Source organism: Astyanax mexicanus, unplaced genomic scaffold (assembly GCF_023375975.1).
Source record: "Astyanax mexicanus isolate ESR-SI-001 unplaced genomic scaffold, AstMex3_surface scaffold_36, whole genome shotgun sequence".
Lineage (NCBI taxonomy): Eukaryota > Metazoa > Chordata > Actinopteri > Characiformes > Acestrorhamphidae > Astyanax > Astyanax mexicanus.
In genome coordinates, this window is record NW_026040046.1 from 1,540,090 (window position 1) to 1,612,178 (window position 72,089).

At 40.3% G+C, this 72,089-nt stretch overlaps 2 protein-coding genes and 1 long non-coding RNA gene across 34 annotated transcripts; all 3 read left to right on the forward strand.

Moving 5' to 3' along the window:
• Positions 1-1,698: 1,698 nt before the first annotated feature.
• wu:fb80c09 (sarcalumenin) lies at positions 1,699-38,556 on the forward strand. Of its 2 annotated transcripts, XM_049473275.1 has the most exons (7): positions 1,699-1,808; positions 20,345-20,884; positions 24,278-24,373; positions 28,576-28,671; positions 30,979-31,095; positions 34,530-34,763; positions 36,444-38,556. In XM_049473275.1, the coding sequence occupies exons 1-7, from the start codon at positions 1,751-1,753 to the stop codon at positions 37,286-37,288; spliced, it is 1,986 nt and encodes a 661-aa protein (XP_049329232.1). In that variant the 5' UTR covers positions 1,699-1,750; the 3' UTR covers positions 37,289-38,556. The 2 variants fall into 2 exon arrangements, with proteins under 2 accessions (XP_049329232.1, XP_049329233.1); XM_049473276.1 differs by lacking the exon at positions 20,345-20,884 and having other exon boundaries at positions 1,725-1,808.
• Positions 38,557-49,227: 10,671 nt separating this feature from the next.
• On the forward strand, positions 49,228-54,805 carry LOC125790780 (adenylate cyclase type 9-like). The gene has a single exon (XM_049473261.1). The coding sequence runs from the start codon at positions 51,178-51,180 to the stop codon at positions 53,002-53,004; it is 1,827 nt and encodes a 608-aa protein (XP_049329218.1). The 5' UTR covers positions 49,228-51,177; the 3' UTR covers positions 53,005-54,805.
• Positions 54,806-54,810: 5 nt separating this feature from the next.
• LOC125790781 (uncharacterized) lies at positions 54,811-66,593 on the forward strand. 31 transcript variants are annotated; one of them, XR_007430509.1, is made up of 6 exons: positions 54,811-61,941; positions 62,146-62,216; positions 64,213-64,620; positions 64,824-64,905; positions 65,007-65,057; positions 65,568-66,068. It is a non-coding gene; the product is annotated as an uncharacterized LOC125790781 (long non-coding RNA). The 31 variants fall into 31 exon arrangements; XR_007430505.1 differs by having other exon boundaries at positions 64,213-64,518; positions 64,570-64,620; positions 65,007-66,068; XR_007430500.1 differs by lacking the exon at positions 64,824-64,905 and adding an exon at positions 66,453-66,593 and having other exon boundaries at positions 64,213-64,702; positions 65,007-65,841.
• The last annotated feature ends 5,496 nt before the right edge of the window (positions 66,594-72,089 follow it).

The window sequence follows — 72,089 nt, forward strand, 5'->3', positions numbered from 1 at the left end:
AAAAATCAGGCCAAAGAGTCTAAAAGCGGAGAGGGTGCGCATTTCTAGCACCGAAAATTGGGGCAAAGAGTTTAAAAGCAGAGAGAGTGCGCATTTCTAGCGCAGAAAAATGGGGCAAAAACTCTAAAAGCAGAGAGAGTGCGCATTTCTAGCGCAGAAAAGGGGCCAAAGAGTCTAAAAGCAGAGAGAGTGCGCATTTCTAGCGCAGAAAAATGGGGCAAAAACTCTAAAAGCGGAGAGAGTGCGCATTTCTAGCGCAGAAAAACGGGGCAAAGAGTCTAAAAGCGGAGAGGGTGCGCATTTCTAGCACCGAAAATTGGGGCAAAGAGTTTAAAAGCAGAGAGGGTGCGCATTTCTAGCGCAGAAAAACGGGGCAAAGAATATAACAGTTGCCGTAATTAAGGAGTTTAATATTAAGAGACACTGTCAAAGATAAAGATAGTAAGTCAAGTAAAATGGTGTGTAAATGAAATAATCTTTAAATGTATTATTTAAAGTGGTATATTTCATTATTTGTTTTATTACAGAGTCTGTGGCCCGTGACTTTAAATATATTTCTCCTTCTGGCCTCCAACAAAAAAAGTTTGGACACCACTGGTCTACAGTATATAGAACCTGCTGAAGGCCTAAAATTTCAGTAAAGTACAGATTAAGAGCCCTATTTTAGAGATCTGTAGATGAGCTCTCAGTCACACACTGTGTATGACGGGCTCATTGCGTGGCTCAAAGCGAAAAGGTAAAAGAAGTAATCATGTTTGTGTTTTGGGAATAACATGAAATAAACCAGTTAGTGTGTCACTTTCTATTCCCTTTAACAGCCAGGCGCGCTTCGACTTTGGCAGATTGCCATTGGCACATATACCTGGAGGTGTTTTCAGCAGAAGAAACTGACCTGCTCATATACACATTAAATCTTATTTTATTTTGTGTTATATTTATTGTTTTCCGTAACCAAAATAGCAATATGCCAAAAATGTACCTAAACACACCTTATTTTGAGACCACCACGCCCATAAACGTAGATAGATTCACAAGCACCTTTGCTAATTATACGACACAGGCTGAGAGCATGAAGATAGACTGTTGTTGGGGTGTAAAATGTCATGATTATAATTTGTTTGGACAATATATTTCCAAGTTGCCAAGTAGTTGTGAAAAAATATATTATTGTCTTTTTATGAACATTAAATGCCACTGTATAATAATGTTTTTACACATTACAGTTAAGGATCAATGCACTTTTAATTATTAAGCATATTCAGATTTTGAGCGTTAAATATTAAAATGTCTAAATATCCTAAATAAATAAAAACACTGTTTAAGTCTACATACCAGCGTGAGCACATTAATGAGCTTTCCTCTCCAAACACAATTACTAATATTAAGGTCAAGTTATTGGATGTATGTATTGTTATAGATTGTAAAATAAGTTGATAATGTAATTTTTGTGACAGGCCTAGTACATATATTTCTAAATAATCCTTAAGCACAGTAATGAAATGCAGTTACTCAAGAATTTAGCTTAAAACAACCAAGAGTGGATCAAGAAACACATGCAGGGTCTTGGGTCAAATGCTGGTCAAGCTAATCTCTGTTCCTCTCCTTCACCTTCCTTCAGGCTCCAGGATTGGCCCTCGCTGCAGCTGTCGCTCATAATGGCTGACATGTCTGTGTCCCGGTCCTGCCCCCTACCCTTCCTGAGGGGGTATATAAAGCTTGCAGAAGAGGTTTTGCTCCCCTGGCAGTCAAAATGAAACTCCTGCTCCCGCTCTCCTGCCTGCTCAGCCTGCTGGCCCTCACCACCGCAGGTATGAGTCTGTCATTTTGTAAATAGGATTTTTGTGTGTGTTTGTGTGTGCTTATGAGACAAGTCAAATTATATAATAGATATATATTATATGTTAGATAATATAATAAACCCACATGTCCTGGGATAGTTCTTGTACAGCTTTGGAGGAAGGTTGGAGGATGTTTCAGGATGGTTGGTTTGAATCAATAATAAGATCCACTTAAATTGACATTAGTGTTGTAGAGCCCCTACTGTACTACCATTATAGATTTAATAGTACACTACATCCTAGACGCTACATATACACTCTGGACATATTTGACAAAATACATAAAGCTACCAAATCGATTTTTCCATAGCAACTGTTTACACCAATAAGAGTAAGCGTCTTTGGCTGAGCAGGTCTTCAGGGTCGAGTGTGGGTGAATGCTGAAAGAGCAGAGTGCAGCTGAAGGTTGTACAGACCGCTGATCTGACACATGAACAGCTTTACCCATGCACTTGAGTGTATTTGGGCCAGAATTGCAGGACTTCCGCGCTTGTTTTTTCTCCTATACTCATATATAAAGTATATGGTGTATAAAGCTTATGCGTGTTATGTGAATTACACACAGATTATACACATGCAGGTTTGTATTTCTCTCTTGGTGGGCTGTACCATGTCCCTCTCTGTTACTATATGGTAAATCTAACTGTCAGGGTTTTTTAGCCTCTCAGTGCAAGGCTGCTAACCCGACGCTCGCTCGCATTTGATTAGCATTTATTGTCATTTTAAAAAACAGAAGTTCCTCCTAAATCAGATCTGGAACAGTCCTCACCCCGGACCTGTGGTGCTGTTATGTGTGTTTTGCCAGTGCACACGGATGGCATGTTTGTAAGGTGATAGTGTGCCGTTATGTTGCTGATTCATGGAAGTCATACGTGAGTCTCTGATTCAGGCTTGCGCTCGGTACTCAGCCATATGCCTGTATGTATTTAATGGTTTGTGTACATTTGAGAACAGGCAAACCTTCACGTGGTATCATGAATTTGGAGTTATGGGATGGCAAAATAAAGAAAAAATTGGTTGTACATAAACTAGAATTTAGACACCTACAAATTACTAAATTCAGAGGAATATTAAATTACACCACTGAATTCTTGAAGACAATTTGGAATAGCATTGATTATATAATTAATGGCTATTTAATAGTATATAGAGGTTTGAAAATTAAAGGCACACCACTAAATCCATAAAGATCTTATTCTCGTGTACTCAAGGTACAGTTGCAAGAAAGAAAAAGTATGTGAACCCTTTGGGATTATACTTTGATTTCTGCATAAATTGGTCATTAAATGTGTTCTGATCTTCATATAAGTCACAACAATTCACAAACAGAGTCTTAAACTAATAACAGACAAAAAAATATGTTTGCATGTCAACAATTCTTGATCGTAGGTCTTCTGAGAGCTCTGAGCTTCTGTTTACATCAAGCAATGCTTCTTAAAAACAGCAAACTGGTGTGTGTGTGTGTGTGTTTGTTTTTGTTATAGGACAGGGCGGCTTTAACCAACACATCCAATCTCATCACATCCTGCCTCCAATTAGCTCTTAGAAAAGTCATTAGTCTAGGAGTTCACATACTTTTTCCCCTCACTGTGAATATTAACATGTTGTGTTCAATAAAACCATGCAAACATATATATATATATTTTGTGTGGGATTAGTTTAAGCAGACTGTGTTTGTCTATTGTTGTGACTTGATGACGATGAAGATCAGAACACATTTAATCACCAGTTTATGCAGAGATCCAAGTCATTTCAAATGGTTTACATACTTTTTCTTTCACCTGTATGTGTTTTAAGTAATACTACTGTAGCATATTGAAAGAATGGGAAGTCACACCTATGAAAAATGTCTAATCGGTTTTGCATAAACAAGATTTTGGAGTCCTATAAATCCAGCAACTTAAACTGGAAAACTAAACTAAAAAAAGACATTAAATTATTGAAGAAGCCTTTCTATATTATTAATGACATAAGTATTAAGTTATATAACCATAGAATGATGGATTAATGGGAGGTCAAACTTTTGGTTTTGCATAAACCAGAATGTAACATGCTGAGTTATTGTGTGGGGGCACCCAAATGACTAGCACCGGCCCAGGCTATATAGTATTTATTTGCTCAGTAACAAATCATGAACCTAGTGTTTACAGGGTTTTTAAGTTACACAGTTACACAGGACTACATCAGTTTTATCGGCCCTAAAATAGAACCCTGTGGGACACCACAAAACCTGAAAAGCTACAGAGCTATACAGTTGTTTTTACAATAACAAGATTATGAACCAAGGGTTTAAAGGATTTTAAGTATCACAGGTAAGTTAAAACATGTATACTCTAGCAGAAAAATAACAAAAACAGGCAGAAGTCCACCCACGCAGGACTGCCCTCATTTACTGTCATCAGTTTCATAGGCCCTAAAATAGAACTCTGTGGGATGCCACGAAATCTGGAAAGCTGAATGATTATGCAGTACTTTTTGCTCTACAGTTAATAACAATTGGGTTTAAAGTCGTTACGTTTTGATACTGCAGCAATATTATCAGCAGAAATAACGAAGGAAGTAGCAAAGGATAAACACAGGGGTTCAACAAAGAAACTGAAAATGTCATCATTTTAATGTGGGATTTTAGGTTTCATGGTTAAATTGGAGCAGCCTGGTGTTCAATCTTCATTAATTGCACATTGCACCAGTAAGAGCAGAGTGTGAAGGTTCAATTAGCAGGGTAAGAGCACAGTTCTGCTCTAAATATTACAATGCACACAACATTATGGGAGACATACCAGAGTTCAAAAGAGGACAAATTGTTGGTGCACGTCTTGCTGGAGCATCTGTGACCAAGACAGCAAGTCTTTGTGATGCATCAAGAGCCACGGTATCCAGGGTAATGTCAGCATACCACCAAGAAGCACCAACCACATCCAACAGGATTAACTGTGGACGCTGTAAGAGGAAGCTGTCTGAAAGGGATGTTCGGGTGCTAACCCGGATTGTATCCAAAAAAACATAAAACCACGGCTGATCAAATCACGCAGAATTCAATGTGCACCTCAACTCTCCTGTTTCCACCAGAACTGTCTGTTGGGACAGTAAATGATTGTGGTCTAAAACCAGGTACTTCAGTTTAATTATCCAACCCCTGTACTTTGTTACTTAGGTAGAAACGTTAGTTATCTATTCTTTACTGAAGTAATTATTTTTCAGAAGACTTCTACCCTCTACATTTTCACACAATTATTTAAACTTTCTACTCCTTATTATTTAAAAACAGCCTCGTTACTCCTATTTCATTTCAGCCTGTTTTCATCTTGGCTTCTTATTGTTAAAAAAAAACTCTCCATCCAGATAGAGTGAATCTGATTGTTGTTGGATGAGAAGTATAAATATATATCATTCCAACACCCTATTGGTTTATATGATCCATCACACCTGCATATCTATCTATCTATCTATCTATCTATCTATCTATCTATCTATCTATCTATCTATCTATCTATCTATCTATCTATCTATCTATCTATTTAAACACACAAAGGAGAAGCAACCACTTCCACCCTCAGTTCACCCCTCACACACACACACACACACACACACACACACACACAGACTCCCTGCAGCTGCCGTCGCTCCGGCACTGTCTCAATCAGGATTTATTTCCGTCCTGCTGGCCTTGTAGGGACATCACACACACACACACACATATTCACACACCTTTATTTAAACAGGGGGCCTGGAGCCCCTGTGTGGTAGTAGGGACAGTTTTAGCACCAGGGGGCTTTCCCCACACACCCCCAAACACACCACTGACAAATAGAAGGCGATACATCTGGTCTCATGTTCCACATTCTTCAGCCACACCAATCAGAGCGGTGCGCTGTATACTCAGATAATGTATATCACACTATAACACTGCAGCTGATATACATTACAGTGTGTACATTATTTTACTTTGTTATTGGAACAGTGTATATATCATTTACTCAGATCAGTACAGTTCTCTTCAGTTGGATCACACATCACTATATAATAATAGTCATTCCCTGGATTTAGTTTTTTTACAGGGGATTTATGATTATGTTTTATGTGATGTTTCTTCTCCTCTTTCTTATAAAGCTGCTTCATGACTACACAAATACATTTTACTTAGGTTGCAATTTAGTTATTAACAGTAATAATAGTGTAGTGTGATTAATACCCTGCGTACTAGATCCTTTTTACTGTATTATAATATATTGATGCTTTTTAAACTAGAATATTGTAATGAGTTAATGAGTTTAACTGAAAGTTCTAATGGAGAAAATAAACACTTGTGTAGCTCCATATTCCACCTTTAACAGTTTGAAAAGAGGAAACGTGCCACCAGCTGTGTGTGTGTGTGTGTATGCATGACCACATGAGTGTGTGAGAGAGAGGGGGAGAGAGAGAGAGTGGGGGTAGGGGGGAGAGAACATAAACTTTAGCATAAATGTGTTTTATCTCTAAATAAAACTGCTAATGCGTCACCAGGCTCTGTTAATGTTGTCACGTGATTGATTTGTGTTAAAAAAAATGCATCTCTTCTTTTAAAAAGATCCACTATTGTTTTGAATAGAAAATTACCAGAACCATTTTTGCTTGATACACAAACAGTGATTAAAAATACTAAAAACTATCATTTTATCTGGTAAAGGGTGAAATGAAAAATAACTAAAATAAACATTTCGTCTCAAGTATCCATTTTTGGTAGATTTTTAGTTTAACGCATAATTTGAACAGACAAATTGACCAATAGAAATTTTCCAAAATAACCTGAAATACATTAACTTTGAATTAAAAAGGTTTTATCTCTCTCCTGTGAAGTTATTGTTTTGGAGATGTGGACATGTTTTTATTGGACAGTAAATAAATGTTGTCTATGTGTCATAAGGCTGTTTTTCAAAAATGTGCTTTTTATGCAATTAATGAATAAAAAGTCATGTTTGTGAAAATACTATCATGTGAAAACATTACATCTGCTCTTTAACCCCCCCAAAAGAATAGCTTTAGAGACCAAGCGAGTCGGGAGGATTCTGTCACTAAGGAGTGACTGTGTGTGTGTGTGTGTGTGTGTGTGTGTTTGTGTATGACTATAATACAGAGAGACAATACAGTCTGTGTTTCTGCATTCTGTAAGTGTCTCAACTTGCATATCACATATGAGTGCAGTTATATAAACAACACCTCTGTCTATTATCACTTTCATTATATGTGTGCTTTTAACAAGTTAGTAAAAGCTGTGAAAATGGAGGAATTCCAGAAACCAATTCTGTAGCAGACTGTGGCTCTGTTTCCACAAGAAATGATCACACAGCCCCACAGCACGATGAACCACCAAACTTTTACTATGGGTAGCAAGAGTAGTTCTTGGAATGCTGTGTTCTTTTTCCTCCATGCATACCGTCCTCCAAATAACTAAGTTTTAGTTGTTATTAGTCTACAGAAACTTATTCCAAAATAAAGCTGACATTGTGGCATGTTCTCAGAAAAGGCTTCTTCTGCATTTCTCTCCCACACAGACTCTCCTTCTGCAAAGTGCACTGAATAGTTGAACGATCCACAGTGACTGGTCTGTGGGTTGAATATGACTGTTTTCACCATACTTTTCCTCTGATTATATGAGATTTTTCAGTGGAAACTGAGATTTGAGCTTTTTGTTTCCTTCCCCTAAACCATGATGTTTAACAATCTTGTTTTCAGGTCATTTGAGAGTTTTGTTTTGAGGCTTCCATGTTTCCACTTTTCAGAAAAGATGCAAAGAGGAGAAAAACTTGCAGTTGGCTACATTAACACTTTCTCATAACTGTATTCACCTGTGTATGTAGGTTAAGGGTCAATGAGCTTACCAAACAAACTTTGTGTTCAATAATTTGTGCAAAAGTTATTGAAATGTAAAACGACAAGGGAGCCCAAATTTATGCACCTGCCTAATTTTGTTTTTAAAAAATTGTACACTTTCTGCAAATCCTATAAACTTCATTTTACTTCTCAAATATCACTGTGTTCTTCTGACATATGATATATTTAACTGAAATTGCTATTCTAAACAACCAACGATTTATAAAGGAAAATCATGAAAATTATCAGGGGTGACCAACATTTTTCATACCACTGTATACAAACTCTTAAACTTGAAAATATTAACCTAATAAATACCTATCAGATTAGAGGGAAACGAATGGTTTTCTCAGTGACCAGGTAAAGAACCACTAAATCAATTAAAGGGTTCTATTCCATCGAGTAAAGAACCACAGAATTTTTATAACGATGCCCAGAGTAGAATGGTAGCAGTAGTGGGTGTCAGATAGGCACAGAGGGCTGTTCTTATGTAAGCAGTAACAGTGATCTACTCCACTACCATTACTGTACCAGCAAGTGTGCGTGAGTGTGTGGACAGCACTGTCCAGTTATATCAGCAGGGGTTCACGAGAGAGAGGGCGAGATAGACAGAGTGAGTGTCTGCGTGAGAGGGAGAGAGAGAGAGAGAGAGAGAGAGAGAGAGAGGCCGGCTTGGTTGCGAGGCCTTGTCTGTTCAATTAGAGACTTCGGAGGAACACTTAAGTCAGGCAGCGAGCCCTTTTACGAGGTCAGAGATCTAAGTGCACTGTTTGAATGCCAGAGGTGAGACGGTTCCTCTGAGCTCACGCGGGTCTCAGTGCTGCCCTCTGCTGGAGAGAAGAGCCTGTGATGTGCACTTGATCCAGATTAGCACTTCATGTTGTTTTTAAAGAGTCTCTAAGTGTTCACTGGAGTGATAGATCACCATTATTCACACCTGTTCCACTGGGTTGAGATATGCTCACTGTGAAGACAATACATATGATTTACATCATTTTTATCACCAACCAAACCATTCAGTGATCCATTCATTCAGTGCCTTGTGTATAGATACACTGTCATCACTGATCATGCTTGCACAGTCTAATTACATAAGAGCAGCTCTATTTGATTGTTTTCTAAATTTTTTATATCTGGCCTTGACTTACACATTTTCCCTTAACTGCGGTCTCCAACTAACGGTTTAGACATCGCAAATTGTAAACAAGTAATTGTGTACCAATAAACAATACTAAATTTATAATACATTTTTTTTTTACCATTTCCTCCCTGTTATCTGTAAATCCCCCATCACTAGTGATGCTACAACACAAGGAGGGTGAAGACTAGCACATGCCTCCTCCAATACATGTGATCAGCCACCAGTCAAACTGCTGCTGATGCAGCACTGCTAAAAAGCCAGCATGTTTGTAGGACAGCACAGCGACTCAGATCTGATACATCAGCTCACAGACGCCTCGTGCTAATCGACATCACCCTAAAGGGTGCTAGAAAGGGGAAAGAGGGAAAATGGTATTTAGTGTAGATAAAAGTTGATTCAAAGTGCACACTCAAAACTGCCCGGTTTTTGAGTGTTGTCATAATGTATATTGAAATGAGAAACTTTAATTAGAACAGCAAGGAGCTACTCACATGTTATCTGTGTCCCAAAATGTTATCTGTGTCCCAAATCTTCGGCCCCAGCCAAGCTAGGCTGTATTTCTCCACCACTAGATCATGAAAGCTTGTTCCACTTCATATACAGCCAAACAATGGAGACGACACTGAGCAGTTTTGAGGACGCAGTGTATCCTTCAAAGCCCTTGGTTAAGGGCATTGCACAATCTGAAGGGAAAAAAATAACAGGACCACATACACTGTGAGTGTAAATGGTGGGAAACGAAGCCTCCAGAGCCTGTCATCAGCAAGGACAGGGAAGCTGGTCAGAGTTAATGGGAAGATAAATAGAGCTAAATACAGGACAATCCTGAAATAAAACCTGTTGGAAGGTGCAAAAGACTTGAGACTGGTCATGAGATTTACCTTTAAGCAAGGCAATGACTCTAAACATACAGCCAGAGCTACAGTGGGATGATTTAGATCAAAGAATATTCATGTGTTAGAATGAGGCAGTCAAAGTTCTGACCTAAAACCCATTAAATGTCCAAAGACATGATGAAAATTGCTGTTCACAGACGCTTTACATCTAACCTGGCTGAGTTTCAGCTGTTTTGTAAAGAAGAATGGGTAAAAATGTCCAGATGCACACGCTGGTAAAGATATACTCCAAAAGACTTGCAGCTGTAATTGTTGTGAAAGTGGTTCTACTAAGTATTAATATCAGGGGATGAATACTTTTGCATGTCAAACTTTTCAGATTTTTATTTGATAAAAAATTTAAAACCCCCTTTAATCCTCCATCACTATTGCATTATTGTCTTGTGTCTCTTGTCTCATGTATCTCTATGTTTAGTGTCTCTCATTCTTTTATTTTTATAATCTTTTATATTTTTAATATTTTTATTTTGCTGTAACTTTTGGGAAGGAGGATAGCGTTATTTTAGTCCTCTGTATGTCCTGTACATACAGATACAAAGCAGTATTGACAATAAAACTACATGAATTGACTTGACTTATGACTTGACTATGAGTTACGTTTGTGGTTGTCAGGTGACAAAATGTGAAAAGGTTCAAGAGGTATGAATACTTTTGCAAGCCACTGTATGATGGCATAGAAATGTTTCACCACTTTCTGTTAGTACAAAATGATTTAATACATTAATGTTTAATTAGTGTACTAACCTCCCAAATCAGCACTGTTAGTATTAGTAAGATTAGTATAGAGTCTTATAGTTTTAGTGTGTGGTACACATTAATATTAGAGATGCAACATGATAATCAACCTGGATAAGAGGGGGTGGGGCTGACTTTACACGTATCAGAGGAGGCATGCACGCTTCTCCTCATCCTCCAGTATCCTGAACATTACGAGTGATGGAGTGGCTAAATTGGCTCAGCTAACCTGGGAAAACAATAGGGTTAAAAACAAGAATAAAAAAGGTGAAAAGGACAATATTTGATATCAACAGGTGAAAGATGTAATTACACAAATCTGCAGAAGCTTAGGTCTTCCCTCATCCACACACTTACAGGAGTTAGAAAACTAGAGATACAAAGTTACTGACACTTCTATTAGCATGCGGTGTGTGTGTGGTGTCGGGTGCGAGCTTAACCCTTCTCTGGTTACCCCCTTCCCCCAACACACACACACACACACACACACACACACATACATAAACAGCACTTGCTGTTCTCACTCCCAGCCAGCTCTCTCTCTGCTATTTCAGGAGCTGATTCACACCAAGGGCATTTGGCACCCATGACGAAGCTCATCATCAGAGCTGAATCACTGAGGCAGACCGTCACCTCACACACACACACACACACACACACACTTTCAACATCAAAGCATCTCTGTTAATAAAGGCTGCATTGTTTTGTTGTTTTGCGCCTAAGCTGTAGCTATGATTGGAAGTACAATTAAAGCGATTAAAAGTCCGCCTCCAGTCTAAACCTTTGATCTTGCGGGTCTAATGCGGTGTGCAAGTTGTGTCTGTGTGAGAAACGAGAGATTTTACCTTTTGAGAACCGCCACGTCAACCTAGATTTAGCTGAAATTAGAAACTAGTGTGAACACAGGGTTGTTAACATGATGTCCACGAACCCACCTTGTCAGAAAAGTATGTTGCCTCTCCAAATTATGAAAATGATCAATTGACAATATCACATATTTTACAGGGTTCTTCTCCAGTGATGTGGGTCTGAAAGGTAGATAGATGGTAGCTGGCATTGCTGATCTGCATCTGTCATATGAAAAATTACCTCACGCTAAATAATGTTTAGTTCTTTATTAAGAAAAATGAACAGGGCTCTGAATGGCTCAAACACTGCGTCACCATCAGCAGCCGGAGCAAGAGAGCACAAGTCCTCATCCTCCTAGTGTTGGGAGCAAATTAAGTGAAAAGAAATATGCATAATATATGGACAATGCAAATAGACAAAATATAATTGCAATAGGTTGAACTAACCTAAATTAGGGAGAACCTTTTTTCTTATTCCTTCATGCAGAATTCTTTCAGCTATGTGATATTTGATAGGTTTCCATGTAATATCACCCCACAACCTCTTAACAGCATTAGGTTCTGAGGTTTGATCTGAACTATTTATTGATTTACCGATAAGTTTTCAGTCATTGTCATGTTGCATGCCCCCCAGATTCAGATTTCAGATTCAGTTTTTAGAGAGATGATACTCTAATACAGAGAAGAATTCAATAGTGGATTATTTGACGCCTTATAGTAGGCATGAGTTTCTGTGCTTACATTCCCGGTTCAATCTGTGCCACATGTCTTCTGTTTCTGTGACAAAAAAACCCTGGATTCATCTGATCTGTCCGAAGCAAAGAGGTGCAGAGGTTCTGGTCTTTGTTAAGGTGTTCCTGCAGCCCTGATGTCTTTCAGTTCCTCCCTGAAAACTGAAACAGCTTATTTCTAAGTACTCTAGGATCATTTTTAATTCGTTCTCAGGGTCATCTGCATCTACAACCTTCTTTGTAAAAGCATCAGAGAGCTCGGTGGATCTGGCCATAGTGATCCACTTACTACAACAATAAAAAAATCAAACAACTCAAACTAATCCATGGTTTAAATAAGAAGGTTAAATAAGTTGGTCTAATAATCTGCAGCTGATGTGCTGCACCTCATTCTAATTTCAGACATTTTAAGTAGTAAAAACCTGTGGGTTTCCCAACTTTATCCTCACAAGAAAATAGCATTTCTATTGATTCCATTTTATAAATAATGTTTAAAATACAGTTTTTTAGTATGTGTTTAGTTTAAATGTACACATAATTATCTATATTCAGAAAGACAAAGGATTTTATGGAGCGACCTGCTTTTTGTAAATGAATGGCAGCCTGTGAACCGTCTAGAACTCTCTCTATGAACTACTGTGCTGGCAGCACACCCAGAGACGCCTCCGACGCTCCTCGGCCTGTGCCGTGAAGTCGAGAAGCAGACTGTCACTATGCAGAAGCATCTCTTTATAGCCCTAGACTGAAACTAGACTCAAGCTTCGTTACCCAGACATACATTCAACACACACACACACACACACACAGCGTCCTATTCTCCGCTGTTTATTAGTTGGGCTAGGGGGTCACTGCCCAGGTCCCAGTAGTCCAGTTATATGTCATGGCATTTAGACAGTGCACAGTATCATGTTCTTCACAACATCATAAAAAACTGAACAGTCAGTCTTACTGAAATGAAGCGCGTGGTTTCGACGATTTGTTCACTGGGTTAGCAAAGCTGTTGCTGTGTGTTTTCATTTAGTCCACAATATGCCATTATTTCAATTTGTTTATAAAATTAATTCCATTTAATTGTAACATAAAACACACCCTAGACTGCTGCAAAACTGGGCGCATGCAGTTATGTAAATGATTACATGTAAACACTAGATATCCCACAAAAGGGCAAAAATCCCCTATAAAAAGTCCTATCCAGACAGGATTAGTTTCTCAGGGGGATATCTGTGGAAATATTTCACACTTTTACTCAGTGATAAAACTCTTGCATCTGCACTGCAAATAAAAAAATCAGAAGGGCTAGTGAGACGTCGCGTTGTCACGTGATATTAGGTTTTGCACATGGAGCACGCTGGCGGCGTCTAAGTGCTCTTAAAGACAATAATTCAAAAGTACAGTTTACAATCACAAAGTGTGAAAGTCTGTATGAAAACACATCTGTGAGCTGTGTCCCGCCATCAGTGCCTCGTTTAACTGGGTAAAGTGTAATCAGTCTGCGTGTTTTTCTTTTTTTTGCAGATTTTTTGTTTTATTCTCCTCCTGGTATCGTTCTCTCAGCTAGAGATGAATTGGAAATGGTTCAGTAGCTCCTCCATTTCCACTTTCTTTTGTGTTTACGTGGATCTCCGTGGAAACGCGCGCCCAAAGTGTAATTACGGTGTGCGGCAGTGGACAAATAGCTATTTAATTAAATACAAGGTGACGAAACTCAGAGATGTGCGTCCGGACAGGACTAAAATTACTGGATGACCAAGAAGTTCAGCGAAAAACAGCAGATAATTCAGCCTGTAATTTTCTCAGAGGACATCTGGGAAAGACACATAAGCCCTATCTGGATGGGATTAGTTTCTCAGGGGGTTCTGGGTAATTTTCTCTTTTATGGGGGTTTTTATCCTCTGTGATTTTATTCCCGTTTGAAACGACCATGTATGTGTTTATCTCAGGCGTCCTCTGTGAGAATTACAGGCTGAATTACCTACTGTTTTTCTCTGAACTCCGTTTTAGTCCCATCTGGACAAACATCCCTGAGTTTCATCACCTCAGAGATCCGTGTAAACCGTGTGAAACAACTTCCACACTTTGTGGTTGTGAACTGTGATTTCCTATTGTTGCTGATATTTGGCTTCGCCTAAAACTGAAATAAGAGTCAGTGTCTCTTCTCTGCTCCAGCGTCTTAGAGTGCCATTGTGCTCCGTGTGCAAAACCTTATATCACGTGACAACACAATGTCATGTGACAGAGAAAGCTAAAAAACTGGTCCTACTGTTTTTTCAGTTGCAGTCAGGATTTGTATCACTAAATAGACGTGTGAAATATTTTTTACAGACGTCCCCCTGAGAAACTAATCCAGTCCAGACAGGGCTAAAGGCTACTTTTGGGTAGTGTAACTCTTGGTGAGAGATCTCGGAATGCTAGACACGCAGGGGTTGGAGAATGAAACTGAAACTGTCATCATTTTAGTGTGGGATTTTAGGTTTCATGGCTAAACTGGAGCAGCCTGGTGTTCAATGTTCATTAATTGCACATTGCACCAGTAAGAGCAGAGTGTGAAGGTTCAATTAGCAGGGTAAGAGCACAGTTCTGCTCTAAATATTGCAATGCACACAACATTATGGGAGACATACCAGAGTTCAAAAGAGGACAAATTGTTGGTGCACGTCTTGCTGGAGCATCTGTGACCAAGACAGCAAGTCTTTGTGATGCATCAAGAGCCACGGTATCCAGGGTAATGTCAGCATACCACCAAGAAGAACCAACCACATCCAACAGGATTAACTGTGGACGCTGTAAGAGGAAGCTGTCTGAAAGGGATGTTCGGGTGCTAACCCGGATTGTATCCAAAAAACATAAAACCACGGCTGATCAAATCACGCAGAATTCAATGTGCACCTCAACTCTCCTGTTTCCACCAGAACTGTCCGTCACCACAATCAATTATTGTGCTCTAAAACCAGGTGTTTCAGTTTCATTCTCCAACACCTGTACATCTACAATGCATTCAGAGGAATTTTGTCTCTTTGATAGATTTTAAAAGTAACAGGATGGGTGTTTTTATGAATCTGTGACAGTCAGTTACTCCTAGTAGTGTCTGTCATGTAAAGTTGTTGGTTTGTATGTACTGTATACGTTTTTATTGGACAGCTATGTTATGCTTAGCATGTTCGTTCTTTTGAGTGGCCATTTATAGCACTGTACATAAACTTTATATAATTTTTATTTTATTATTATTTTATAGTTTGAGTTTTTTGTGTTTTTTGGTTTCTTTCAGTGGCACATGGTCTTAGATTGATTAATTATCTTTTACATTTCCTTTCATTCCTCTCATCTACCATACTTTACTGTTCATTTTAACACTCTAAAGGAGGTTTTCCTTTTCTGAGTCTTCGTTCTTCTTCCTCGGGAAGTTTGTTCTTATACAGTACCAGCCAAAAGTTTGGACACACCTCTTCTCATTCAGTATGTTTTCTTTCTTTTTACGATTTTTATATTTTAAATTTAATGTTGTAGACAATAAAGCTATACAGGGACACGTGATATTATTCTGCAAACTGTAAAAAGTGTTAAACAAACCAGCTTATGTTTTATACTTTAGATTCTTCTAAATGCCACATGTATCTCTGAGGACAGATCTGCACACTCTTGGTATTTTAATCTCAGTGTCTTCATGACGGAGAGTCACCTGGAATAGTTTTCTCTGAGTCTTGAAGGAGTTTCTGGAGGTGCTGAACAATAGCTGCTGCTTTTCCTTCACGCTGTGAAGCTCCAGCTCATCCCAATTAAATCACCTCAAATCAACATCTCAGTTCATCAGCTTTAAATCAGGGGATTAATGTGGAGGACAAAAACATTTACATTGTATATTATGTATTGTTTCCCTTTGTTCCTTTTATGTTTTTAATATTAATCTACAATGTATACAATACATTAAATAATGAGATCCAAATTTTGACTGGTACTGTAAGTTTTGGTTCCTCAGAGTAGTTTGTCCTCAGTTTGTAATGCCCTCAATGAGGTTCTTCTATTGAGTCTTAATTCTTCTCAGTGGTTATTCCACATTCTCAGGAAGTTTTGGTTCTTCTCAGCAGTTCCTCTTTACGTTCTTAAAGAGATTAGAATATGCTTTTAATACTGGAACTGTGCATAATCATCATTACAGTGTCAGTCAAATCCACGTGATGGAAAGTGAAGTCACTGCAGACTACACTGTGATCCAGAGACATTCATTCCAAAGACAAATTGTCCCAGACCATCAGGATCATTTGGGTCACTCCATGTTGTGTCATGAGACAAATGTGCGCTGGCCTCGGCACCAGCCGTCTATTTTGATCCGAAGCAGATACAAAGACGTCACTGACACAATGCCAGTGGTCAGGTGACGGTAAGAGAGCGATGGATTTGACGTTGTCTCTTTTCCGTTACCTTGATCTCTTTCCGGGTGTTAACATGCTGAAACACAGATACCACAAAGACCACAAGGACGTGGTCAGCAACTGGTCAGAGGCAGGAGCCAGTTGTGGTCTATGTGGTATTAATAAACTAGTTAATAAACTAAGTTAAAATGCATTAAAGAGAGCAGATTGAGTGAGAGAGACTGGAAGCTCTTTTAGCTCTATTCCAGATAACAGAGGATGTTACAGTGAGGTTAGCCTGTAGCGTTACAGGAGTAATGTTTCAGGAACATTCTAGGAACATGGAATATAAAGGTGTGCATCTCTCTGTTATTAGAACATTCTCACATAACATTTCCAACAAGAGGAATATAGAAACGTTATGAAAATGTTAATATTAGCATTAGCAAAATTAAATCATTGATAGAAGTCAAGTCAAGTAGTTTTATTGTCAATACTGCATATGTACAGGACATACAGAGAATTGAAATTACGTTACTCTCCTTCCCAATTTTACAGCAAGTACAGATAATAGATATAATAAAGGAGAGAATGGGAGACACTATGAGTACAATACAGCAGAGACACAAATAGACATGCATGAGACAAAAACAAGGTGCAGTGGTGTGGGGGAGGAATAGATATATAAATATAAGTAAATAAGTAAAAATAGATATATAATTATAATATAAAAGAGTGGGAGACACTATATGTTCAATACAGCAAGATACAATAAACATACGTAAGACAATAGTGCAATATTGATGGTGATTGAGATGGAATGACAGTAAAAATAGTAAATAACAGTAGTGCAAATACGGTATATGGTATATAGCTTAAGGCTGGTAAAGTGAATGGGTGCGTAAGTCCTTAAAGTTCACAGTTTAATTAAGTGGAATTAAAGTGCGTATTGACAGTGCAAGTATATCAGTAGTGCAGGTGTTGTGTAGTGCAAGTCCGTTTGGAAGGGACCAGTACTTTGTGCATTGTAGTGCAGAGTTTCAGTACTTTATTAGTGGGGGGGTTCAGGATGCTGAGTGAGTGTGTGCTGGGGGCAGGATTGGGATGGGGGGTAGAGCAGGAAGAGAGTTCAGCATCCTCACAGCCTGATGGATGGGGCTGTCTCGCAGTCTGCTGGTCCTCGCCCCGAGACTCCTCAGTCTCCTCCCTGATGGCAGCAGGCTGAAGAAGCTGTGTAGTGGGTGGGAGGGATCTCCTGCCAGACGGAGGGCTTTCCGTGTGAGGCGGGAGCTGTACAAGTCCTGAAGGGAGGGGAGAGAGGTGCCAACAATCTTCTCAGCTGCTCTCACGATGCGCTGGAGGGTCCTGCGGCAGGATGCTGTGCAGGCCCCGTACCACACGGTGAAACAGCTGGTCAGGATGCTCTCGATGGCCCCTCTGTAGAAGGTGGTCATGATGGGGGTGGGGGCTCCAGCTCTTCTCAGCTTGCGGAGAAAGTAGAGACGCTGATTTGCCTTCCTGGCCAGTGACGCTGAGTTGGTGCTCCAGGAGAGGTCCTCTGTGACGTGCACACCCAGGAACTTGGTGCTGCTCACCCTCTCCACGGCAGTTCCGTTGATGAACAGAGGGGTGTGCAGTGTGTGAGTTCTCCTGAAGTCCACAACAATCTCCTTGGTCTTCTCTGTGTTCAGAGAGAGATTGTTGTGTTTGCACCAGGAGGCCAGGCGGCTCACCTCGCTCCTGTAGTGTGACTCATCGTTGTTGCTGATGAGACCCACCACCGTCGTGTCATCCGCAAACTTGACGAAGAGGTTGGAGGTGTGTGCTGGTGTGCAATCGTGGGTCAGCAGAGTGAACAGAAGGGGGCTCAGCACACATCCTTGGGGAGCCCCTGTGTTCAGTGTGGTGATGCTGGATGTGCTGCTGCCAACCTGCACTGCCTGTGGTCTTCCAGTCAGGAAGTGTAACAGCCAGTTGCACAGTGAAGTGCTCAGCCCCAGACTGTCCAGTTTGTGTATGAGCTGTTGGGGGACGATTGTGTTGAATGCTGAGCTGAAGTCAACAAACAGCATTCTGACGTAGGAGTTCTTCTTGTCTAGGTGTGTGAGGGCTGAGTGGAGAACAGTGGAGATGGCATCATCGGTCGAGCAATTTGACCGATAAGCAAACTGGTAGGGGTCCAGGGAGGGAGGGAGCAAAGACTTGATGTGATGCATGACTAGTCATTCGAAGCACTTCATGAGGATGGGGGTGAGTGCAACCGGACGATAGTCGTTGAGACAGGATGGCGATGCCTTCTTAGGGACAGGGATGATGGTGGTGGCTTTGAAGCATGTGGGAACCACCGCCTGACTCAGAGAGGTGTTATAAATGTCAGTATAAACCTCTGCGAGTTCCCAGGCACAGTCTCTCAGCACACGGCCAGGAATGTTGTCAGGCCCAGGAGCTTTCCGAGCATTGATCCTGCTGAATGCTCACTTTACACTGTCTGGGGACAGCGTCAGCACCTGGTCACCAGGAGGAAGGATGGATTTCTGGGCGGGTGTGTTGTTGAGTGGCTCGAACCTTGCGAAGAATCCATTCAGGTCGTTCAGCAGAGATGTGTCGCTGTCACAGGTCTGTGGATGTGGTTTATAGCCTGTGATAGACTGGATACCCTGCCACAGGTTCTGTGTGTCTCTGCTGTCACTGAAGTGTTGGGAAATCTTCTTTGAGTACAGCCTCTTAGCTTTCCTGATCCCGCGGGACAGGTTGGCCCTGGCTGTCCTTAGGCCTGCCTGGTCACCTGTTCTGAAGGCTGCATTTCTAGCCTTCAGGAGCTTGTGGACCTCTCCTGTCAGCCATGGTTTCTGATTCGCTCGAACAGTGACGGTCTTGAGGTCGGTTACATCATCAGTGCACTTGGTGATGTAGGCAGAGACAGTTTCTGTGTACTCCTGAATGTCTGTGGAGTTGTTGTGGGTGGCAGCCTCTCTGAACATATTCCAGTCTGTTGTGCTGAAACAGTCCTGAAGTGCCTCTGAGGAACCCTCTGGCCACACTCGTACCTGCTTAAGAACTGGTTTGGTGACTTTAACCAGTGGTCTGTAAGCTGGCATTAGCATAATGGTGAGGTGATCAGAGGCTCCCAGGTGGGGGAGGGGGGAGGCTCGGTAGGCTCCTCTGTGTGTAGTAAAGACCTGGTCCAATATGTTGTTTCCCCTGGTTGGAAAGTCTATGTGTTTAAAAAGTCCAGAAAACACACTCTTTGGGTCTGCATGGTTGAAATCTCCAGCCAGAATGAGTAAAGCATCTGGGTGCGCTGTCTGCTGTTCACTGATGTACTGGTACAGTTCATTCAGTGCTTCACTCACGCTGTTGTTGGAGGTCGGAGGGATGTAAACAGCAGCGATCAGCACGGCGGAGAAATCTCTCGGTAGAACCTCCAACTCCTCTCCAGATGCCAACCTTACACGCATTGCAAAATTGAAAAGATAGTGGTAAATGACGACGAGCCTTACTCTGTAGCTGATCAGTGAATATATATGTTTCCAAACGTCTCTACTGCGCTAGTGGTGGTGGTGGTGGAAAATTACGCAGCTATGATTAGTAAACTTTACTAAAGCTCATTGATTATTTGTTCAGCTGAAAAGTAGCCAGTGCTGTTGTATATACCTGGCAACCATGAGTGTGGAAATGGGACTGAGGGAATGTCGGTGGGCAGATTCGGGGCTACAACCCAAACAGATTAGCGTGACATACCGCACAGTTCAAACAGGAAAATACTGGCTGAAGCTGTGCTGACAAGAGCTGGCAGTGCTTAAACTCAGCATGTTAAATATAATACTATATTAATTATAATCGGTATAATACACTGGTACTTTAACCCTCTGCTTTATTATAAAATATTTAACTCCCAAATTAGGCTATTTTAAAAAAGTATCTCTATTTTTGATCACTTAATCTGCTGCCTTTCACAGATTCGGTGAGTGAGGTGCCTGACAGTGAGCCACTGATGCGTCTGCAGCTGCAGAAGAAGGGTGACCGGTTCCCGTGCTGTGACGGCACGGAAGAAATTACTCAGAGCTCCTCCAACGACACGCCCGCACCCGAACGAACCGTCTGCCAGCCTTGCACCGCCGGCCCGCACCTGGACACGCCTGCCAGGGGGGAGGCTGTAAGCAGTGAGGAGGTGGGGGAGGAAGAGGAAGCATCTGAAGGGCTAGGTGAAGAAGAGTCTGAGCAACAGGAGGAGGTTGTAGAGGAGTCTGAGTATCAGGGGGGGTTTGGGGTTGAAGCAGTAGCTGCAGAGGTAAAACCTGCAGAGACAAGCAACAGAAACCCAGGAGAGATGATGGCAGACGCTGCACCTATCCAAGAGCCCAACCCACCGCTCATACTGGAGGCTGAGCTTGAGGAAGTTGAAGGAACAGTCACTGAACAGGAGGCATCGCCTGCACCTTCTGACACTCCTGTGGAGAAACCTACAAAGAAAGCAGCAGCTAAAGGCTCTGGAAAAGGTAGCATTTCAGTAATGGGTTTTAGTAAAGTTTCTTTCTTTGCTGTTTATTATTTACATTTACATTTATGGTATTTCGTGCACACCCTCATCCAGAGTGACTTACAACAGTGCTTTGTTGTACTTCAAAATACTCATAGCTAGTTCATAGAGACTGGGATCAGGAGATACACCAAGCTTTGATCATGTTTATTATATACACTACAGTGGTTTGCAATTGGCACCCCTGGTCAAAATGACTGTTAGGCCCAATCCTATTTCACATCTTGGCCCATCCACTGGTCCTAAGTCCTGTTAGGCTGAAGGGGTATGGGGAAGTGCTACTAGGGCTACATGACCCTTCAAACTGAGATTCTTTCAGAAGCACACTTTAAATTGAGGGCATAACACAACCCACAAACATTTTCCTTGGAGAAAATTACAATATAAACTATATAACCATTGTTTAATGTGTGGTTTTAGTGTTTTATGGCCATTTCATTCATAACAAGTATTAAACAATTGACAGTAGAACGTCTGGCTAGATTTCCTGTTCTACCATAAATGGTGCAAAAGACAGCAGAGGTTGCATTATTTAAGGTGGAATGGGAAATTTAGCTACCTAGCTAGCTAGCCCACTTAAATGGTCCAACAGACAGCAGAGACTGTATCATTTAAGGTGGAACGGTAAAATAAAATAAATGCTATTGAAAGCTAAATTTAGCTCCCCATCACAGAGGTATTATTGGTGGGACAATAAGAATTATTTGCTGAAGCACTTGCTCCCTTTTGAAGACATACCATGCCTTAAAGATTACTAGTTACCCAGCAGCTAGGTTGCTGAACTTCAGCACTCCATTCCTATCACATCAGCCCGGCAGGGTCGCTTACAGGATCTTAAAAAGTTGTCCTTATTCTTGTAGATTTGAGCACTCAAATAACTTTGACAGAGGTCTCAGACCTGTAAGGGTCATGGCTTGATTACAGTCATCAATAAGAAAGGTCAGGTGATGTAATTTTTTAAGCTTTATGATTATCTTTACTCCTCTAACCTTGTCCCAAGAAACTTCCAGCCATGGGCTCCTCTAAGCAGCTGCCTAGCACTCAAGGATTTTATTGCATTCTAAATACTATAACATTGTGAGTAAAGACTTTTTTCAGCAGCAAAACCAGTGTTATACTATCTCCCAGGGACTCCACTGGGAACCAGTGTCACTCCCCAACACACACTCATGGGAAGTTGAACTCAATGTGAAGGCCACAGTTATGCAGCTGGTGTTCACTAGGTGATAATTAGATGCTGGTGAATGTACTATGTAGATTCCATAGAAAGACCTCGAGCTTGGATTTCACACTTTGAAGAACCAGAGCTGCTTAGTAAGTCTGCAGGCCCACAGATGCCGCATGTGTCAGGGTAGGAGAGTGTTGATGGCGCTGCAGAAGAGAAACTTCTCGTCCTACCTGCCCTCCGTGCTCTAGAACCCGACACCCCGGTCAAAAGTGCCCCTGCAAATAACCCCAATCCAGAAATAAGCTCACCAGAAATAGCCAGCGAGACCTACTGGACCCACGGCCACTAATAACCTCATGTTCCAAGTCTTGCTGCAGGACAGTGGCTTAGTTTACATAACCATTTTTAACATTAACTGTTTTTTTTAATGACGCAAATGATAATCATGGGTATAGCAATTCAGAAATAGCGGCAGGTGGACTGTTGGTTTGGCCAGAAATGATCAGCAACAGCTACTTTAGACAATAGGGCTCTGACTAGCTCAGCAAGAGATGGAATCCCAGATCATGCTTTTCCGGCATCAGCAGCCAGAGTCTGAGAGAGCACAATTGGCCATGCTTTCTCTAGGAGGGTCGATGGTGCTCTCTCTTTTAACCCCTCCCATTGTAAGGCTGGTTGGCACAGGCATCTGTGGGCTGATGTATCAGTGCTGAGAATCTGGTGCTTTCCTCTGAGAATGTTGGTTGCCTAGTGATGCTGCTTCGGTGCTAGTTGAAAAGGATCTGTAGGCTGGCTCAGCTAAATTATGGAGAGAATTGCGTATTTTTTATGTTTTATTTTATTTGGTTTAATTAGGAATGGTAACTTGTCCTACGCATATCAAGCTAGCAGTCCACTAAGTTATTAGGCCAATAAGAAGCTTCATGCACTCCAACAATGAGGTCAAGTCAGTGTTTCTCTGGAGACATTGTGCAACATAGAACAACAATACAATAGATAGCAAACAGATGAGCAACATAGATCTATAATATTACAATAAATACAATACATACATCTGACATTAGAAAACAGGACAGTGCAGTACCGATACGACACAATCTAAATGTGTGTGGTGAGGATAAGATGCAGAGATGTGTAACATATTATATCATTAGGTCATACATGATCACAGCTGTTACTGAGTTAGAGGATATACAATACTTAATGGATAAAACATTTGCAGCAAATATTGCTAATAGGGTACAGTAATGGGGGGGGGAGGGTTTAATACAGTCTTTGTGCCTTGTCCCGGGTTCTCGGCAGCACACACACTTCTGTTTTGTCTGTGATATCATGATGTAACACTTTACAATAAGCAAAAAACAGGAACAAATGGGAAGTTATATCTTAACTAATTATTACTTACACTGAATAAAACCTGCCTGTAGTCTGCTGCTAACCTCGGCCTGCGCTGCTGAACCAGCATTAGCATTAGCCGCTAACTGCACTAAGCGCTAGCACACCATTCAGAGGCGAGTACTGAGGTGAGTTCAGAGGCGGACTGTAGTCTGCATGTTTACTGTGTTAAAACAAGTTACGTGGGATGAAGCGCAAGCTATATCACTGTGGCGGTTAGCCACAAATGCTAATGCTGCTGCACTCAGCCTTAGTGTAAATCTGGAAATCTAAGCTTACTGTTAATAAATGGAAGCACATTACTTACCTAAATAAACAGTTTTCAGGAGAGAAATCTGTGTAGACTAACATACCGCGCTCGATTGACTTTGAAAGAGATTTATTTTAAGAATTACAGTTTGGTTTACATAGCTTAGCTTTACTTAACTAAATTACACCACCCAGCTGCGAGACCTGCTGAATTAGAAGGAAAAATGGCGACACCCCTGTTCCTTACTAGTGTTGCATAATGCGCCTTATAATCTGGTGTGCCTTATAGTGTGATATGCTAATAATTAATTGAGAAATTAATTTTAAAAATTGTAATGATTAATAATAATTAATTGTAATCATTATTAATGTCAATGTTAACATGTGTCTATTAATAATCATTTGAGCCTACCAAACGTTCTGTAAGAAAAGAGCAATAACTTTTCAGTCTACTGATTCTGATTATATATGGTATATCTTAACTTTTGCACAAGCCATATTGGTGATGATATGTACTGTATTCTCCTTTTTTTACTGCAGAGGAGACAACATCAGAAGGGGTCAAGATGAGGGACCGGTCTCACATCGACAACACACTTCATCTTTCCACAACTAAGCCATCGGAGAAGTTTACAGGTTGGATAAACAGCAAGAACACACCATTAGTGATTTGTTCATACATTATTTTGTTGGGTGGCACCTCCATTCGTTAGCAGGACTGAAAAGCAAAAGTACTGGGTGATATTTTTAAATATTATCATCATATTTGAACACAAGGAAATTCAAGACCATTGTTACCCTTCCCAGGAGAGATTGACCAACAAAGATCACTCCAAGAGCACTCCAATAGTCTGCAAGGTCACAAAATAACTTCTAAGCAACTAAAGGCCTTTCTCTTCCCCAATGGCTAATATTACTGTTCATGAGTCCACCATCAGGAGAACACTGAACAACAGTGGTATGTATGGCAGGGCTGCAAAGAGAAAGCCACTGCTCTCCATAAAGAACATTACTGCTTGTCTGCAGTTCAGTAAATATCGCATAGACAAGCAAGAAGGCCATTGTATGAATGTTTTGTGGATGGTTGGACCAAAATATAACTTTTTTGGTTTGAATGAAAAATGTTACGTTTGGAGAAACGAAAACACTGCATTCCAGCATAAGTAAAACATGGTGGTGGTAGTATGGTAGTGTTTGCTGCATATGGTGGGGAGGCTTACCTTCACTGATGAAACAATGAATTTTGAATTATATCAGAGAATTCTAAAGGAAAATCTGTTCATGAAGACAAAGACCGTAAGCACACAAGTCTAAAAATAAAGCTAATGTTTTGAAATAGCCAAGTCAAATGTCTGACCTTAATTCAATTGAAATGTTGTGGAAGAACCTGATATGAGAAGTTAATGTGAGGAAACCCACAACATCCCAGAGCTGAAGTTTTTCTGTATGAAGGGATGGGATAAAATTCCTCCGAGCTGGTGCGCAGGACTGATCAACAGCTACCAGAAACCTTCAGCTGCAGTTATTGCTGCAAATGGGGATCACACCAGATACTGAAAAACAAAGCTTCACATGTTTTTATATGTAATATTAAATCATTTTCCTCAATGAATAGCTGACCAATACTATATTTTTGTCTCATTTGATTAACTGTGTTTTCTTTATCTACTTCAGCACATGTGTGAAAATCTGAAGATGTTTTAGGTCATTTTAATAAAAATATATTGAAAATTCTAAAGGGTTCACAAATTTTCAAGCACCACTGTAAATGCATGATAGTATACACTGACATGCCACATGTCACGGAACTGGAACTAGTATCTTGTGTCATGACTTTTGCCACATCCAATGAAAGCTAAAGACAGCTGCACTGCTCTGTGGGATCTGCATGTCCGGCCTCCTGCTCTGAATCTGGCTGTGCTGCTTGTCTGTATGCATGGATAATTCAAGCCAGAAGCTGCTGGTCATGATCATTATGCCTTCATAATGGCTTTCATGACATATTTCCAGTAAACATGTGACAGGGTGGATCAGGGAATGTTAAATAGCCCACAAAAAAAATGTAATGTCTCATCCATCTGGCACTCACTATCAGTCCTCACTCAAACTTACGGTGCTTCAGATCACATTGCTATGAGCACTCTTTTCTAGACAACATCTCACAACTTCTGAAAGTGTGAGCATTTCCAAACCTCTTTATGTACTGCTCGTACAATTGAGTCAATAGTGAATTAAACTACCTGACCGCTTTAAAGTTGACCTGACTTTTTACACTGCAATTAAAGGTCTGATTCAGTCAGACTGCATGGCCCGCCTCTTTATACGTGACCCAACAGCAGTGTACACAGATAACACTAACGCCTGTCATTACATTAAAGGGATAGTTCGGGATTTTTGACATGAATCTGTATGGCATCAACATGACCAGTTTCGTGCATTCTCACTGACTTACCCCCGACCATGTCCGGTGAGCGGAGTTCTTGTCCAGTATTGTCCGAGCCGAAAGTAGTCCGGCATGTTTGCTGGGGTCACGAAACGAAAGCGTTTTTCTTCCCAAAACAGTACGAGTGCAAAAGAGTGATTTATCTGCATAACAAAAAACGGTGTCTGCAAAAGTCACGCCTCATTATCACTGGGGCACTACTTTCATTTTGGATCAGTGCGCGCGATTGCGCAACCTGGCAGCTAGCCTACGGTTTCGATTTCACTGTTTACTGTTCGGGAACATGTTGGACTACGAGAGCGACGAGGAATATATTGATTTCCGCTCAGAGCCAAGGGGGTATCTTTATGAGCCTGAGTATACTGAGGAGGAACTTGCCCAAATCGACTTGGATCGTGCAGAAAGAGAGAGGGTGGACAGAGAAATGATTGAGACCGAAGCTGGAGCCGCTGCTGCTGCTGCTGCGATACCAAGGGTGGCCGACAAATCCTGGTGCACTTGTTTGAAGTGCGAACTAATGCCGACAGAGGTGGAATGTTACTGCTGCCACGAGTGGGATTTAGTTATGCCCGAGATACAGAACCTGTCAATTGATGAGGACGTCGGCGGGCCAGCTGCTGCCTGCATCACAAACAACAGCGGGCATGGAGAAACATAGTCATCCTCGCTGAAGTGCGCACCGCAAACACGAAGCTTCTTCATTTTCACCACTTTGGTGTCCACATGGAAGCCCATTGCAAGTATCCAAAGTTGCCTGAGAGCAATGTCAGTCACGGGGATACGATGGAAACTGTGCGGAGAATCAGCCACATCTTTGTTGCTACAGCCTGGATAATCACAAGTCCGCACCATTTTAACACACACACATACAAATGTATAAATCTGTGTTCAAGAAGCTTATAAAAGCCGATAAACTTCTCTCTAAAGCTTGCTCTTTGCGTTGCTGGTTGAAGCTGAGCGCAGCCAATGATCTGAAAGACTAGTGCGCTGCTCGCAAGTTAGAATGACATGTTCCATTTTAGAGAAACCATCAGAATTGTTTGCAGTGGTGGTGAATGGAAGCAGATGCCTCTTAAAACTGCCTCACATACACAAATTACACAAAATGGTTATATGTAGCCTGTCTGAATCCTGGAACACATAAGAGCCCAGACTCATTTTAGAGTTTTGATACTAAACTTAAAATTGAATCAGATAAATTCAGTGAGCAGCTCATTCATGTTTTCTCTTATTGTGGCCACATGACTGTAATTAGTAAAATCCTGTTGTAACAAACGGCTCAACAACAATTTAATAACTTGCATTTTAACATTTGGTAGAAGAAATGGTGGCAGAACTATGGAGAGGATTTATTTCCAAATTGAAAAGCAAACACTACTATGGAAGAATGTAAATTCAGTCCACAAAATGCATTGCTGTTCCTCACTATCATTCAGAATATGTGCTAAAATGCAGAGCCACTATTACATTACATTTCACTATACCTGATTTCTTCATTGAAAAACAATACACAATAATTTACATTTTCAAAATCAAACACTGAATTTGTGTCAGAATTGCAGACAAAACTCTTTACAATGCAATCAGCTCAACTGATTCTCAAAGCGAATCACAATGCACAGGATTGCATTTCGTATAGGAGCAGCGCAGAATTCGTACCAAAATGTAATCACTGTCCAATCAGAACAGGCTTTAGAACCGCTCAGAAGCAATCACTCAGCTGTACGTTAAACTAGAGAAAATGTCTTTTGCGACAGAATATAAAAGAAAATAAACACTCTTAATTCAATAAATGAAGGCTGGCACAGTTACAGATGCTGAGTAGATTTTAACAAAGGCTGGGTTCTTATCCTCGGGCAGTTTTTACACTGTTTTTTCCCAGAGCCCGAGTGCGCTTCCTCTAGAGCTTTAGTACGTTTGTTTTTCACGTTTGCCTAAATTCGGCTGAATACAGAAGACTAACCACTAATAAAACAGTCTGTTCACTCGCTGCACTATATCTCTGTGCATTCATCACTCAACTCACTCTGAACAACAAACCATCTGCATAACAGAGCCTGAATAATCTCGCATGTCTTAATAAAGGAGGAGAAAGTGTGTGTGTGTGTGTGTGTGTGTGTCAAGGGAGGAGTGCTTCAAATGACCACCAGCACCTGCAGCTAACCTTACATAACAAACTCATTTTCTCTCTCCTGGTCCTCCTCTCTCCCTGCTATTCTGTCGTCGTTGTTGTGGGATAATGATGATAAAGATGATAATGATCATGCAGATATTGATTAATAAGTGACTTTTTTTCTACAGCTCTTCTCGCACTCCCCCTGCCTTTCTACATGCTAAATTTATTACTCTCTGTCTCTTTAAATATATTTCCTTATCACTTTTTCTCTTTCTCCAGACACCCTAAAGAAGCTGCAGCATATTTATCACACAGCCATTAAGCCTTTGGAGCAGGCGTACAAGTACAAGGAGCTCCGACAGCACGAGGTCTCAGGTGAATCTCTCCTGACTTTCTTACCAGCTCTCAGCCTTATCTGCAAAAGCACAATCGGCAACAACATAATCTCTCTCAGTACTATACCAGTCCCCCATAGCTCAGCATTCAGAGTCTGCTGTAGGGAAATCCCATAGTGTCTGGATGACGGCGAACAGTGGCCTGGAATATAGTCAGACTCCTCATAATACAGATAAAAATAAAACAAAGCCCTTCAAATTATTCTGAGTGATGCTATAAAGCAGTGGTGCTCATTCCTGGTCCTTCAGATCTATGACCCTGCAGAGCTAAGACTCAACACACTGGTTCTAAAGGCCAGTTTAAACTCCTGCATCAAGTCAGCGCTTTGTCTACAGCATAGTCTGTGCAAGTGCTCTACACCTCTGTATGCATTTATACCTCCATGGCGGCGTGTCTGGAACTCTGCATCACTTTACAGTTTCACCTGCAAAGGCAGGGATGTGTGGGCGGGATCACAAGTTATACATAATGCAACGCTTATGTGCATTTCTGGGTCGGTGTGTGTATGTGAAGTGTACGTAAGGTGTGGTATAGGTTTGATGCCGAAGTATAAATCGGCCTGTTCAGATTGCCGGCCCAAATCTGATTGTATCCACATATTGTATCCACATTGCTCTTTGATAATCTAGACTAGATTCTCTTCCTGAACCCAACCCGACCCGAGAGCAGAGATTTCCCACCACCCTCTTCGGGCCCGGTCGGGTCGGCATCAAGAAAATAATCCGTGATGTAGGCGTCTGTTTTTATTTTATATAAAAATATGGCATGATAATCACAATATAGCAAAGTAACAAATCAAACTTTGTTTTAAAAAAGTTGCACAAGTGTGCAGTGCCGTATTACGCTCTTGACTTATTACTGTTGTTTTGTTGTTTGTTTGCACATACACTATAAGCTCAACATAAAAACTTAAAAATTATTTTCTATTCTTAATTCATGTTATATTATATTAGATTCAAGTCTTTTTCAAGTGTTGCAATAAAATTAACATAATTCTGAAAGATTTAATTCATTCAAACAAAAATGGTTTTAAAAAACTCTCTAAACGCTCTACTTACAAAAAAAATCGGATGACGGTTAAATTGGATGACAGGGGCGGGTCAGGTCGAGCCGAATATTTGGCCCAATCTAAGCTCTAGTCTAGACAGCCTCCACACTAAATGCAAATCAGATCCAAAAAACATTTTCCGGTGATTTAAAAAGCGATTACTTTGAGATAATAAATACAATGTAAAATGAGATGTACAAAGGTGTCTGAATCTGGACGTTTGAATCAGATTTCAACATGTCAGACAACAACGTCATCAAATCCAGCATTACCAAGCACCCAATGTATCTTACTGACTCCAATCAGAGTACCACCTTAATGATGTCTGGCATATTTCATTTGATCACTTGTGAATAACAAGGCGGAGAGTCATTTTAACAGATCTAATTTAAGAAACAAATCCGTTTTTCCTGCAGTCTGAACACAACCTAATATACAATGTTAAAAAATAAGATAAAAAATAAGTGGAGGAATCCTTTAAAAGAACATTTTATACCTGTTTTTCTTTCAGAATGAGTCGTTTAAGGGCTCTGTCACTGTTAATGCTAATAAGCTGTTGCTGGCCACGCCCTGTTTATGCTGAACGTTAATGTTAGCTTGTTCTAAATGGCAAAACAAAAAAAAACAAGTTCATGCTTAACTGTGATAGAAACACAAATAACTCTTTATTTGAAAGTACCTACATCTCCCTCATTGGCTGACTTGCCATGGAGAGTAGATACAGATCCCTCCATTAAAAGAAGCATTGTGCTCAACCAGCTAACTGAAAGGTGTTTCTTCTTCCGATCTAATGGGCGGAGCTCTGGTGGGGGTTGATGGGTGAGGGGTGGAGCCGGGGTGGTTCTATTCATGTTTCCTTATTGTGATGTCACAATTAGAAAGTTAAACAAATGGCTCATAGAAGCATTTCACAGAAAATCTGATGGATTTTTTTTTCACTTATATGGGTGATTATAGGGGTAGGCGAGACCCACGTGGAAATATAAAAAGTGTGCAAAAAGTTAGTTCTGAGTAATATATCCAGGATTCCTCCTAAAAGATCTCCAGGAACAGAACTGAGTAACCATGCCATAAAACCACTTTTGTGAATGTTAAGAACTTAATAAGTTGACTAATGTCATCCATACCCATAATCAAGGAAAGGAGTGTCGCCCTCTTGTGGCCAACAGCAGTAGTGAACATCTGCCCCGACTGCTGTACTGCTGTTGTGCTTAAACTGCTGTTTAAATGACTTTCAGATGCTGAGATCACTTCCAAGCCCATGGTGCTGTTCCTGGGACCCTGGAGTGTAGGCAAGTCCACCATGATAAACTACCTGCTGGGCCTCCAGAACAGCCCACAAGAACTCTACACAGGTAATAATGGAGTGGGGGAATTTTGCCCTTTTATTTATATATATGGATAATGAGACTAATGTAGCTTATACCCCCACTAATTAGCATTGTTTAGACCAAGGACGTGACATTGGAGGAGATTAGGGGGGGCTCTAAAGGGGGTCTGGGGGCATGCAAAAGAAAATGTGTATTTTTTAGCTGTGCATATGTGTAAGCAAATTGCCAGCAGTAATGAAATCTGCTTGTAAAGATTTCTACACTGCAGTCTGACTGAACACTACTGTTGGCCTTGTGGAAGTTTAGCTCTAGAATGTATTTGCATTAATAAAAGATATGTTTATGTGAGCTAGTTTAAAATCAATATTTAGAATCAGTTAATCAGGACTCTCATGTACTGAAGTCAGTTCATGATCTGCATTATCTGCTTTGGGAAGTTATTGGTGGGATCATGTAAATCTTACCCAGATACAACAGTGCTATTCTTTCATTGTCTGTTGGGTAGCTAGATTTCTCAGTTTGTTGAGTGGTGTGTGGTAAGCTTCTTCAGAGCTCTGCTGGAAACTCCTCGATACTAACAGTTTAAAATAGCAGTGCACCTTGGTGGGCATCGTCTTACTTTTCCTGTGTGTAAGAGATACACAGTGTGGCATGTTGAGCGTGTGAAACACTTAAAATGCGTGAGACTCCTGATTTTAGCAAATCATCGATTCCCTGAGGGCAGCAACCTCAATGATGCCTTAGTTTCCAGCCTTATTTATATTCCCAGCTAACAGAGAACATTATGAAAATGTTACAGAAAAGTTAGCACTGTAACATTACAGAAATTATGTTTCAGGAACGTTCTGAAAACATGTAAAACAAATATTTTGCATTGCAACTTTATTAGAACGCTTGTCACAGAACATTCACAGCTTGATTAATATTAATGTTATCAAAGCCTTAAAAGTAACATTCCCAAAACTAAACATTAAAACACTAACAAAAAAAAGTGACTTTGCAGCAAAATTATCAGAACGTTTACATTTTTTTAATAAAAAGTTTCTAAGCACATCCAGAAAATTTGACACAATCATTAATGTCTATCGCTGGCAACAAAAGCGAGTACACCCTTAAGTGAAAATCAATAATTGGCCACCATTATTTCCAACACTGTCTTAACTCTCTTGGGCATAGAGTTCACTAGAGCTTCACAGGTTGTGATTGGAATTTTCTTCCATTTCTCCATGACTTCATCACAGTGCTGGTGGATGTTAGAGACCTTCCAGGTTTCTGATTCTCTGATTCTCCAGAGGTGCTCAATTGGGTTTAGGTCTAGAGGCATACTTAACCATACTTAAGCCTTTATATTCAGCTTCTTCAGCAAAGCAGTTGTCATCGTGGAGGTGTGATCGTGTTGTAAAGCTGCTGGCAGCACTCAGCCCCAGACCATAATGATCTCATCAGACCATAGAACATGGTTTCAGTAATCAGTGCTCTTGAACTGCTTGTCTTCAGCCAACTCTCTGCAGGATTTCTAGTGTATCAGCACTGCAGACTGACCTCCCACTTCTTCAAGCTCTGCAGCAATGCTGGCAGTACTCATGCATCTATTTTTAAAACCAACCCCTGGATATCCTACTGAACACGAGGATCCCCAACCCTGAGGAGGCCTGTTCCGAGTGGAACCCATCCTGGAAACTGCTGTATGACTTTGTCCATCATGCTGTATCTCAGTATCTCCGTTTCAGGGTGTTAGCAATCTTCTTATAGCATAGGCCAGGGGTCACTAATAGGCGGACCAGGGTCCGGGCCCGGACCCAGACGTTGTCCAATCCGGACCCAAACCGATAAACTACTGAGAGGATTTCATTCTGACTGTGTTCATTTAAAGCGGCGGAACGTTATTGTCTTAATGCTTTATGCTACATGCTTTGCAGCGCAGTAAACTTTACAGAGACAAGAGTGCAAAAAAGTGCACTTTACTGCACTTGATCAGAACTCCTCAGCAAGAAAAACAAACTCCCTCGCTCACAGGCACCCTCTCTCTACTCCCAAAACCACCCTGTCAACTTCCCACATCAATTTTACCCACAACATAATAAAGTCTGATACAGCAATAATATTAAATAAAATAAAACTACTGTTTTAAAAAAAAGCTGATATTTTGGCCAAGTTCAGCAAACATTCCTCCATATATTGTACGATTTATCATTTATGTAATTATTATTATGACAGGCTGGCCTAAATAATAATATAATAAAATAATATAAATAAAATCCAATAGAATAAATATAGCAGTTTGAAACAAAGTGAACATACAGATTCACATTATTAGACTCGATATGTTAAATTATTGAGGGTGTTTCCATTTATTTTATGATAGGCTGATAATGTAATTATTGTGACAGGCCTATTTAAAACAATAAATATTGTTGAAATATACTAATATGTGTAATTTTTTTTGTCTTTCAGTTGTTGATAAAACACTGATAGAACTACTATAGGCTTCTTCAGTAAACAGAATAAAACACTGAATTATTACACAAGTTAACATTGGCGGACCTTAGCCTCGTGACATTTTCTGGACCAAACTGAATTCTAATTAAATCCCCCTGGCATAGGCCATCTTTGTGGAGAGGAACACTCCTGTTTCTCACTACCTCAGAGAGTTCTTTGTCATGAGGTGCCATGTTAACATCCAGTGGCCAGTGTGAGAGAACTGAACCCAAAACCGCTAATTTAACACATTACAGCAGGGAGGGAAAATGGCTTATTGGGCACAAGTTTTTTTCACTTAGGGGTGAACTCCCTTTTTAGTTTCCAGTGGTTTAGACATTAATGGTTGTGTGTTGAGTTTTTTTGAGAGAAGTATAAATTTACACTGTTATACAAGCTGTTCTCTGACTAGATTACATTTAATCAAAGTTTCATATCTTTAGTGTTGCCCTTTAAAAAATATAACAAAAAATAATTATCATGGAAGTTACCAAACCTTATCCTTGTTAGCATTTAGCTTGTCCTTCTACGGCCTACCAAATGTTGGCTAGTCAGCTAGGTTAGCAAGAAGCTTGTCAATTAGCTTCCTAAAGCAGCAGTATTTTTACAGTATTACTTGTGAGCTTAGCAACCAATCAGCTGTGAGTATCTACAACATCCTGTATAATTTATAGATATAGATATAGGGATAATTTACAGAAAAATCCTATGATGATTAATGATTAATCGCCTGATTAATCGCTGGCCTTATATGCAGTGGATCATCCTACACACGTTTGATAAGAGGTCCTTTACTGTGATATATTCATGGTACTTTCTAAATGAACCGCAGTGCAAACATGATTTCAGAGAGTAGAAAATGAATGAACGAGTGAATATCGTTCCTTCTGGAAATTCACTTTTATTGTATGTCATGTAATCATTCACTTCCTCTCATCTCTACTACTCTCTCTGACTGTCTGTCTCTCACCTTCTCTCAGGTGCTGAACCCACCACCTCTGAGTACACCGTTATAATGCACGGTGAGAAGGTGCGCACCATCGAAGGTATCGTCATGGCAGCGGACAGTTCCCGCTCTTTCTCACCGCTGGAGAAGTTCGGTCAGGGATTCCTGGAGAAGCTGGTGGGCATTGAGATTCCACACAAGCTGCTGGAACGGGTCACCCTGGTGGACACTCCTGGAATCATTGAGAACCGCAAGCAGCAGGAGAGAGGTAAGATTAGAGAAACACCTATATAATAGGGGTGTAACGTGTATACGTGGATACTTTGCGAACCGTCACGGTATGGGGGTCACGGGACGATCCACGCAAACACACGCAGAACACACAGGCAGTCTATAGGAGACTTGTGGAACCAATGAACATAACCCGGAATGTGTAGCTGTAGCACTGTTATTATTAAAAACTCACTACTGACCGAGCCTGCACTGAGAAAGTCCACTCTGACTGGAAGATCTCCCTCTCTCTGTCTCTCTCGTTCTGTCTCTCTCTCTCTGTCTCTCTCTCTCGCTCTCTGTCTCTCACTCTCTGTCTCTCTCTCGCTCTCTGTCTCTCTCACTCTCTCTGTCTCTCTCTCACTCTCTGTCTCTCTCTCTGTCTCTCTCTCCCTCTCTGTCACTCCCTGTCTCTCTCTCACTCTCTGTCTCTCTCACTCTCTCTGTCTCACTCTCTGTCTCTCTCGCTCACTGTCTCTGTCGCTCTGTCTCTCTCTCACTCTCTGTCTCTCTCTCACTCTCTGTCTCTCTCTCACTCTCTGTCTCTCTCTCGCTCTCTGTCTCTCTCGCTCTCTGTCTCTCTCTTACTCTCTGTCTCTCGCCCTCTGTCTCTCTCTCGCTCTCTCTCTCTCTGTCTCTCTCCCTCTCGCAGTCTCTCTCTCTCAAGAAGAAAACCACTGTTAAAAGTGCTGTTTAAACAGCAAGCATGTGGTAAAAGGTTCTGTGGTCAGATGAGACCAAAGTTAAACGTTTTGGCCTAAATACAAAGTGCTTTGTTTGGCTGCTCATCACCCTGAACCAAAGTGAAACATGGTGGCGGCAGCATCTCTTCAGCAGGGGCAGGGAAGCTGGTCAGAGATAATGAAAGGATGGATGAAGCTAAATAAAGGGCAATCCTGGTAGAAAATCTGGTGGAGGCTGCAGAAGACTTGATACTGGGAAGGAGATTCAAGACAATGACTCTAAACATACAGCCAGAGCTACAGTGGAATTATTCATAATAATATTCATGTGTTAGAATGAGCCAAGTCCTGACCTAAATATCACTGAGCTTCTGTGGCAAGACATGATCACATGATCACAGACGCGCTCCATCCAACCTGGCTGAGCTTCATCTGTTTTATAAAGAAGAATGAGCCAAAACCCCAGTCTCTACATGCGCAAAGCTGGTGGAGACAAACCCCAAAGCACTTACAGTTTTAATTGGAGCGAATGGTGGCTCTACTAAGTATTGATATAGGGGATGAATACTTTTGCACGTCACACTTTTAAGACTTTTACTTTATATATATTTTTGAAAACCATGTATAGTTTTCTTTCCAATTCACACTAATGCAATACTTTGTGTATCAATTAAAACCTCAATAAAATGCATTTAAGTTTGTGGTTGTAAGGTGGCAAAATATGGAAAAGTTCAAGGGGTATGAATACTTTTGCAAGCCACTTTATATGGCTTTTTTATCTCATTAATCACTATAGTATAATGAATAAAATACATGTTCCTCAGTAGTAGTAGTAATTTTGGGGGAAATCTAAATGAACATGACTGATCAGTGACCCTAAACACACTCAATCAGCCACGATGCTCTCTGCTATCTTACATCCCCTCAACAGTATATTTACACACCTTGCACCCGGGCTGTTGTGTGATATTAACCCCTGCTGTGCTGTGCTGCAGGTTACCCCTATAATGAAGTGTGCCAGTGGTTCATTGACCGAGCCGACCTGATCTTCCTGGTGTTCGATCCCACCAAGCTGGACGTGGGCCTGGAGCTGGAGATGCTGTTCAAACAGATGAAGGGTCGCGAGTCTCAGATCCGCATCATCCTCAACAAGGCTGACAACCTGGCCACCCAGGACCTGATGCGAGTGTACGGTGCCCTGTTCTGGAGCATGGCGCCTCTGATCAACGTGACGGAGCCCCCCCGCGTCTACGTGAGCTCATTCTGGCCACAGGAGTACGCTTCTGACACCAGCCACGAGCTCTTCAGGAAGGAGGAGACCTCTCTGCTGGAGGACCTGAACCAGGTGATTGAGAACCAGATGGAGAACAAGATTGCCTTCATCCGGCAGCACGCCATCCGGGTGCGCGTCCACGCCCTGCTGGTGGACCGCTATCTCCAAACGTACAACGAGAAGATGGGCTGGTTTGCAGACCCAGAGGAGGTTTTCCGCGACATTACAGCCGAACCGGACCGCTTCTACATCTTCAAATCTGTTCTAGCCAAGGCTAACGTGAGCAAGTTTGACCTGCCCGAGGCCGAGGTGTACCGGGACTTCTTCGGAGTAAACCCGGTGAGCGGATTCAAGCGGCTGGAGTCGCAGTGCGGCTGGACGGGGGGCTGCCTGCTGGACAAAGTGGAGAAGGCCATCGGACAGGACCTGCCCGCTCTGCTCAGCAGCCTGACGGAGAAGAAAGAGACGCCCAAAGCAGAAGAAAAGCCCAAAGCAGCAGAGAAAGCAAAGGCTGCAGAGAAACCCAAAGAGGAGGAGAAGCCCAAGAACCGCTGGAGGAGGCAGTGAGGAAAAGAGAGAGAGAGAGAGAACAAGGGAGGAGAGGGATGGAGTGAGAAGGAATGAAGAGATTTTTCCAATAAACCCTGGTTTCACCCATGCTGGACATCAATCAAGCCAGTGAACGAGTAAATGCCTGAGAAAATGGATGGATGTGTGAATGAATAGACAAATAAATAAATTAATAAATAATTATAAATGAAGAATTGTGTTAATGAATGGATGGATAAATTAATAATTGATAATGAGTTGGTGAGGGAAAAAAAGTTTACTGAGTTAAATAACAAATAACCTCATACAAGATGAGGCAGTGAGAAAAAAATCATTATTAATTAACAAAGACCTTAATAAATGCCTGTAATGTCCAATAAATTAACCAATGGTGTAATGGAAATAAAAAAAATATATTTATCACAGAACAATTATAGGATGATAGAAATAAGGCATGGTTAATTTGGTAAAAGCAAATTATTAAATGTATGGATGGATAAGTAAATGAATGAATGGATGGATGAGTGAATTAATGGATGAATGGGTGGGTGGATAGATGAGTAAATGGAATTAATATATAAAATGTATGTATGAATGAATGAATTAATGAATGGATGAACAGATGACAGGAGTGACAGGAGCAAGAAAGAAATGAAACATCAAATCAGAGGCATGAAGAAAATCCAGAGGGATGTAAAGGAGATCATGAGCTCAGTCTGGAATAATCGAGTCTCTTTACTGGTTTCTATAAACAGCAGCGTTGTGACCGAGCCCTGACTCTTCAGACTCTGATCCAGCTGACTCCAGATCAGCGCTCTCTCACTGTGTGACGTATGACTGTGATGTAGCCGCTGCTCTTTGGCTTCTTCTTTTTCTTTTTGTTCATCATGTTTGATAGTTGATTTGTTTGTTTCTTTCCAGGCGATGCTGCAGGTTCCTTTAATTGTTATAATCTGCGATGAAGCTCTAAACAGCTCATTTGCATATTGATGCTGTCCAGTGAAAACGAATCTCCCAAACCCCACCTTTACAGGAGAGAGGTCAGACCTGCTTAATTTTAATAGTACTCAATGTAAAAAGAGTTTATTTCAGGTCATTTTGGAGAATTTTGTTTGTTAAAATTATTGTTGTAAACTAAAATAGACAGAAATGGAGATGCTCGTTTTTCACTGAACAGCGTATGAATTATTATTTGGAGTGTTGTGTTGTGGAGGCTGGTGTTGAATGGTGTTAACGCTGCATGTGAAATACAGCACCACATTAAACTGGTTCTTTCTTCTGTTGTACGCCGAGTCTCAATTCTGCAGTTAAATGGATGAATGTATAGATTGATGGGTGGATGGAGAAATGGATGAAAAGTGTATAAGTGGATGGAGTATATGGTTACACTTTCAGTATCTACTGTAACTGTAGATTAACCCTTATATTACAACACCAAATAAACAAATTTGAGATAAATCTGCTCACAACTCACCAAACTCACAACATTCTACAAAGCAGTCAGTGTGAAGTATAGAGAGACGCGTGTAGGTGAGGATGACAGAAGGTAGGGATGTGCTTGAGTCCACTTAGGGTGTTTACACACCAGCACTATTTAGTCCGGTTAAATCCTTTTTGTGGTTCAGTTCAGTAGTGGTGAAATAGTTAATCGCACTCAAGAGGGGACCAAAACAACAACCGCAACAAGATCAGCTAGAGAAGGAGATCTCAGTCCAGTTCCAAACTAATTCTAAAGCGGTTTGTTTGTGATCCAGCCTCGACCTGACCTATCAAATATACTTTTTTAATTCTAGCTCAGTTGCAGCTATAGCCTGATATACAGTGCCGTGAAAAAGTATTTGACTCTTACACGCTTCTTTTGTTTTTGCATTTCTCTCATTCTTACATTTTTCAAATTATCAAACAAACTTTAATATCAAACAAATATAACCCGAGTAAACATAAAAATCACTTTCTAAATAATGATTTCATTTATTAAGGCAAAAAACTTATCCAAACCAATCTAGACCTTTGTAAAAAAAAAAGTGTCTGCCCCCCATAAATTAACTGTGATTAATCAAACATTTTGGAAAGCTGAGTTTAATTTCACTACTAATCACAACCACACCTGATTACTGCCAGACCTGTAGAATCAAAAAATCGCTTAAATAGATCCTGTCTGAGAACACGAAGCAGAAAAAAGAACTCAGAAACAACACATTATACCCCGATCTGAAGAAATTCAAAAACAGAAGTGACAAAAGTGGAAGCTTTTGGAAGGTGGGTGTCCTATTACATCTGGCATAAAACTAACACTTAATTTCAGAAAAAGATCATCATACTGAATGTAAAACATGGTGGTGGTAGTGTGATGGTCAGGGGCTGCTTCAGGGTCTGGACAACTTGCTGTAATAGATGGAAGCAGGAATCCTGCTGTTTACCAGACAGTCCTGATGGAGAATGTCCTGCCTGTTTATGACCTTAAGCTCAGGAGTACTTTGTTTCTGCAGCAGGACAATGATCCAAAACAGACAAAAAAGCTCACTTCTTAATTTCAGGTTAAAAGTGGGTGATGACGTCTAATACTGTTACGCGCTTCATTAAAACTTATTGGCAGTGATCAGTTAAGCTTGATTGCAGTTGTTGCTGTAGGCAGGGTGTTGTAGACATCGTTTTTTTTTTCTTTAATAAATAAAATTATCATTTAAAAAAGCTTTTTATATTCACTCAGGTTATCTTTGTCCAATATTAAAGTTTGTTTAATAATCAGAAAAATATTAGTATGACAAAAAAGCAAAAACAAAAGAAATTTGTAGGGGGACCAAACCTTTTCACATTACTGTATTTTCCAGATAATTACTGTAGCCATGAACAAACTCTGTTTCTGCTGCTGCTCCATGCTAAACTGTTTCACAGTGAGCGCCGTATGTGCAGCGTTCACTGCTTGCTGTTGCACGACCCTGTTTAATATGCTGCATGTCCCATTGAAAACACAACAGCAAATTTTCCACGTTCAGCATCAAACTGCACACATATACGCACTGGTCCAGAAGACAGGACCTTCTTACTGTATTTACGTTCTTGCTCCCGCACCAGACAGCTCTGACCAATCAGAGGAGTCAGTGTGCTCGTGTGCTTTGTTGAGGTGTTTTTGGTGAGTTTAGGTTTACCTCTGTACAAAAACAAACCAAACAAGGAGAAAAAATAGTCAAATGAAACAAACTTGTCAACTGACCTGGACCAGTGGAAGCAACTATTGATGTGAAAACCCTTAGTCACTAAAATACAGTGTGAAACCAAAACTGGAGTAAATGTACAAAATATAACAAACATAAAGCATGGTGCACACTCCGGTCTCCAAAATGCATTTTATATTTCCAGTAACCAACCTGCTTTAAGATCAGTCTATTTTACATTTAATTTGTTAATTCAGTGTTCTGGTTAATATTTAAACAACTAAACAAATATTTTGGCCTTTATTCAGTTCCCATATCTGAGGGTACAGCCCAAATCTAGTGTATGTTACACATTAGCCTAGCCTGTTGTGAACTTAAAGAGTACATGTTTATCTGATATCAAACAGTCAGCGAACAATCCTTCAACCAAACAATATTAAATCATTCTATTAATTAAAACACAATCTATGTATTTTATTGTTTAGAGAAATAAATGAGTGAAAGTGTGAAAAATCTTTATTTTGGATGACTCCTTCTTCAGTGATGCACTGAAACTGAATCTCCAGCAGGGGGCGTCACTGCATGTTTTACTGCTGTTAGAACTTCTGAAAGTCCTGCATCATATGAAGCAGTGAGACAGACCTATCCTTTTACACACACACACACACACACACACACTTAGACACAAAAGAGTGGGATTCTGAATTTTTAACACACCTGAAGATCTTAAATAGCAAGTTTACCAATATTTATTTAAAAAAAAAAAACCTTATCAATAATTCTTAGAGAAAAGTTGATATTACCATATTTGTCGCACTATTAAGCCCTATCTGGACGATATTAGTTTCTCAGGGGGTCCTGGGGTAATTTTCTCTTTAATGGGGGGTCCTCTGTGATTCCCGTCTGGAACGACCATGTATGTGTTTTTCTTAAACGTCCTCTGAGAAAATTACAGGCTGAGTTTCCTGCTGTTTTTCACTGAACTGGTCCGGTAATTTTAGTTCCGTCTGGACAAACATCTCCTCGCTTTTAATAAAATAGCTATTTGTCCATCCCCACGCACCATAATTACACTTTGGGCGCACTTTTCCACAGAGACCCACGTAAACACAACAGCGAGTGGAAATGGAGGAGCTACTGAACGCGAACTCACTGGTTCACTGGTTCTGCGGTTTTTTCAATTGCAGTTAGTTTTATCACTCAGTAGATGTGTGAAATGTTTTTACAGACCCCCTGAGAGACTAATCCCGTCCGGATAGGGCTTCAGTCGCGCTTAAAATCGTTTAATTTTTCCCAAAAAATCATCAGTGTGTCTTTTGTATGAATTCTATCAGTCAGGTATTAAAGAGCAGTAAAGACACTCCACTGAAGTACAGAGTTATACAGGAGTTTCAGTTTAGTTCTCCAGCACCCAGACTGGAGCAGTATTAGCATTAGCTGCTAACAATGGTAAGCATTAGCTCTTTCAACGTTCAGAGTTGGGTATTATCAGCCTGTAGCCTGCTGCTAACCAAGTTTATAATAGGTTTGAATTATTTATTATAGTTTAATTTAATTTAGTTTTTATTTTATTTTTAATTTTTTACTTTTTATCCTCTGATTCGGTTAGCTTTAATTTGTTTTTAGAGTGGGTTTGCTATTTTTATTAGTTTTTTTTTTCATTAGCCATTAGTTTTGTTTTTAGTTTTTATTAGTTTATTAGTTAGTTTTGATTCATTAGTTTCTTAGTTTTTCCGTAGTTTGGGTTATTTGTGAGATGCAGGATTTAAAAGGTGTTATGTGATAAAACTGTGAAAAAACTAACTGTCCACAAAAACTGTAACAGTCCACAAGCTAGCAGCATTAAGTTCAAAATATATGTAATACTGCTGCTTAAAATAGCCTATAGAACACACATGAACATAAAATACACTCATCACATCAGAGAGCTCAGGAACCCAATAAACTCTACAGGTTTCACTCATTTTCACCAAACTTATTAACTCAGAAACTGTTAGCTGTAAGATAGGGTTAGGCTTACAGTTGTAGTCAGGGTTAGCCAGGCTTAGGGTTATCTTTTAGTTCAGGTAATAAAATGCATAATATGTATAATATAAATACTTATTATCTTGTGTTCAGGTTACAAATATATTCACTTAATTTTTGTAGTATAGGCCCAAATTTTGCTGTCAATAATTTTTTTTACATTAATCAAATTCATGTAGTTGGCTAAATAATATTTGTTAATATAAGTAGAAAAAAAAACATTATTTTTTCATTGCTCAATTCATAGCTGTTACATATCTGCTTACATGCCATCCATATAAGCTAGTGGTAAGGCAAGAGTGACCTGCTGGACCCGGCTGACACGCAGTCTCACTCTATAACTCAAAATATGGCAACTTGCTCTTACAGCCTAAAACACTGGGTCCAGGCAGTTAATCAGGCTGTCAATTTTATGTAAAACAGCTGTAATGCACACTATTTTATATACCGGTGACGTTATATTACTGAAACAGCACAGACGACTTAGTAACAGGGTTTTTTTTGTTGGAAACATCAGTGTGAGAAAAATGTTTAAATCAAACAGTTAAAAAAAAACAGCAGAATTGCTAAATAACCCGGTTTGACTAAAGAGTCAGTGTGAGCATGTGCAAAGTAGCTGGCCTGGCCTACAATGTCAATTTTGCCAACCCATTTTATTTAGTCAGACCAACAAAAAAAGCTGAAGTTGTTTTTTAGTAATGTGCAATATAGACACAGTATTCAAGATTGGTTTTAAAACATTGTTTGCAGATATATAAAAGAACTACTGTACTTAAGTACTAAAATGCTGTATCTGTATCTACTGGAGTATTATCTTACTTCACTCCTGTACTTAAGTACTAAAATACTGTACATGTACTTTACTGGAGTATTATTTTTTACTTCACTACTGTACTTGAGTACTAAAATTCTGTATCTGTATCTACTGGAGTATTGTTTTTACTTCACTACTGTACTTGAGTACTAAAATTCTGTATCTGTATCTATTGGAGTATTATTTTTACTTCATTACTGTACTTGAGTACTAAAATTCTGTATCTGTATCTACTGGAGTATTGTTTTTACTTCACTACTGTACTTCCGCTAAAATCCACTTTTTCTTGTTCTTTGTAAAATACTATAGGTCTCTCTGAGTTGTAAATGATGCTACATATGAAACTGTTCCTCCTTTGTCTGCAAGCTAGTTGTCGTAGCTAGTAAAAGAAAAACGAGTTGATCAGAGAGACGTTAGGGGTCTACATCAACCAGTTTTTATCCAGAGTGCATGGCCTCGCCCACAGACAGCGCTGAACTCGGGCTGGAGCACAGCTAACACTGTCAGCTAGCTATGGAGGAGCTTACTTAAATATACACTACGCACGGAGAGTGCAGCGACTGCGGGGAGGGGGTGAAAATTCGCTTGGTCGTTTGGGGGTGGGGTGTTGTAGGGGTGAATCTGCTCGTCCGCGGCCGTGAGGAGAGCGGCGTCGGGGTGCACTATAAGCCCGGATAAACTGAAATTACTTTAAGAATTTAAGGAAAGCGGTTGCCTCAAAAAAGTTAAGTAATGGTTCAAGTTATTACAACTAAAGGGGAAGTAGATTTAACTTTTTTATGTTTGTTGTATTGTAATACAATATAATAATATATGTAATAATAGTGTCATATAATGCACCTTATAAACCGGTGCACCTAATGTATAAAACCAGGCCCAGAAAATAGTTTACTGATAGTGTGCCTTAAAGTGTAAAAAAAATACAAACTTGGGTATAAAAACAATTAATAATGATAATAATAGTACTTTTGTTTAAGTGTGGTGCTTAAAGAACTCTCTTTTTTGATAAAACACTTTTACCTGTACTCAATTCTGGGTCTCTTGTACTTCATACATATCTGCTTGAATGAGTAAATGAGCAGTATCGGTTTAATTGTGCAGAAAGTAAACCGGATAATCGTTGAATACTTCACCATTACCATCATTAAAATGTGGCAAATTACTACAGTCCTAAAGGAGTTTCCAGAGGTTCTGCTGAGCACTGAGCTGCTTTTTGTTCTTTCTGATCTTACTACTTAGTTGGGAGGCTATCCTCTCTACTGGCTCTCCCTACTACACAGTGAGAGAACTGTTTGTGGGCTTTCTAAAAAGGTCAAAATTTACTTAGACTGCTGTTAAAGTTAAACATGGAATGTCCTGTTTAACTGTCCCAGACTTTAACAGACTATAGAGAGGACGGAAGACTCTTCATCATAAAATCCATCCTTAGAAGTTTTAAAAAATACTCAAAACAAGCCTGATGAGCTCGTCCTCCATGTAAATGTAAAGTATTCTAGTCCTTCATCAGTGCTCACAGGACACTACCTACAGGACACTGTCCATAGAATCCTATTGATATACTATTCTCGGTCCAACAGTGATATTGACATGTTTAAAAACTCCAGCAGCTCTGCTGTGTCTGTCACAGAATGCTCTCCAGTAATAACCCCCCCCCTCCTTCTCTCTCTCTCTCTGTTTCTCAATGATGTTCATGTATTACAGAAACTGCAACACAAATCACTGCCAATTCTGAAGTGTGTCATAAATCTGAATCATGTCACAGTATTTATAATTTAACTGTATCAATAACTCATACCGCCCTGTGTTACACCGTGTGTAAGGTGTGTCTCAAAGCTCATTGCTATCTTACACCCCGCCAACAGTTTTTTTATGCCTTGTCAAAAACAGCTTTTTCTATTTATGCAGATTGACGTTGTGCTCTGGAAATAAGCAGTGTTCAGGGAAATTTCTGGCGTATTGCTTTCTTGGAAACAGAAAACACAGGTGTGCCACTGTCTGAATACAACCAAGACAACAGTTAACCATCAAACATCATTGCTGTCTTGGCAACGCAGGTGTGCTGCATGCGATCAATGCGAGTACAACCCAAGTCGTTACACACACACACACACACACACACACACACACACACACACACACACACACACACAAACACACACACACACACAGTTTACAATCCCAACATTTACATGAACATTAAACAGAACACAAAATAAAATAACATTACTGTTCCTGTAAATGACCTGCATGCACACCAGAGCAGAGTCAGAGCACACCTGACTCTTAAAGGTAACGCCCAAAACACACCCATGATTAATTTAAAAAACAGGTACTCGCCTTTTGCAAGTTTTGAGCCAAGCATGGCATACTTTTCCTGTCTTTACGGCAGCAAAGACACACTGACGACCTTAAGCTAGCTGCATGGTTGACGGTTGAAGTGTGGTTGATGGGTTGCCTATATATTGCTAAAATAGGGCCCTAAATCAGTGTCTTTCACCTTAATTGAAACACTTTCCTTAATTTAATTAAGCACTTTATGTCTCTGATAACTCTAAATTAAAAAAAAGTATTACCTCAGACGCAATGAATGATGAATAATGAAATTCATTTTATAATAATTTATCTCGTTGTAAAATTCATTAGTTTATCCTTATTTTAATTATTTGTTAAAAGGGGTAAGTTAAAGTCAATTACAGTAGCTCGGATTAAAAAAAACAATAAATCAATTTTACAAAATTAGAATAATTTCTGTAATAATTGTGTTTAAAGAATTGATAGTTTTGTTTTTACATTTAATGGCTAAGCTAGATATTATGTGTTAATGAAATTATAATAAGCTACACCTCTGTATGTTTTGAGGTGTTATCATGTGAGTGCGGCTGAACACTGCTCATTGTGCACATGGATAGGCCTGGTGAATTCTGGGAGTTGAAGTGAGATAAATTATTATAAAATGAATTTCATTATTCATCATTCATTGCGTCTGAGGTAATACTTTTTTTTTATTTAGAGTTACCAGAGACATAAAGTGCTTAATTAAATTAAGGAAAGTGTTTCAATTAAGGTGAAAGACACTGATTTAGGGCCCTATTTTAGCAATATATAGGCAACCCATCAACCACACTTCAACCGTCAACCATGCAGCTAGCTTAAGGTCGTCAGTGTGTCTTTGCTGCCGTAAAGACAGGAAAAGTATGCCATGCTTGGCTCAAAACTTGCAAAAGGCGAGTACCTGTTTTTTAAATTAATCATGGGTGTGTTTTGGGCGTTACCTTTAAGAGTCAGGTGTGCTCTGACTCTGCTCTGGTGTGCATGCAGGTCATTTACAGGAACGGTGCAGATGAATAGGACATTTTATTTTTAAAGTTGTGAGGGAATATAACATTTCTTACAAGTTTTGGGACAATATATCATCCAAAAATATTGATAGGTCCAGAACTCAGTCTGAACAAATACACCATCACTCCACTAATTGCCATCTTTTGATGGGGAAACTTGAGGAAAAAAAGTCTGATTTTTCAATGTGGAAACATCACTATCATTTTCCTTACCTCATGATCCAAATCTGGCTTAGAGTCAAGAATATGTTCCCTGACATCACAGCCAGATTGACCAAAAAATCCAAAACGTTCCTTTCACTCTGCAGATACAGAAATAAACAAATCAGACTCAGATTTAGCAACACTTTACAACAGGGTGAGTAGAACAGTCTAAAGTAGTTTCAAAAGAAAACTGAAAAAAAATAAACATCAGTGGTATTGTATACATGCATTGGTTTCATTTACACATGTAAACATACATCTAAATGTGATAATCTACAATATGTGTAATTAATTATCAAGACAATAAAGTTTTGTTCAGCATAATAACAATAAACTATTGTTCAGCACCTCCAGGAACTCCTTCAAAACTATTCCAGGTGACTTTCCCTCATGAAAACAACGAGATTAAAATACCAAGAGTGTGCAGATCTGTCCTTAAAGCAAAATGTGCTACTTAAAAGAATCTAATGTATAAAACATATTCTGGTTTGTTTAACACTTTTTTAATACCATGTATTATTGTTTAGATCTAATGTATTCAATATTACATTTTCAATGTAAAAAATATAAACAACAAAAAAAGCATATCATTGTATATGAAGACCATGGCAAGATTTATCTGTTTGTTACACTGTGTACTTTTAGTTTTGGTTTCACACTGCAGTTTATTGAGTGGGCTAAAGACATTTCTCAAAATGAGTTTCATATAATAAGCTAGTTAACTTTGTTTGGCTACACGAAAAATTAAGCTAAAGTTAAACAGGGTAGTCTAGTTAGATAGCAAATGGTTTTAGAAAACATAAAAATAGTATGTACTATGTATGTACTTTTAAGAATTTGATAGAATAATGGCTTCAGTGGATCAGGAATTTATTTTTTGGTATTTTTTCCCTTGGTACTTTTCCAGTACAGTCCCCTTTAAGAAAAAAAATCCTTCCTTTAGCCCTGTCTCCACATTTCTTTTATTTTTAGATGTGGAAAAGTTCTGTTATCCAGTACTTAGCCACACCTGTTAGCACAGTTATCTCCTGCTTCCAGTGATAATAGTGTCAATTGTAATCATACCCTTAAACTGTCAGCACAACTTCTGTTAGCTGATGTACCAGAGCTGGGTTGCTGTGCTTTCCTAAGAGTAGACTGGTTATCAGGTGATGCTACATTAGTGGCAGAGTCTGGCTTCAGTCTTCTGTTGGGGGAGGCCTAATAAACTGGTTGAGTTATTGGAAAAGAAAATTGGAAAATTATGCATCATCAATATTTGAGTATTCTCAGGTAGATGTGTGCCATTTATTACTAACATTAATATGTTATTTAGTTATATGTTGGAAAATTCTTCTGTTACAATTTGGTGAAAATCTCAAGTAGGGGTGTGACATAATATATAGTGTGCAATGTTATGTTTATTTTGTTGAGGTAGTGTATTCTTGAAATGTTTTTTTTTTTTTTTTGATGATGGGTTCATATCACCAAGAATATTATGGTGGACCTGAAGTGCAAGACAAATTGACATGTCTGAAAACAAAATTACAAAAAAATAAAACAAATGAACATACAAAAAATAATTACATTCAAGAAAACAAAATTACCAAAGAAAACAAATATTTTACATGGACAAAAAAAAGTACATTTCAGAAAAACAAATTTTCAAAAATTAAAACAAATTTACAAGATGCGAAACACTTTTACCAGCACTGAAACACTTTTACAAACTGCGATTTCTGACGGAAAGGGAGGATCTAAGACACAGGAAGTGCTTGATGCGGACCCTCCTTTTCAGTCAAGCTGCTTCACAATGAGAGAGTGGAGTTATGGACACTAAACTATGTTTTGTGGCACGTATTTTAGCAGCAGCAGTAAATGCAAAAACTGTCCTGTCCTGTACTGTAGCTGCGCACCGCGGGGCAGCAGCAACAGGACAGGGACATTTTTTGCATTTACTGCTGCTACTAAAATACGTGCCACAAAACATAGTTTAGTGACAGTGCAGTGACATCACTGCACCCACCCCTACACTCAACTCAGCCACTTTAATTAATATGACATATTCAAAACTAGTTATCCTAGATAGTATTTGTAATTAATTATTAATTGTAATATTAAATTAGTATAATAATCAATTGTAAATACTAAATAATTCATTTGGATCATGCCTCACACTCTATATCTGTGTGACTGTCTCTTTCTTTTCAATTTTTTACCTGTATCTTTTTTATCCACATCTCTCTCTCTCTCGTTCTCTCTGCATTATTATTATTATTATTATTATTATTATTATTATTATTATTATTATTATTATTATTATTATTATTATTATTATGTTTCATGTCTTAGTTTCTTTATTTTGACTCAAATCTTTACCTTTAAATTATCGCCGCCATTTGAAGTCTCTCCTCGTGTGCGCGCTCCCGCTTGTCTCGCCCCCCCTCCGCCTCTCCGCCTCTCCGCCTCTGTGCTAAACGCCGAGGCCAACTTACACACTCATACACACACCATCTCAGCTAGGCGATTTTTTTTCCAGGGCTGTTCGAGAAGATGGTGGAGGAGCTCTCCCCGAGCCCGTGCTGCTGCTGCTGCTGCTCGCTGGGCTGAGAGTGCGGGCTGTGGGGGTCGGTGTGGCGGAGCTCCGCGGGGGGAGTGCCGCTGGCGGCGGGCGGGCGGAAGAGAAGCAGCGCAGAGCAGCTCAGCGTCGCTCAGCTTTGGCATGCCGAAAGAGGGAGAGAGAGCGGGCAGAGAAACCCACAGAGGAGCTCCAGCAGCAGAAACCCTGACCGCTCCGCGATCCGGACCGCCTCACACACGGATTATTAACCGCTGACGGGTCTCATATTTCACAGTTTCTCCGGCGTCTCCGGACCAAGGCCGTTATGGAGGAGCCTCGCCGGCTTGGGCTGCTCCTTCTCCGCGTGGCGATCAGAGCTGCAGCCGCCGCTGCCAAGACGCTTCTCGGCCTGAGACAACTTCACTGTGGGAAACACTAAGAAAACACGGATTTAACGCTTTACCTCCGGACATTTCGAGTATTTTAAAGTTTAAGTGTTAAGGAGGCCAGTCGGGCGTAAACTGATGGGTATTAGGGTTTGTTAAGCGATAGAAACAGAAATAACTGAGGATATTTAAGTTTTTCCTGGCGGTTTCGGGCGAAGCAGATACGCTTCAGTTTTCAGTTATTTTGGTTCTCTGTGTGTGAGTATGTGTGTGTGTGCGAGTGTATATGAAGGAGTGTGTGTATCAGAGTGTGTACGAATGTGAGAACCAGATGTGTACAGCCGTGTTGTAGCTACAGGCTAAAGGGAATGTCACTTTAGCACTTTTTTAGCGCATTGTTTTTGTGTTGTTTTCGGGCCGCCGTGCCGTGAGTTTTGAACGCGGGGACGCGGAGGGTTGATATCCGGATTGGGAGTTCAGGAAAGGACGGGGCTCCTCCTTGGGAATAGGCCCGATATGCCCCTCTACAGCAAACTCGACACGGGCATTAGGGGCTAGTGGGCTCTGGTGGCTAGTTCGGACATAGAAGAGGACAACAAAAACACCGTAATGTATTTAAGTAGTCTCGTTTTTTTACTTTAGGGAATGTTTAAAAAGCTAACTTTAGCTAAAGCAACTTATAACGTTATCGTTACTGGCAGTGTGGACGTACTTTGGAGAGTTAGTGAACCGTCAGTTTATAGTCAGGAGGAGGAAAACAAGTTGTTTTAAACTTATCAAAATTTCCTCTCCCTCTAAACTGTCACACTGTGATAAGACTTCAAGCGATTATCCAAAAAAGGAAAGATACAAGTAGATTTGGATATAAAAGGAACAAACAGAGTTGTAAGGGAAATCTTTAAATATGATTGTTGAATGTGTTTTTTGGCTGGAAAGGGAAGGGAAATTCATGGCATCAAGGCACTAAAGATGATTAAAAAAAGGGAATAAAAGTCACTTTTAGGAGTGCCAAACCTCTGGACAGTTGTGCCCTGTTATTCTACATTATGTGGGATTTAGATCTGGTGTGTTTGCCTTGAGGGTGAATCGACAACGATGTGTTTTCCCGAGAAGGCCGGAGCGGATGAACGGCGTTCGCAGCCTTGGCAAGAGCAAAAGTACACACAAGTGCCTCAGAGCCTCGGAGCATAATGGGATCTGAGTGCTGACGCAACCCGAGCCTGGATAATGAACTGCTCAAGAGTCTGAGACGGTCCATCACAAGACCCAAGGGCTCAGAGGAGCACGGAAACACGTCTGCTCTTGGGCTAGACTCTGGCCAAGCTCAGAAACTCCACTTTGTTTGCCTTTTTTGCTCCATCTGCCTTCACTGTTCTAGTTCTTTTTTGAGCAGAGAGCCACTGGGCAACATGCGGGCAACCTAATCAGAGCTGAAGCAGAGTTGTCATGGCATCTTCACGACAGCAGTGGGAGCGGCCGACCCGGGGCACAGAGGTCAGCTGCGACAGCCAAGGAGGAGGTTTGACTGTACGGGTTGTGGACACCCGCTCTGAACCAGAAAACGGGGGCAAGGCCTCGAGTGAGCCAGAGCTCATGGGCACACCCAAGCAATGCAAGTACAGCATCTCCTCCAGTTGCAGCAGTTCGGGGGAGTCTGGCGTTCGCAGGACGGTGATGACCAGCCTACGCAGCCATAGGGCCGTTCCACAGCTATTCGAGCGTTCGGCAGCCCAGTGCTGGGACCCTAAATTTGACTCCTCCATCCTGGAGGAGGCATGCAGGGAAAGGTGCTTCCCGCAGACACAGAGGCGATTCCGCTACGTACTCTTCTACCTGTTCACTGCGGCTATCCTCTGGAGTGTCTACATTGGGGTCAGCAGCTCCCAGTGCATGCTTGCAACATTCTTGCTCCCAACAGCCAGCTTCCTAATCCTGTGCCTCCTCCTGTTCTTGTTCACCTTCTCGCGGCCTTATGTGCGACTCTATAACCAGGCCTCTCTGCTTCTTATTGTAATCACATTTGGAATAACATTGGCGCCTCAGACACAGACGGCCAGTTTCTTTCACTACGAGTGGCAGAGGGATGCCAACAGGACTCACGTTGTGGAGCCTCCAGCTCCATGTATCTCACCAGTAGGGACCTTTTCTCTGTGCATGGAGGTGCTGCTCCTGCTCTACAGCATGCTCCACCTGCGCCTGTATGCTTCAGTTTTGCTGGGGATTCTCTACTCAGTTCTGTTTGAGACTCTTGGTTGGTTCCACCTGACCCATGTAGGTGGCGAGGAAGAAGCGAACAGCTCTTTAATGCAGCTGGTGCTGGGCAAAGTCCTTCTCCACCTGTGTGCCCATGTGATTGGCATCCACTTGTTCATTATGTCTGAGGTGCGCTCTCGTAGCACTTTCCTGAAGGTGGGCCAGGCAATCATGCATGGTAAGGATTTGGAAGTGGAGAAAGCTCTCAAGGAGCGCATGATCCACTCTGTAATGCCGCAGGTCGTCGCCGACGAGCTGATGAAGCAGGGCGATGATGAGAGCGAGAATTCTGGCAAACGCTACAGTGCAACTGGCACCGGACAGGCCTCAGCCTCCACAGGCCCGACCTCGTCCTCCAGCCCTAAGAGCAACAAACGCAAGAAGACATCTATCCCACGTGGACAGATTATCTTCCGGCCTTTTAATATGAAGCGCATGGAACCTGTCAGCATCCTGTTTGCCGATATTGTGGGCTTCACCAAGATGAGTGCCAACAAGTCAGCTCACGCACTGGTGGGGCTCCTTAATGATCTGTTTGGACGCTTCGATCGTCTCTGTGAGCTGACACGATGCGAGAAGATCAGCACGCTTGGAGACTGCTACTACTGCGTGGCTGGTTGTCCTGAGCCACGTGAAGACCATGCATACTGCTGTGTGGAGATGGGCCTGGGAATGATACAGGCCATCGAGCAGTTCTGTCAGGAGACACGTGAGACTGTGGATATGCGAGTGGGTGTGCACACAGGGACGGTGCTCTGTGGCATTCTAGGCATTAAACGCTTCAAATTTGATGTCTGGTCTAATGACGTCAACTTGGCCAACCTTATGGAGCAGCTGGGCATGGCTGGGAAGGTTCACCTGTCTGAGGCAACAGCCAGTTTTCTGGATGACCGCTACGTAAGGGAGGATGGGAGGGTGATGGAACGGGCTGGACAGAGTGTCACAGAGCAGCTGAAAGGTAGGAATTTTTTATTTTTGTTTTTATTAAGTTGCATAAAATTATACATTAGCACAAATTAACTTGGTAGTAAATGTCACAATAGTTTTGTCACAAAATTTCACAAAATTGCTTAAATTAGTGTTAATATAGTTACATTTTGTACATTTATGTATGGAAATGTAAAAATTTTGATGAATGGGATAATAGCATCTGCCCAAAATTCCTGGTATATTTTAAAAATAATGAAGCTATAAATGGGTCTCTAAGAGATGTCTTTAAAGAACATTCAAATTGGTGCTGAGCAGTTAATCAAAAAATAATAAAAACTGACAATCTGAACCGCTAATCAATGATATCTTGCGTATGTGGGTTATTAACAACTATCTCTTATTAATCACTAAATTCTGTTTGTTCTTTCTCCATTGTATGTACTGTCACTTTCAATTCATTTATGTAATCACATGAGACCCTCTGTCATGGAAGCAATGTAAAGGAGAACTGGAACATTGAACCAATTGAGCAACTGGAAATAAAGTAAAACGCTAAGTCTGTCATTCGTTAAAATAGATTTTCATTTATTGTTATTGAGGTAAAATGTTCAGTCAGCTGTGATACTTATTTGAGGTCTTTACACTAGTCAGGATTTCCTAAACCTGTAGCTGTTATCTTCTTTAAATGACTGTGATGTGATTTGCTTCAAACAGCACCTTTTAAAATAATATGCTTTTGATAACAGGGTTGTAAGTTTAAGATGCTAAGTTGCCACCTTGAGCAATGCCTTTAACCCACTGTTATCATTTAGAAACAACTCTGTTCTGGGAGCATAAGGGGTTAACCCTTTCTTTTTGCCTGGCTTACCAAGCATATGCAGATATACAGAAAGACGTGTTTGTAGAGTACAGCTTTTGTACTGTTTAAAATACATATAAAAGGCTGTAAAAGTGCATCAGATTGACCAAAGCCATGTAACAAGTGCCAAACCCTAAAACGGTCTGGTGTATCCTCAGCATGTGCCGGTTTGTAGTTGTTTGGGCTCGCCCTGCCCTTGGCCTACTCATCAGCATACTTGGACAGCGTGAGCGGGTCGTCTTGTATCCGTGCCCTCTGTGTTTGCATGCTGCGCTACGATTTAGCTGTGCATATTTGTATGGAAGCGATAGCAACTGATAAGAACAGAAAACAAGCCTCGCTATCGTGTGGGAGTGTAGTGTACTGAAACGGGGCCCAATCGAGGGACGGGCCTAAACCTGTGGAGAAAAAGGACAGATTCTGCCAAACCAAATTTCTCCTTAGGCCTACTTAAATAAATAAGCCGAAAAATTTAAGGATAACTCCTGACCGTCTTTTGAGGTTGCCCAGTCTCTGACCCACATAGTCTTTAGCAGGTTTGACCACTGATCTTTGCAAAAGGTAAGCAGTTCTGGCTTGCTTTTGGTTAGCATTAGGGTGCATTATTTTTTTAAAGGGATTCCTTTACTAGAAGAGGTAAAGGAAGGGGGTTCCTCTGCAAACTTGCTACTAGCTCTATCGTTAGTCCTGATAGCATCATCCAGACACACAGTCTGTCAGATTGTGTTCACCTTCAGCTTTCTTAGTATGATCATCAGCTATATAAAGCTGAGCTTTTGTTTTGATTTAATGACCCAATGACAGACGTGAGTGGAGGCCTGTATTTCTTGCCATTGCTATCTATCTTCTCGGACTTTTAACTTCTTTTTCTGCTTCCTTCTTCCTTTTGCGCTCTTTAGTTTTGCCATCCTCGCTCTCCCGTTCACCCTAAACGAACTCTGCAGGTGTTTCTCTTTTCTCTGTGTCCTCTTTTTCTCTCTCCTGTTTCGTCTTTATCTCTCTGTGAGAACCACCTGTCTCTCGGGGGGGGGGGGGGGGGGGCAGGGGGATGGTGGGCCGGCGGGTCTGTGGATTAAGCATAACAAATTTATGGAAGGGTGCTGATTTTTGTTGCCTTCGTTTAGGACGTTCTCAGATTATGCCAGGGTCCCAGATATAGTGTCATCAGCGCTGCCACCTGTCTGGAGTTAGGATTGTGTGTGCGTGTGGCTGGGTTAAGGCTGGGCAATAAATTTATTTTATTTGGATATCATGGTACATTATGCAACCTTTTATTTAGCATAGAAGCATTTTGGTGCCTAACCTTTTTAACCGATACATGGACTTCTTTTAACCTTGTGCCTATAATAGAACCATGAGTGAATTCACTTCAAGTCCCCTTTGTTGGTTGCTTTCACCCCTACATTGAGACCCACAGTGGCAGTATTCTTTGGACTACAAAGCATTTTGATTTGAGATTTTCCATAGAAAAGAACATACAGTATATGGCTAGGTCTAATTCCTGTCTGGAAAATTGACCCTTAGAATTTTCAGGTTGGTCTGAACCAAAATGAGTAAGATGTGTAAATGGTGCCATGAGCCATGGTCTGACCCAAAGAACCCAACTTTGTCTGGTCCAAAAGCTCTGATTTTCAGCTCTGTTTTGGTAATTTGGTAATTGTATTGGTGTGCAATTAATCAAATGTTAGATTGTGTAAAAGATCGTTGTGATTTTTGCCCTATTGCCCACCCCTACCAGGGGGGTGGAGCTCTGGAAGAGAGATAGGATGTGGACTCCAGTGTCTCAGGTGTTCAGCTGTAAGGTGTGTGTGTGTGTGGTATCAGTCCATCAGCACTTTGCCCTGCTGTTTCCTCTCCATTCTGTCCTCCCTTTACGATGACTCTCTGCTTTGTCCGCGTAAAGCCATACCCCAGCGTTCCCCAGCGCTTCAGCCGGTGCCCAGGCAGCATCTGGATGTTGTTCAAAGTGATACCAGCATTATCTCATTTTAGATGGACTTTCTGTTCCAGGGCTCTAAACTAGACTAACTAGACTACTGAGAGAGTGCTGTGCCATGTTGGAGCTCTACTTTGGTACAAGGCCTGTTTCCCATCAAACTCGGTGCAGAGTTAAACTGATGACCGTTTGGCAATGTACCGGCCATTCTAACCACTGAGTTATGATATATAATTTTTGCAGCTGGGGTTGGAACAAAGGTTTTGTCACTGTTTTCATTGGTAACATTAGTTTTCTTTCATTAATCTAAAACTAAGAGTAGTTAACACCGGGAATCCTTGACTTATTCTTGGTCCTAACTATTCTAGCCTTCAAGTCTGCTAATAATATAAAGTCATATGTCAGTTGTAATGTAAGAGCTTGGGAATACCCACACCTGTTTAAGTTGTGCGGTGTTACCTTGTGTGTAAACTGGCCAGTGTGCTCATGATAGCAAAGTAACGTATTATGGGAGGGGAAGAAAGACCTGATAGTGGGTGCCAGATGGATGTGACATTCCATTTCTGAAGTTCAGGAATTTAACAATCCTCGATCCACAGTGTGACGTGTACCAGAAATGTGATCTAGGGAATTGTTACCCATAGTAGACAGCACAGTGGCTTACTGCACGTTAACAAACTCGTTAACTGGTTCAGACCAGAAAAAACAAACTTCAGGTGTGAGAATGCCCTCTTTACATAGGTAAAGACTAAGATTTTCAAACATGCTTTGAAAATATCAGAAGGCCACCAGTTTCTCTAGAGCTCAATCAAAGGGCTAATGGTTTACTCCTTCACACCATCAGCACCAGTTACTTCTAAAAAAGCTTTCAACCTAGATATCAGTTTGAGTGAAAATCCTGATTCATTTGTCTTGAATTTGTCTTGTGTCAGTCCAAAATTAGTATGTTTTCAGTTTTACTTAAAGGACGTACAACAGTAAGCTAACAATGTAACACTTATTTGACTTAACAGTGGTGCACAGGGATTAACAGCACTTGTTTCCATTTATTTCAGATGTAATCTTGAAGTCAACACATGAGAAGTAATGTGGAAGTAAGGACACGTCTAAATTTCACGTGTTGAAGTTGCAATCTGAATAGTTGATATTAATGCACAAAGTTAAAGGCCACTCTTCTGGAAATGAAAAAGCTGTCTATCTAAAGCCAGGGCAGCACATTTTGGCCTTAGCTGTGTTCAGAGACAGTCATGTGAAATTCATTTTTAGACACAGAATTGTGTCAGGGATGACTTGGAGCTCGTGTTTGATGGAGAGTGACTAGTTCAGTTTGGGGACGGCTGAGTGTATGGCTGTCTGAGATCTGAGAGGGACAGGACTCTGGTGGGGTTGAATGAGGGCTGGCCTACATATTTTTAATGTATCATTGCTGTGCTTGTAGCCTCACTGCAGTACTGATACTAATGCATATCAGCCCTGAGGTAGTGATGTGTCTTCGTATCGTACGCAATAATAAAAAAACATTTTTTTGACATGCAAAAAATCCATATTGTGTTTATAACAATATTTTTAATAGCAATCTATTTTGTATTTGTTTTGCTATTTACTGTGTTTACTTTTAAATATTTTTGTGCAGTGTATGCGTTTCACTGATAATTTGTGGTATTACAGTATTTATTTATTTAATTCAAAATCAGGGTCTTGGTAAGTTACTGTTTATAAAATAAACCAATGTGTTTATTTTTTTGTTTTCTACAGAAGTGTTATTTTGTGTTTACATTAATGCAAATAGTCTTTTACTTTACTGTTTCAGCAGTTTGTTAATAGTTATGATATTCCACACTACATACTCTGTGTGGTTATGATGCACTGCAACATGAGGCCGAAACTTCTCATGTATTGTCTATATCATGAAAAATGATGATTAAATTGTGATGGAGGCATGAGAATTTGCAGTGACGTATGTAGGCATAGCAACTAATCACAAAATGGATCAAGACTTTAATATTGTATGTACTAACCTGCCAAACCCACACTAAGATTAGTATATTCAGGATATCTGTAGAATCTAAAATATCCCCAATTTAGCAGAGCCCTATTTTCAATGTCCAAACAGTTTTATTTTTGTTTGTAAAAACTGGTCATTTATTTTTGTTTGAAATGTTGTTTGCTGTAAGTGTAATATGGGTGTTATGCCAAAGTGTCTATATTTTCTAAATAGTATTAAAGGCTTACATTTTATTTACTCATGCAGATCTGCAGACATCTCAGCCAGTATATAGTAGGGCTGCACAATAATTTAATATCCATATATATTGCAATAAAAAACATATTAATAATGGTGAACTGTACACATTTCCAGTAGTTCTATATATCGTAGAAGGTGCACCGGATTATAAGACGCACTATCAATAAACGTCTATTTACTGGTATTTACTGGAACTTCTAATTCAGCAGGGCTTGTTGCTGAAGGGCTTGTTGTAGGTTAACTAAGTTAAGTAAAGCTAAGCTAAGTAAACAAAAAAAAAAGACTTTCTTTTATGTGAAACGAGCTCTGGATGTTAATCTACACAGAATTTTCTCTTGAACACTGTTCATTTGGGTAAGTAAAGCACACCTGTTTCTTTACAGTAAGCTTAGATTCCTGGAGACTGGAGCATTAACATTAGCGGGAAACCACCAGGCCAATATTAGCGGTTGGTCCCACATAGCTCCTTTTAACAGGCTACAGTCTGATATACTCACCTCTGCACAACAAAAGAGCTAGCGTGGTTCGCAGCTTATGCTAATGCTGCTCCAGCAGGGCTAGCCAGGGTAGCAACAGGCTACAGACTTGTAATACTCACATCTGAACAACAGAAGACCTAGCGCATAATCTGGTTAGCAGGTAATGCTAATGTTGCTTCTACAACAATAGCCGGGGTTAGCAGCAGGCTAATAATACTCTCCTCTAAACCAGGAAATAGCGGTTAGAAGCTAATGCTAATTCTACTCCAGCGCACTGACGATTTTTGGGAAAATTTGGATTTTACATGCGCCTTATAGTGCGATAAATACTGTACATGATTTACAACATCTGTCACTGACTGATGCAAATATTACATTTTTTAGTGGTTTGTAGGTAAAGATTTGTTTTTTATGGCTTGATATTGCTCATACCGATATCGGAATGATCACATGAACCGAAATTATGCAATATATTGTAATGTACATTTTAGTAATTTTGCCCAACCCTATTATATAGTCTAGATGTTATAGTTTTAGTGTGTAGTACAAAACTGGGACTATGGAAGTATCAAATTCTATCAAACAATAATTGGATATAGACATCCTGTCCGGTAAACAAACTACTGGTGTGTACAGCTTTAATCTTACTGATCATGTGCAGAAATTAGGCCTGTTACAGTAATTACATTATTGATTTAATTTAATAATTTTTTCAGTGTCAAGTATACGGTCAGAACCTAATAAAGTAAGTTAGCAGATATGTCAGATTTGTTTAAAAACAATGGTATTAAATTAAAGAATGTTGTAAAATTAATGAAATTGATATTTGAGGTGTTAATCGCTTGCTAGTATTCCCCAGTATTGTTGGAAGGGAGACAGTAATAATTGTAGTGTGGTTTAGGTCTGGAAGACTAGATTTAGACTAGTGTTTTTACTGTGTTAAAATATCTCAGGCTAGTTTTTATTTAGAATTGGTTAATGTGCTGAGTTATAGAAGGAGGCAACGTACCATCAACTGTGTGTGTGTCCATGCTTGCTCAAAAGTGTGTGTGTTTGAGTGTGAGAGAGAGCGAGAGAGCGCCTGAGAGTCAACAGTTTGGAGGAAGTTCTCTGTGCTGACCTGTCCACACAATAAATGCTCATTTATGGCAAGAATCCAAAATCAGCCTGACAACAATCTTGTGACACCATAACCTTTTTGTTGAATTGCCCAATCTGCCCACCTGTTCCCCCCAGCATTCTGAAATACTGCATTTTAGCTGATGCTCCCAACAGGCTTACAATGCTAGTGTGGAGCTACTCTGAGCTTTTTAATGGTGTATAAATAGTGTTTTCTTTGCATGGTGAATGCTATGCCTGTATCTAGCATTGTAAGAATTCTGGGCTAGTCAACAAAACTAAATACTCATTATTATGTGACACTACAACCCCAAGTCAATTTCACACCGGAACTCTCCTTTACAGCAATTAAGATATTATTGTAGACCATATACACTATATTGGCAAAAGTATCCGCTCGTCTGCATTGTGTTTGGTGATGTAAGTCTTTGATACAGCACGCCAATGGAAAACCATTTAATGAAGCTCTGTACACTCTACTGTTCTTAAGCTAGTAAGAAGTTTGGAGGTCTATTGTGGAGGCTATTGTGAAAGGTGTAGTGGTAGTGATATAATAAAAATAATCATAGTGGTATTGTTTTATTCACTTGGTGCGGCCTCCGTTTTTGGCTTTCTCTGTTCAGGAGAGGCAGGAGTCGGTGTCGGGGATGATTAGGTGCTCTGACCCTGTGATACACAGCAGCAGTGTGTGTCGGGAATGACTGGGTGTTTTGGCACCGTGCTGTCGAACAAATGGCTTCTACACACTGCCAACCTGCTCACCTCACATGGCTTTCTGACTGTATGGGGTGTATGTGGGTGTGAACGATGTACACACACACGCACACGCACACACAAACGCACACAAACACACGCACGCACGCACGCACACACGCACACACACACAAAAAAAAAACACGCGCGCGCAGGCCACCGCTGCTACTCTTATCCCAGTTGTGAGGAGGATTATGTCACTGTCTGCCTTGCGACTCTGAGGTGGGCTATTTCTCGAGTTTTCCCTTGACAGTACCTGACTGCTGCCTGATCCTCATACATGAGTGTGTATTTAAAGGGCAGGGTATATCCAGACCTAATATAAATGTAAAGATTTATTGATGCCCTGAAGGTGGAGATTCAGCTGCTTTGGAATTAGAACCCTAATATTTGACCACATTCTGATTTTTGAAAAAAAAAAAAAAATGTATGCAAATAATTTTACACATGTGCCGAAGAGTGTGTTCATGAGAACGGGGGTTTTGCCATGTTTTCGGTTTTACAGTCTAATATTCTCACCTCCAAGGCATGGTAAGCAGCTAATGCTAACACTGCACCAGCAGTTCTAGCTGGAGTTTTGCAGCAGGCTACAGGCCAATAATACTTTAAATGACAAAGGCGCTGGAGTTTAATAACAGATGGATGGTGCTGTGCTCGTTAGATTAGTAGGTTGTGGGGTTTAATAACAGGTGGATGGTGCTGTGCTGGTTAGATTAGTAGGTTCTGGGGTTTAATAACAGATGGATGGTGCTGTGCTGGTTAGATTAGTAGGTTCTGGGGTTTAATAACAGGTGGATGGTGCTGTGCTGGTTAGATTAGTAGGTTGTGGGTTTAATAACAGGTGGATGGTGCTGTGCTGGTTAGATTAGTAGGTTGTGGGTTTAATAACAGATGGATGGTGCTGTGCTGGTTGGATTAGTATGTTGTGGGGTTTAATAACAGATGGATGGTGCTGTGCTCGTTAGATTAGTAGGTTCTGGGGTTTAATAACAGGTGGATGGTGCTGTGCTGGTTAGATTAGTATGTTGTGGGGTTTAATAACAGATGGATGGTGCTGTGCTGGTTAGATTAGTAGGTTGTGGGGTTTAATAACAGGTGGATGGTGCTGTGCTGGTTAGATTAGTAGGTTCTGGGGTTTAATAACAGGTGGATGGTGCTGTGCTGGTTAGATTAGTAGGTTCTGGGGTTTAATAACAGGTGGATGGTGCTGTGCTGGTTAGATTAGTAGGTTGTGGGGTTTAATAACAGATGGATGGTGCTGTGCTGGTTAGATTAGTAGGTTCTGGGGTTTAATAACAGATGGATGGTGCTGTGCTGGTTAGATTAGTAGGTTGTGGGGTTTAATAACAGGTGGATGGTGCTGTGCTGGTTAGATTAGTAGGTTGTGGGGTTTAATAACAGATGGATGGTGCTGTGCTGGTTAGATTAGTATGTTGTGGGGTTTAATAACAGGTGGATGGTGCTGTGCTGGTTAGATTAGTATGTTGTGGGGTTTAATAACAGGTGGATGGTGCTGTGCTGGTTAGATTAGTATGTTGTGGGGTTTAATAACAGATGGATGGTGCTGTGCTGGTTAGATTAGTATGTTGTGGGGTTTAATAACAGGTGGATGGTGCTGTGCTGGTTAGATTAGTAGGTTGTGGGGTTTAATAACAGATGGATGGTGCTGTGCTGGTTAGATTAGTATGTTGTGGGGTTTAATAACAGGTGGATGGTGCTGTGCTGGTTAGATTAGTAGGTTCTGGGGTTTAATAACAGGTGGATGGTGCTGTGCTCGTTAGATTAGTAGGTTCTGGGGTTTAATAACAGATGGATGGTGCTGTGCTCGTTAGATTAGTAGGTTGTGGGGTTTAATAACAGATGGATGGTGCTGTGCTGGTTAGATTAGTAGGTTCTGGGGTTTAATAACAGGTGGACAGTGTTGGGAAGTAACGGATTACATGTAACGGCGTTACGTAATCAGATTACAAATTATAGGTAACTGTAATCCGTTACAGTTACTGCTTCAGTAAGTGGTAATCAGATTACAGTTACTCTGCTAAAATAAAAGGATTACATTGCGGTACTTTCCTATTTTTGCTCTTCCAATCCAACACTGACAAAACGCAAATAACATTTTGCGGTGAAATCGCTCTGATATGACAGGGAACTCTCTGCCCCTCCTCCCGTCTCGCTGCACACACACACAGGGAAGAGGGGCAGACAGCGCTCACACAGCGAGACCTTTTAATTAACTGACATTTTGGTCAACGAATAAAAACGAGACGAAAATGTTTGGCAGGGACGAAATCCAATCAGAACTGATTTAGTTCTGTGAAAGGTAGGGACCAGTTAAGAAGGGATCCAATCACTGCTACTTTAGCGCCGCGCGCTCAGTTACAAACCCGGGAATTAACCTGTCGTTACGGAGCTCGACTGGAAGTTAACTCGACAGTGTTCAGCAGGGAGAGAGAGAGAGAGACAGAGAGGGGAGAGGCGATATATTTCTCCTTTGACGTCGCGAAAAACAAGATAACGTGTAAACCGCGTGGAGCGACTCCATTACCGGTAAAAACACCACTAATCTTTCAGCTTCTGCAGACCAGAGTCACAGATCTCCATGCAGAGATCCGCGTTTTAATACTGATGTTATTTCATGAGCTGATAGTGTGTTTAACTCGGCAGTGCACTAAAACACAGAACTGATACAGAACCCTAACTCATTAAGATCAGATCATCTGTTTAGTCTCACAGTGGGAAAGATATAGCTAGTGTTAAAACAGGAACAGGTCAGAAAGAACTCAATAATATAACGAAAATAAAACAATAAAATAAGTGAATCTATGAACCCAAAAGTCTGTGTAAAGTTCCTTACAGCACTTTCTCATAAGTTTCTCACTTTAACTCATGAAGTCTCTCAGTACATCCTGAGAGCATCTCTACAGGACAGTGAGTGAATGTGTGTTTTTGATCTCATTTATAGACTGTAGCTCCAGTAGGTGTGCTGTTAGTGCTGGAGATAAAACTAGATCATTTAAAAGTTGTTTTTGCATCTACAGCTCTGTTTAAACTATAATTAAACTATTCAGATGTTTTATGACCTGATTTCTAGAGCAAAATTTTAAATGTAAAATATGTATAGTCACACACCTACAATAATAATAATATACATTAAATCATATATAAATATATTTCACATTCAAACATTAACAATATTACTCAAGTGGTTATTAAACGTTTCATTTCGTATAAGTGTATAGTTAATAATTCAAGGGAACTGATGAAAAAGCATTTACATTTACACCCTTTACATTTTAGTCGACTAAATTTACTGTAATTTTAGTCGACTATATTCTTATGACATTAAGTCGACTAAAACTAAAAACATTTCAGATGACTAAATTGTGACTAAAACTAAATGCTATTTTCATCACAAAACTATGACTAAGACTAAATCAAAATTTGTTGTCAAAATTAACACTGGTGGCAAACCTGCAAATAGATAGCTTACAGTTGTTGTTACATTGTTTGGTTTTTTATGTTTTTTAATGGTTTTATCATCAATTTATAGAAGTGTTTCATAAAATTGTTTGATGAAATGTTTTCATAAGTATTTTTATAGAGTGATTAAAAAGGCTGTTTTATTTGTTTATCTAATTGTTAACTGGAAAGAAAAATAAAAGGATAATATGCAATATGTGGTTGCTACATTCATTCAGGCTTAAAAAATGACAATATTGTAAGTAATCCAAAGTAATCAGATTACGTTACTCACTTGAAGTAATGTAACTGATTACGTTACAAATTACATTTTAAGTGATGTAATCAGTAATCTGTAAGGGATTACATTTTAAAAGTAACCTTCCCAACACTGCAGGTGGATGGTGCTGTGCTGGTTAGATTAGTAGGTTCTAGGGTTTAATAACAGGTGGATGGTGCTGTGCTGGTTAGATTAGTATGTTGTGGGGTTTAATAACAGGTGGATGGTGCTGTGCTGGTTAGATTAGTAGGTTGTGGGGTTTAATAACAGATGGATGGTGCTGTGCTGGTTAGATTAGTAGGTTCTAGGGTTTAATAACAGATGGATGGTGCTGTGCTGGTTAGATTAGTAGGTTCTGGGGTTTAATAACAGGTGGATGGTGCTGTGCTCGTTAGATTAGTAGGTTCTGGGGTTTAATAACAGGTGGATGGTGCTGTGCTGGTTAGATTAGTAGGTTCTGGGGTTAAATAACAGGTGGATGGTGCTGTGCTGGTTAGATTAGTAGGTTCTGGGGTTTAATAACAGATGGATGGTGCTGTGCTGGTTAGATTAGTATGTTGTGGGGTTTAATAACAGGTGGATGGTGCTGTGCTGGTTAGATTAGTAGGTTCTGGGGTTTAATAACAGGTGGATGGTGCTGTGCTCGTTAGATTAGTAGGTTCTGGGGTTTAATAACAGATGGATGGTGCTGTGCTGGTTAGATTAGTATGTTGTGGGGTTAAATAACAGGTGGATGGTGCTGTGCTGGTTAGATTAGTAGGTTGTGGGTTTAATAACAGATGGATGGTGCTGTGCTGGTTAGATTAGTAGGTTCTGGGGTTAAATAACAGGTGGATGGTGCTGTGCTGGTTAGATTAGTAGGTTGTGGGTTTAATAACAGATGGATGGTGCTGTGCTGGTTAGATTAGTAGGTTGTGGGGTTTAATAACAGATGGATGGTGCTGTGCTGGTTAGATTAGTAGGTTCTGGGGTTTAATAACAGATGGATGGTGCTGTGCTGGTTAGATTAGTAGGTTCTGGGGTTTAATAACAGGTGGATGGTGCTGTGCTGGTTAGATTAGTAGGTTCTGGGGTTTAATAACAGGTGGATGGTGCTGTGCTGGTTAGATTAGTAGGTTCTGGGGTTTAATAACAGGTGGATGGTGCTGTGCTGGTTAGATTAGTAGGTTCTGGGGTTTAATAACAGGTGGATGGTGCTGTGCTGGTTAGATTAGTAGGTTCTGGGGTTTAATAACAGGTGGATGGTGCTGTGCTGGTTAGATTAGTAGGTTCTGGGGTTTAATAACAGGTGGATGGTGCTGTGCTGGTTAGATTAGTATGTTGTGGGGTTTAATAACAGATGGATGGTGCTGTGCTCGTTAGATTAGTAGGTTCTGGGGTTTAATAACAGGTGGATGGTGCTGTGCTGGTTAGATTAGTAGGTTGTGGGGTTTAATAACAGATGGATGGTGCTGTGCTGGTTAGATTAGTAGGTTGTGGGGTTTAATAACAGATGGATGGTGCTGTGCTGATTAGATTAGTAGGTTCTGGGGTTAAATAACAGGTGGATGGTGCTGTGCTGGTTAGATTAGTAGGTTGTGGGTTTAATAACAGATGGATGGTGCTGTGCTGGTTAGATTAGTAGGTTCTGGGGTTTAATAACAGGTGGATGGTGCTGTGCTGGTTAGATTAGTAGGTTGTGGGGTTTAATAACAGGTGGATGGTGCTGTGCTCGTTAGATTAGTATGTTGTGAGGTTTAATAACAGATGGATGGTGCTGTGCTGGTTAGATTAGTAGGTTGTGGGGTTTAATAACAGGTGGATGGTGCTGTGCTGGTTAGATTAGTAGGTTGTGGGGTTTAATAACAGGTGGATGGTGCTGTGCTGGTTAGATTAGTAGGTTGTGGGGTTTAATAACAGATGGATGGTGCTGTGCTCGTTAGATTAGTATGTTGTGGGGTTTAATAACAGATGGATGGTGCTGTGCTGGTTAGATTAGTAGGTTCTGGGGTTTAATAACAGATGGATGGTGCTGTGCTCGTTAGATTAGTAGGTTCTGGGGTTTAATAACAGGTGGATGGTGCTGTGCTGGTTAGATTAGTAGGTTGTGGGGTTTAATAACAGATGGATGGTGCTGTGCTGATTAGATTAGTAGGTTGTGGGGTTTAATAACAGATGGATGGTGCTGTGATGGTTAGATTAGTAGGTTCTGGGGTTTAATAACAGGTGGATGGTGCTGTGCTGGTTAGATTAGTAGGTTGTGGGGTTTAATAACAGATGGATGGTGCTGTGCTGATTAGATTAGTAGGTTGTGGGTTTAATAACAGGTGGATGGTGCTGTGCTGGTTAGATTAGTAGGTTGTGGGGTTTAATAACAGATGGATGGTGCTGTGCTGATTAGATTAGTATGTTGTGGGGTTTAATAACAGATGGATGGTGCTGTGCTGGTTAGATTAGTATGTTGTGGGGTTTAATACCAGATGGTTGGTGCTGTGCTGGTTAGATTAGTAGGTTCTGGGGTTTAATAACAGATGGATGGTGCTGTGATGGTTAGATTAGTAGGGTCTGGGGTTTAATAACAGATGGTGCAGAACTCTGCATTAAGGACTGGATAATGTTAGTTTGAATGCTAACTGTTTTCTGAGTTTAATAAATGGTCATAATGTTTTCTCCATATCAAACTGACTGTGTGTATTACCACCATGGTCCAAAGAGCTGACTTCATTTAAATCCTAATTGCATCAGCATTGCTTTCCTTCCTGCCTGTTCTCTGCAGTTCTAGCATGCATCTCTGCTGCTGCTACGCTAACGCTCCATCTGCTCCCAGTTCTTCTCTGAGCTTATCTAGCTAGCATTGGCAGCATCTCTGCACTAAGCACAAGTGTAGTGCTCACACTGAGCATCAGCATTTATGCCTAGCCCCACTTGTCTGTATATCGCCAATGTATAACGTTATATGCATGTTGTTGCTGTCTGAAAAAAACACACGTCTCCAAAGTTACAGGGGAAAATGTATAGAAATGTATTACAGTGATTATAATACAGTATAAGGAACTGTCAGACTCACATTGTCAAACATGTAAAAAGCAAAATATATACATGAATATATCATACAACAGCAATAATATGGACAAAAGTATTGGGACATCTGCTCATTTATTAATTATTATTTTTTTAATTAGGAGTATTGAAAGAGTTTATCCTGCTTTTCTTTGTCTTTCTACTAGATTTCGGAGCATTGCTGTAAGGATTTGATAGCACCCAGATGTTTTAATATCACTCAGAACCCGCCAGGGGCTGCAATAAGCCAGTAACTACATGCCGGTGTTCTCACATTAATAAGAAAAGACCACGGTGACATTCAGAAATAACACATATATCGAACAGAAATATCCAGTCACCACAATAATACTATTCTGATATCAAAAAACAGAGATTAGTCCAGCTCAGAACCAGTTAGCTGACATTCTGAGATCACTAACTAAAGACTGGAGTGAACTACAGCCATTATTCAGGGTCTACCCACTGTAAGACATCAATCTGTTATTATAAACAGCGATAAATTCAGCTCAAATATACAGTTAGCACCACCAGTTACATGTTAGCCAATGTGGCTAATCCGCTTTTGTGGATTCGGGTCAGCTTGTATACTTAATTAATTTCAGAAGCTTTAGGACTCTTAAACTCCTCCTAAACAACTCTGCACTGACACTTTACAACAACAATTACTGTGTATAAACACCGTCACCTTAAACCACACTGACACACTTTATCTTCTACTGCTCTTAATTCACACTATCATTCTGCTATAGCAAAACTTGCACTCTGGACCTCATGTTTCTGCCACTTGCCTACTCTCCCTATTTATTTATTTATTTATTTATTTATTTATTTATGTATTTATCTTTGTCTATTTTGTTCTATTCTATTTTTGTGTTATTTTATTTTATCTTATTAATATATGTTTATCTATTTTAAATATTGAAGCATGGCTAGTATATTTTATTGCTATTATAGAGCAACACATTGACACATTAAGACATATTTGTGTAGCATTTGATCACCTAAAAAAATATCCTCGGGCATGTGTGACCTGTCTTCTTTTAATGTTTATACTTTTTAGGTGAATAAAGCTGCATTAATGTATAGTAAAGTGATCTAGTTTTGTAAGAGAGACAGTATTTACAGACAGATGTTACTGAAATATGCAAAACCCCCGTTATGCACAAAAACACCTTTTAACATAAATTGACCAATAAAAATTCTCTAAAATATCTTAAATCTTTGCACATTGACTTCCATTAAGAGTTCAAAAAATGTTTCCCCTTTTACCTGTAAAGTTGATACTTACTGTAGATGGAGTGTTTGTGTTACAGCAGCAATGTTTACACCTTAGTGGACCTGGGAACAAACCCAGGACCTTGTGATCAGCTCCCCAGCGATCTAACCACTGAGCCACTGCTTATCCTGTATGTAATGAAGCATTAAAGGGTGTGTCGTTCCCTGACCCCCTGCCATGCATGTTTCATTCTTTCCTTTAACACACCTGATCCAGCTAATCAGCTAATTAGCAAGCCTGCCCAGAGCTGGAGTGGCAAGGCACACCTTTTGCTGGAGCGGGAATGGGCAGGGCTGCTGGCAGTAGTAGAGGGGGGACTGGACGTTCAGGAGTGGGTGAGAGAGTTTGCAGCAGTAATATTAAATATGATGTGTTTTGCTGTGTGAATGGATGCAGTTTTTCCTCTTTCTCTTTTCTCTTTCTCTCTGTCACTTGCTCTGCTCAGCTCGGCCACTGTGCATTTACAGTGCGACTAATCAACCCAGAGTGTTCCTGCAGATAAGAAACCACCCTCAACACACTCGCACGCACACACACACACACGCACACACACACACACACACTCTCCTCCTTAAACACACTGAGTTGGAGGCAAGCAGCAGCTGTATAGCCAATATATGTAGCAGACCTGCTTGCAGTTTGCCCATGATAAGAGTGGGCGGGGTGGTATTGCAAAAATAGTGTCACTATTAGGGGTGCACAGTATGGACATGTATTCCAGTATCTCTCACAGCAATCAGGCAATGTGTACTGTAAGTAAAGATGTAGTAAAATAAAGGAGCAAAGAATGAAGACTCACACCTTTGTGTGTGTGTGTGTGTGTGTGTGTGTGTTCATGTTAGTCCTTCCCTGTGGAAGCGTACACTCTCCCCAAGAGACAATACAGTAACTGCCCACACAGCACTGTGGGTGGGAATCACAGGGTATCTCATGATAATGTGATTCTGCAATACGCAATATACCGCAAAAAATATTGTACACTACGGTATTTCATGGCATATGTGTTACTGAAGAGGTTACAGTACTCTTTAATAAGCAAATACTAACATTCATTGTAGTTGAGTTCTAAAGCTCATTTACAAAGCTGGCCTCTAGCACAAATTCAAGAAGCTCAGTTTATCTTTTTTTGCTAACCCGAGTACTGATAATAAAAACTTGTGTCTTAAAGAGTGAAGTCTTATGTATTTACAAACCTTTAGCTAACAGGCTAACTGTTAACAGGCTAACCATCTGTGCGACTTTGTTCCAAGTGAGACTCTAATCACACATGTTCAGAAGATTAGCTGCATTACCTTTGATCTGAACAGAGCACATTGCCATTATCAGACAGTTGTGAAACTGACAACTAGGGTGTGTGTGTGTGTGTGTGTGTCCAGTGGCTTTTTAAATACACATAAATGAATTAGCTGTTTAGACCTGTATTGACTAGACACATAGCAGAACTTTGGTCCACTCTTTCTTGTTCTTTGTGAAATACAGGTGGTCTCTCTGAGTTGTTTATGATGCTGCACATAAAAACTCTTCCTCAACCTCTATTGTCTGCAGTAGCTGGTAAAAGAAAATACTCAAAAATAAGCGTCGATCAGAAAAAGCACCGTGTCTACGTCAACCCGTGAATTGATATTCATGGCCTCTGCTCGTGACCGCCCACAGGCAGTGCTAAAGTCAGGCAGCAACCTGAAAGCGCTAGGAACAGCATGGCAGTTCGTTTCTTTGTTTTTTTGTGCGAATAACATATCAGTGTTATATGCTTTACCCAGTAATTCAGAGCTAAGAAAAACATGGTTAGAATTTGTCTATGGAACAGAATCAGCGAAGTACAATCAAAGTTCAGTTTACACTAGTTAAAAGTTAAAATCCCCCCCTTGGGTGGCTCTGCTGCTGCAGATTTTTGCTTTCTGGACCAGGACTACCCACCTCTCTGTGTAACTGTAGGATTTACATAGGGGCTCTGGTGGATTTCGCATTTAACAGAGACTTTAAGACTAGATCAGTGGCTGAACTGCACTTAGTGAAAGTTGAAATCTTATCGTTTCTCTCTGCTCACTCCTCCACCGGACTAAAGCATCGTTATTCCGGATCATTTATTTTCACAAAAAACAGCTCAAAGGGCATTTATTCACATTACAGACCACAACTAGACAATGGAATGAAACCTTTAAAATGTTTAAATACTACAGTATATGACACTACCATTATACTGCCCAACCCTAATCTGGAATGACTCCTGTAATGCTGATCCTGGTTCAGTTTTCTTAAGCAGTCTCTTCGTTTGAACCTATTATAAGACAAACAGGAAACCTACTGTCGGTACAGCGAAGCCTGTGTGGACCCACCTGAGGACAGCACATATTGTACACACACTGAGCCACAACACCAGACTGGTTTGGCTGGTACTAAGCTCAAGTGTGTGTGTGTGTGTGTGTGTGTGTGTGTGTTCACACACTGTGCTGCTATTTTTATCTTTCTTGTCATAACTAATAACTAATGGCGTTTAGACAGGTCTATGTTAAGAGTGGTAAAGGTGTGTGTGTGTAACGTGTTATGTAAATACTGAAGTCTGCGAGTACAGAACATGCAGTGTAATTCTCTGGGGTGTGCACACACTAAAATAGCTATATTTAAAACTCATTATTAAAGTAGTCACAGAATTATTGAAATATCAATTGGGATTAATGTAGCTGTAATTCTAGGCCTCACATTAATAAAGCTGGAGTTGTGTAGCCAGACCCACTTTACCAAACTGAATTTGCTGCTGAATGCAGTAGGGCGAATGTGACTGAGTGTTACACGCTCAGGTGTGTGTGTACCACCTCAGTCCACATTGCTTAAAGGCCAAACATCCTTATATTGGTGATGGGAAATTTGGACCACTGCGCAAAGTCTACTCCACATTAGAGACCGACCGATATGGGTTTTTCTAAGGCCGATGCCGATACCGATCATTAGTGGTCAGAGTCAGCCGATGGCCGATGTGACCTGCCGATTTTTAGGGCCGATATGCTATCGTATTATACTTATTTGGCATGCTTAAAATCATACTAGTAAGAGGAGGCACAACAGTTGTAAACTTCACACAATTTATTGAAAATTGAACAATAAAAAAATTTAACATGAATTAAATATAAAATAAATAAATAACCAACTGTCTTAAATATTCAATATAGAATCAAAATAAAAATAAATATGAAAAAAATATATTAGTGCTGCAAACACACTAGTAACAAAATATTAATTTTATTTAGATTGTATTATCCATAACATTTTATTTTATTCATTATATAACATATGTTCTATATACACTATATATTCATGTTTATAGTAGAAATATTTTGTTGGCTATTATATAAAATTTACTGTAGGGGCCTACTAATTAACAAATGTATGACTTGTTGCAGTCTGTTAGTCTATTAATTATTCATTTTAATATGTTTAACAGAGTGCAAGAAGACTTCCATAATGTGACAACTTTAGATAGTTACTCCAAAACGGCAAAGCTCATTTCTTCTTCAACTCCATGCAGTTGAAAACGAATGGACATGGGAGGACAATGTTATAAAATGTTCACATTAGGGCTGCAGCTATTATTTTACAAAAATGGGTGACGTTTAAATTAAGAATAAAATTATAAATAATGCAAAAACAGACAGGTGCTGTAATTTAAATATAGCTTTATCTGTTTTTTTTTTTCTTCTTCAAATGAGCTCCTTAGCCAGAGAAACGCGTC

Bases quoted from the DNA above. Each gene is read 5' to 3' on its own strand.
- wu:fb80c09 (XM_049473275.1), top strand. From the start codon at position 1,751: ATGAAACTCCTGCTCCCGCTCTCCTGCCTGCTCAGCCTGCTGGCCCTC. The intron at 20,885-24,277 runs GTAGCATTTCAG...TTTTTACTGCAG, and splicing joins AGCTAAAGGCTCTGGAAAAG to AGGAGACAACATCAGAAGGG. The intron at 24,374-28,575 runs GTTGGATAAACA...CTCTTTCTCCAG, and splicing joins GCCATCGGAGAAGTTTACAG to ACACCCTAAAGAAGCTGCAG.
- LOC125790780 (XM_049473261.1), top strand. From the start codon at position 51,178: ATGGCATCTTCACGACAGCAGTGGGAGCGGCCGACCCGGGGCACAGAG.